This window comes from Pelobates fuscus, chromosome 7, assembly GCF_036172605.1.
Source record: "Pelobates fuscus isolate aPelFus1 chromosome 7, aPelFus1.pri, whole genome shotgun sequence".
Lineage (NCBI taxonomy): Eukaryota > Metazoa > Chordata > Amphibia > Anura > Pelobatidae > Pelobates > Pelobates fuscus.
In genome coordinates, this window is record NC_086323.1 from 17,847,912 (window position 1) to 17,920,000 (window position 72,089).

General features: G+C 40.3%; 2 protein-coding genes across 2 annotated transcripts; both read left to right on the forward strand.

Annotated features, from left to right (window-relative positions):
* The first annotated feature begins 19,020 nt into the window (after positions 1 to 19,020).
* On the forward strand, positions 19,021 to 22,545 carry LOC134569106 (serine/threonine-protein kinase N2-like). The gene is made up of 4 exons (XM_063428008.1): positions 19,021 to 19,101; positions 21,082 to 21,189; positions 21,999 to 22,079; positions 22,334 to 22,545. The coding sequence occupies exons 1-4, from the start codon at positions 19,021 to 19,023 to the stop codon at positions 22,535 to 22,537; spliced, it is 474 nt and encodes a 157-aa protein (XP_063284078.1). The 3' UTR covers positions 22,538 to 22,545.
* A 22,997-nt stretch (positions 22,546 to 45,542) lies between these two features.
* Positions 45,543 to 51,078, forward strand: LOC134569107 (serine/threonine-protein kinase N2-like). The gene is made up of 8 exons (XM_063428009.1): positions 45,543 to 45,547; positions 45,629 to 45,811; positions 46,327 to 46,389; positions 46,577 to 46,653; positions 47,453 to 47,595; positions 49,631 to 49,738; positions 50,540 to 50,620; positions 50,875 to 51,078. Exons 1-8 carry the CDS (start codon positions 45,543 to 45,545, stop codon positions 51,076 to 51,078), a joined length of 864 nt encoding a protein of 287 aa, XP_063284079.1.
* Positions 51,079 to 72,089: the final 21,011 nt, after the last annotated feature.

Consider the following 72,089-nt stretch of genomic DNA (forward strand, 5'->3'; position numbering starts at 1 on the left):
TATCGTATCGGCAGCTAATAGCGGGTCATCAAAGGACATCCCTAAACATGTAGCTCAGCCGGATATTGATAAAGTTAGGGAACAGATCAAACAGGAAATTCAAAAAGAACTTAAAATTACAGCAGGAGCCAGAAACCTGGTAAAGGCTACATCCAAGAAAAAACATCTTGCAAAAGTCAACAAATTTCTCAAAACATCTCAAAAGAAACTGGATGATCTTTACAATAAACTTCAAGAGCGCAATGCGCATATTGTTGTGCCAGACGCAGAAGGTACATTCCAAGACTTTGTGTTTCCTTCTAATGAGTGTGTGTATGTGCTTGCTTATTGTAAATATATTTCAATCATTTCCTGGAGAACATGTATAAATACTATGTTACGCATCCAACATGTAAATGTAACCTACAGATATATAGAGGAACGTTAGCAGTACTGTTTTTATTTTTATTTTATAATCAGGTGGAGGTTTTAGAGACTTTAAACAGCAAATCGTAACTTTGGATCAGTTACTGCACTCATGTGATGTGCTGTATGAGATTGTAGACTGACTTATAGAAAAGATCACTTACTGAGCATCAGATCAGCCACATTATACAGTGTGAAAACGTGCAGAATAAAATAAATACTGGCTGAGGAAAGTTTACAGAAACATAAAACAAAAATCTGCAGCTTCTCCAGTGAGTTCTGTTTAGATTGGAAATCTCTCACCCAATCCTGGTAATTGCATTATTCCCTATGAGAGCCGTTTATGGGGGGGTTGTGAAAACACACAGAGTTACAATGTGTCAGGATCGGGACAGGGATCCAACACGCAAAGTACAAACAGGTACAGGGTACGTATACCGGTCCTTAGAATGGCCGGGCTAACGTACAGAGAGTATAGAGAATGGTCAGAGACAAGCCGAGGTCGAGGGAACGAGAAGACAGGTAAGCGAGGAACAAGCCGGGTCAAGGATAACGGAGGTAAACAGAGTAAGGAAACAAGCCGGGTCGAAACCAAAAGGATAACTGAGAAACACCAGAGCACTGTGTGACTAGACAGGCTAGAACCACGACAGGGCAATGAGCAACAGGGCGAAGTATGTTTAAATACCCTGGCTAGAGAGGATAGACACGCCTCCGACGAAACCTGATTAGTCTGTCTCGGACTGAGTGACAGGTCGTTCCGGATTGGCGTGATGACGTCGGCCTCCGGGCACCATGCTACAAAAGGAAGAGACTCCCTCGCGGCCGGCGTTTGTGTGACCGGGTCGACCGCGAGGAACAGAGGAAACATGGCGTCCGGACGGATGAACGTCTAAGTCTCTACCTCTCTCGGAGGTAGAGACTTCAGGTACCCTGACAGTACCCCCCCCCTCAGATACGCCCACCGGGCGGAAAGAACCGGGACGAGATGGAAAGCGAGAGTGATACGCCCTGCGGAGACGAGGAGCATGAACATCCTCCTGAGGTACCCAACTCCTCTCCTCAGGACCGTATCCCTTCCAATCGACCAGATATTGTACTTTCCCCCGGGAGATACGAGAATCAATAATAGAGTTAACCTCATACTCCTCCTGACCCTCCACCTGAACAGGACAAGGAGGGGCTGTTGTGGAGGAGAACCTGTTACAAATAAGAGGTTTCAGCAACGACACATGAAACGAGTTAGGGATGCGTAAGGTATCAGGAAGAGCTAGACGATACGCAACTGGATTGATACGAGACAACACCCTGTAAGGTCCAATATAACGGGGAGCGAACTTCATGGAGGGCACCTTTAAACGGATGTTCCTCGTGCTCAACCATACCCTATCACCCGGAACAAAGAGCGGAGCCGCCCTTCTACGTTTATCAGCATGTTTCTTAACCAGCATAGAATTGTGCGTAAGGATTTGCCGAGTTTGATCCCACAACTTCCTCAAATTAGCAACATGAACATCAACCGACGGCACCCCCTGGGAAGGAGAAGCCGAAGGAAGAATAGACGGGTGAAAGCCATAATTCATGAAGAAGGGGCTTGAATGAGTAGAATCGCAAACGAGATTGTTGTGTGCAAACTCTGCCCAAGGAATCAAACCGACCCAATCATCCTGGTGTTCGGAAACAAAACATCGCAAATATTGTTCAATTTTCTGGTTGGTACGTTCAGCAGCTCCATTAGACTGAGGGTGATAGGCAGAAGAAAAGTTCAATTTGATACCAAGTTGCGAACAGAAGGACCTCCAAAAACGGGAAATAAATTGGGAACCTCTGTCAGACACAATTTGAGAGGGTATCCCATGTAGGCGAAAAATCTCCCTAGCGAATATCTCGGCCAATTCGGGAGAAGATGGAAGTTTAGGCAGAGGAATGAAGTGTGCCATCTTAGTGAATCTGTCAACCACGGTGAGGATAACAGTCTGTTTTTTAGAGATAGGTAGATCGACAATAAAGTCCATGGCCAAGCAGGACCACGGCTTCTCTGGAACTTCTAAGGGGTGCAGGAATCCACAAGGAAGCGTATGAGGTTGTTTGGTCTTAGTACAAACCTCACATGCAGCGATGAAATCTTTAGTATCCCTACGTAAAGCAGGCCACCAGAAATCCTTAGAGATCAACGCAAAAGTCTTGCGAATACCAGGATGTCCCGCCATCTTGCTGTTATGGAAACACTGCAACAGTTCCAGTTGAAGAGCAGGAGGAACGAAATGTCGACCCACAGGAGTCTGTCTAGGTGCTAAATGTTGTAGCTTAACGATCTCGGCCAGTAACGGAGAATGAATCCTGAGATTCGTATTAGCAACAATATTGCATTTCGGAACTATAGAGGAAAGGACCGGCTCAGGTACAGTAGAAGGTTCATACTGGCGAGATAATGCATCGGCTTTAGAATTTTTTGAACCAGGTCTATAAGTCAGCACATAGTTGAAGTGAGTCAGGAATAAGGACCAACGAGCCTGCCTAGAGGACAGGCGCTTAGCCTCCCCAATGTAGGACAAGTTCTTGTGGTCCGTCAGGATAGTAATAGGGTGTAAGGTTCCCTCTAATAAATGTCTCCATTCCTTTAAGGCTTTAATGACTGCTAAGAGTTCTCTGTCGCCGATGTCATATCTGCTCTCAGGGCCCGAAAGTTTCTTAGAAAAAAAACCACATGGGTGCAATGGTTTATCTACCCCCAATCTTTGTGACAGAACCGCCCCTACCCCTGTCTCAGAGGCATCGACCTCGAGTAGGAACGGTAAGGTCGTATCCGGATGGACTAGTATTGGAGCAGAAGCAAAAAGTTCTTTGAGACTCTTGAAAGCAGCTAGAGCATCAGTAGACCATGTCTTAGTATCCGCCCCTTGTTTGGTCATATTGGTGATGGGCGCAATAATAGACGAGTAGCCCTTAATGAAGCGTCTATAATAATTAGAGAAGCCAATAAATCTCTGAATGGCTTTGAGTCCCTGAGGCAATGGCCAATCTAAAATAGACTGGAGTTTGTCAGGATCCATCTTAAAGCCCTCCCCAGAAATCACGTATCCAAGAAAGTCTATCTGGGTCTGGTCAAAACTGCATTTCTCAAGTTTACAGTACAAACCATGTTGTAAAAGTTTGTGTAATACCTGTCTGACTTGTCGATGGTGGGTCTCAATCTCTTTAGAGTGTATGAGTATGTCATCCAGGTAGACAATAACACAATCATGTTGAAATTCCCTAAGAACTTCGTTAATCAAATCTTGGAAAACTGCAGGTGCGTTACAGAGACCAAAAGGCATGACCGTATACTCATAATGACCATAGCGGGTATTAAACGCTGTCTTCCACTCATGGCCTTGCTGAATTCTCACCAAGTTGTACGCCCCTCTGAGGTCCAACTTGGTGAAAATCTTAGAGCCCTTTAACCGATCAAAGAGTTCTGTAATCAAGGGGATAGGATAGGCATTCCTGATGGTTATTTTATTCAACCCTCGATAATCGATACAAGGTCTGAGTGACCCATCCTTCTTCTTAACAAAAAAGAACCCAGCCCCGGCAGGAGATGAGGATCTCCTGATAAATCCCTTGTCTAAATTCTCCTGAATATACTCCTCTAAAACAGCATTCTCTTTAGTGGATAGAGGGTATACATTGCCCCTAGGAGGCATGGTACCAGGTAATAGGTTAATTTTACAATCAAAGGACCTGTGTGGAGGTAGAGTATCAGCGTTCTTTTTATCGAATACTGCCTTTAAGTCCATGTACAAAGGAGGTATCTGTCTCTCTTTAGGCTGGGTAGTAGTGTCAGGTGTGTAAATTACAGCCAAAGGGGATACCTTCTGTAAACACCTCTCCTGACAACCCTGACCCCACGAGAGTATCTCCCCTAACTCCCAATCGATAGTAGGGTTATGTCTCTTTAACCATGGATACCCCAGGACTATGGGAACGGAAGGGGACGAAATAAGCATAAGAGATATACTCTCCTCGTGTAAGATACCAACAGACAGGCTCATGGATATAGTCTCACGAGTAATAACAGGCTCGAGTAGTGGTCTACCATCAATGGCCTCAACGGCCAAGGGGGTCTCTCTTAACTGGGAAGGAATAGTGTGCTTAGTGGCAAAGGCTTGATCGATAAAATTCTCAGCAGCGCCGGAATCTATCAATGCCACGGTCTTAAGTACTTCCCTCTTCCATGTTAAAGAAACTGGTAGTAAAAGCCTGTGATTTTTGTAATTATGCGTAGAGGACAAAATAGAAACACCCAAGGCCTGTCCTCTAGAGAAACTTAGGTGCGGGCGTTTCCCGAGCGAACAGGACAATTCAGGCGTAAATGACCTCTGACTCCACAATACATACACAATCCCTCCCTTCTCCTGTACAGTCTCTCCTCTTCTGAGAGATGAGTATTGCCTATCTGCATAGGTTCAGGAATTAGTGAGGTATTGGACTCAGGACTTAGAAATGCGGGTGCTAATTTAAAGGCAGGTCTTAGGTTCCTCTCTCGAGTGTTCTGTCTTTCTCTTATACGTTCATCAATACGAGAAATGAACGAAATTAAGTCCTCTAAATTCTCTGGTAGCTCCCTAGTAGCAATTTCGTCAAGGATAACATCTGATAACCCGTTCAAGAATACATCCATATAAGCCTGTTCATTCCACTTAACTTCTGACGCCAGAGACCTGAACTCTAGTGCATAATCCACTAATGTTCGGTTCTCCTGTCTCAGGCGCAACAGTAATCTGGCTGCATTGACCTTTCTACCAGGGGGGTCAAAAGTTCTTCTAAAAGCAGCTACAAAAGCAGTATAATTGTATACCAACGGGTTATCGTTCTCCCATAATGGGTTAGCCCATCTTAGAGCTTTCTCAATGAGTAAGGTGATAATAAACCCAACCTTTGCCCTATCGGTAGGATAGGAGCGAGGTTGCAATTCAAAGTGAATGCTGATCTGGTTTAAAAAACCACGACACTTCTCAGGTGACCCACCATAACGTACAGGTGGAGTAACACGGGAAGAGGCACCTACAGTAGCTACCTCTAGACCTGAACCTACAGAGGAAATAGAAGTAGGACGCGTCTCCTCTGGAGGATTATTAGCACGAGACAACAATGCCTGTAGTGCTAAGGCCATTTGGTCCATTCTGTGTTCCATGGCGTCAAACCTGGAATCAGAGGAACCAACCTGACTGTTTGTACCTGCAGGATCCATTGGCCCTGTCGTAATGTCAGGATCGGGACAGGGATCCAACACGCAAAGTACAAACAGGTACAGGGTACGTATACCGGTCCTTAGAATGGCCGGGCTAACGTACAGAGAGTATAGAGAATGGTCAGAGACAAGCCGAGGTCGAGGGAACGAGAAGACAGGTAAGCGAGGAACAAGCCGGGTCAAGGATAACGGAGGTAAACAGAGTAAGGAAACAAGCCGGGTCGAAACCAAAAGGATAACTGAGAAACACCAGAGCACTGTGTGACTAGACAGGCTAGAACCACGACAGGGCAATGAGCAACAGGGCGAAGTATGTTTAAATACCCTGGCTAGAGAGGATAGACACGCCTCCGACGAAACCTGATTAGTCTGTCTCGGACTGAGTGACAGGTCGTTCCGGATTGGCGTGATGACGTCGGCCTCCGGGCACCATGCTACAAAAGGAAGAGACTCCCTCGCGGCCGGCGTTTGTGTGACCGGGTCGACCGCGAGGAACAGAGGAAACATGGCGTCCGGACGGATGAACGTCTAAGTCTCTACCTCTCTCGGAGGTAGAGACTTCAGGTACCCTGACACAATGTGGCTTATAGAATGACCCCATTTATGTTGTGACTGGCTATAATAATGGCAATCTCACTGACATATATAGAAGCTGGAATAGTTAGTGGATGAGTTTATGACGTGACACCTCAAAGAGAATCCTGTTCATCCCGTCCTGCTGTGATGTCATCAAGCACGGGGGACGTTTAGCTGCTGTGATTTTTGTTGTTTTTGTTGATTTTCTGCTGCTCTCAGGTTTTGTGTAGATTACAATAGCTTTACTTACAGATGTTACTGTTGTTGCATTTTTTTATTTACTAAGTGAAACTGTCTGCCGACATTTCTAAATTCTGTACTTTTTTTTCTTGTTACTAATTTCCGTGATGTCCAGAGATCTCAGCTGCTCCTAAAGATGACACCAGCTCCCAGGCAGATAATGTGAAGCTGACTGCTTTGCAGAAACAGCTGAGCATTGAGCTGAAGGTGAAACATGGAGCAGAGATTATGGTCGGTGCATATTCAAATGGGCATTCCAAAGTAAGTTGGTTGCATTTAAATAAGAGACAGGAAAAAGTCTTTAAACTTTTTTTTTTGATGGGCGAGAGGTGAAAACACGTTGTACAATGCATACGTTTTTTCAGCCCAACAGCATTTTATCTTATTTAAGCTAATAGTATGTTGGTGATATTTGTTCCTAGAATCAAGAGATGCGATAGAAACTAAATTGCCATGAGTTTGCCGACACCATCTCAACTATGTAGTTGAAGGCACGAGCTTTTCTTGATCGGCCATTAATTATTTGTAATATTTCTAATTGCAAAGCATGCAACCAATGTGTATTTATTTCTCTTTGTAAAGATTCTAATGTTTCTCGTTTTCCATAATGCATGTGTCTATAATTTAGTTTGCCTGCATAGAAGCACTGTGGTGTTTGACATCTGGGTGAAAATCATTGTTTAAGGGGTAATAATTAGATCAAAACATAGTCCGTGTCTGTCCTGGGGTGTGAGCAGACAGGGCTTATTTCCTAGAATGGGGTAATTGAGGCTACACTTCTTCCTACGTCTCACTCAATTATCTGACTATTCTTATTGCTGTTACAGAATGTCAAACATCTTACCGCTGCCCAGAAAATACTACAAGACAGCGAGAATAAAATAGACAGTTTACGAAACTTAATTCTGGAAGAAACGTCTATCATTAAAGGTAAAGGTTCAGTAACCTCATATGTAGTTTAAAAGAAGATTTATGGGCAACAATGAAAACTGGTCAAAAACGGTTTGACTTCTTATAATGGGGTCCAGGGTACGCCTGGCACCATAACCACTACTGCAAGATATAACTCTCTTACAGGAAGGTATGAGAGAGCGGTGTGTCCCATAGACCTCTATACTCCAAGGATTTGTGAGGAAATGTACAGATTATTATTAATATTATTATTTTTATAGCGCCAGCAAATTCTGCAAAGCTTTACAGTGGGTGGACTAACAAACATGTAATTGTAACCAGACAAGTTGGACACACAGCTACAGAGGGGTTGAGGGCCCTGCAAATTGAGCTTACATGCTAGAGGGAGTGGGGTAAAGTGACACAAAAGCTAAGGGAAGTATAGGGAAGTAATGACAGTTGCAGGAGAGGAATCAGTCGGGAGCTACTAACAGTTTAACCGATATGCTTTTGTGAAGAAGTGGGCTTTTAATGATTTTTTTGAAGGAGTGGAGACTGGGTGTGCGTCTAACGGAGAAGGGAAGGGAGTTCCACAGGAACAGTGTAGCCCTAGAAAAGTCTTGAAGATGAGCATCTGAGGTGGGAGTACAGACAGAAGATAGACATCCTCTTAGAACTGGGAGCAAAGGGAGTTATACCAACACGCAAATACATTTTATATTATTTACAAAACATATATCTTAGACATCTGTACATGAGCCGGTTAAAGCACTGGGAATGCTACTGCCTTAGAACTGGGAGACCAAGGTTTGAATCCTGGTTTAGACCTTGCCAGTAAGTGTCTGTGGGTAGGATTAATTGCTCAATGGATGTACGTTGAGCAGGAACTTGATCAAACCTACATATCCCCTTCCTATAATTGTAAATCACTGCAGAATATATTAGCGCTATATAAGGGATAATAGTAATATCCTGAAATAATTTGCAAAACATTTTACAAGATAAATTCTTGTTAGTCAGTCCCTTTAAAAAATAGCTTTTATATCAAATAGTTCACTGAGAGATATTAAAACTTACATATTAAGGTGGCGATCAAAGCCTGACTTAGTGTAAATCAAACATGCATTCTGCTGCGTGCTTTAAGCCATTTATATCAAATCAAGGTCAGTGACCAGAATATTGGCAGAGAAACTAATGACATACACCTACCTGCATCTGGAAAAATACAGAAATCTATGCTCACCTAGAAACAAGCAGATGGAAAAGACACTTCCTGAATCTCATGCCAACACACCAGTTGGGATGGTCATCAATGCTGACATGAGAGGGACTTGCAGGTGCTCCTCCAAGGGAACAAATGTGTGAATTTCCAAATAGTGACCTTTGGGTTGAAAGGTTCTGGTAGCATAATGTCTTATTTAAGAACATATCAAAGCTTCTGAATATAAAGGGCATTAAAATATATATAGATATAATGAACATTCTAGAAACAAGGCAGTTCTATGATTAACATGCCGTTCATATGAAAGAAAACCGCCTATGGTCCTTTAAATGGACAATTCTTAATTGTTCTCCGATGAGAGCTGAATTACTGCAATAGTCTCCTTCGAGAAAGGCAACTTCAAATGTGCCCAGCACTGTGAATTTATTCGCTAAGCATTGTGGGACATCACATTCCAAATGTTGACAGGCAGGTGATGCATGCGCATCCATACTAAAAGCCATCCCGCAGGAGGTGCATGCTTCATTTCAGCTATACGGTATATAAACAGGATATATATCTACTGAACATTTATTGTGTCCCCTCCAATACTACTGACATTATTAGTTTATACATATATGAGTTATACGTGATATTATGGGCTATTATGGGCTACATCTAAGCATTATTAGTGTTTGAAAAACTAATTGATTCTTCTATAAAATGAAATATCAAAAAGATCTACGATTGGAGATTGTGGTTCTTGTTTTACTCTCTGTAGCATTGAGGTGAAAATAATTGGAGTATCATTAATCACTGTAAATGATATACAATACTTACATTATGATATGTCTAAACCTTTACAGAAGAAACATCGTTACCAGTTCCGGAGACGGACATTAATATTCTTGCCCCTTCGTTATTGGTGACAGACGTACAGGAGCCAGAGCCGGCTGGGTATTCACTTTATATCTTTCTAATTAATGTTAGAACCTGAATCCCTCCCAGTTCACAGTACTATACATGTTGAATTATCTATAAGTCCGACATATGTTTGCCTACTGCTGTCTACACATTTCTTCGCATGTGTATAAGTCACAGTTTCATTTTATAATGCTGTCTACATGTTGCATGCTTGTGACAAGTCGCCAGATCTCCTTCTCTTTGCAGGACTCTGTGAATTCTGCATTCTGCTAGGCAGGGTGTGAAAGTACTTTGGATGTCACACAGGAATGCAGAATTCTATACGGTGCAAAAACATAGAAATCTGCAACCCTAGTAATATGTATTATTGGGGTCTCCTTTAAATAATGTACTTTATATACCAGCATCAATGTCTAAAATATAATGAGTATATAGCTATGATAATCTGCCATAATATTTTAACGATTAAACCAGATAAACTATTATTTTCTTCCTTCTGATAGCGATATTCCAAACTTTGATATGAAACCAATTATCCCACCGGATGTGGAGTTTGACTCAGAGCCACCTCCTGCTCCAAGTCAATCATTTCTACACAGTGATCAGAGTTGGTTTTCATTCCATATTGAGATCCCGGACATACTGGCTCAGGTAAAGATGTGCTGACTTTATTTTGGTTGTTTTTATTCCTTAAACTTAAATGTACACTCTACATAGAATAACCATTATAGCTTAGTGCAGTAGTTCTAGTGCAGAGAGTCTGTGGCTACTAACCCACTTTTTTGTCAAACCATTTGGGAGCATTTTGACACTGGACTTTGGCTAGCATCCAGTGACTGCACCCTTCGCCACAGTGATAATGTGGAATTTACATTTTTGCGCTATAAATGTTGTGGGGTTATCCCGAAATTGTCAGCCAAGCAATGCCATCCAGGTTGCATAAAATTGGTATTGATACAAACATGTTAATTGATCACTATCAGTATGGCTGAGGAGGGGGGAGGTATCTAGGTATTTGGGAGAATCTAATTGGTTTGACATTAAACCAGGGATATTGGCAGGAGACTCTGGGCAATGTAACTACTACAGCGAGCTAGAATGGTTGTGGTGCATACATAGTTACATAGCTGAAAAGAGACTTGCGTCCATCCAGTTCAGCCTTCCTCACATTTGTTTTTTGCTGTTGATCCAAGAGAAGGCAAAACAACCCAGTTTGAAGCACTTCAATTTTGCAACAAGCTAGGAAACAAATTCCTTCTTGACCCCAGAATGGCAGTCCGATTTATCTTTGGATCAAGCAGTTATTACCAAACATTGAAAGATTATATCCTTGAATATTCTGTTTTTGCAAGTATGCATCTAGTAGCTGAACATCTGTATGGACTCTGATAAAACCACTTCTTCAGGCAGAGAATTCCACATCCTTATTGTTCTTACAGAAAAAAAAACTTTCCTTTGCCTTAGACAAAATCTTCTTTCTTCCAGTCTAAACACATGACCTTGTGTCCTATGTAAAGTCCAGTTTGTGAATAGATTTCGACACAATGGTTTGTATTGGCCCGAATATATTTGTATAATGTTATCATATCCCCTCTCAGGCGACGTTTTTCTAAACTAAATAGGTTTAACTTTGTTAACCTTTCTTCATAGCTGAAATGTTCCATTCCTTTTATTAATTTTGTAGCCCGCTTCTAAACTTTTTCTAGTGCCATAATATCCTTCTTTAGAACAGGTGCCCAAAATTGCACAGCATATTCAATATGTGGTCTTACCAGTGATTTATAAAGAGGCACAATTATATTCTCATCCAGAGAATGAATGCCCTTTTTCATGCATGACAATACCTTACTGGCCTTGGCCACTGCAGATTGACATTGCACATTGTTGCATAGTTTGTTGTCTATAACCATTCCCAAGTCCTTTTCGTGTGTTGTTATCCCTAATTCGCTTCCATTAAGGGTATACGTTGTTTGTGTATTCTTTACGCCGAAGTGCATAACTTTGCATTTTTCAACTTTAAATTTCATCTGCCATTTGAGTGCCCAGACCTCGCGTCTATCTAAATCCCTCTGCAGCAAAGTAATATCTTGCTCACATTGTATTATTTTACAGAGCTTTGTGTCATCTGCAAACACTGAAACATGGCTTTCAATGCTTTCTTCAAGATCATTTATAAACATGTTAAATAGAATAGAACAGACCCCTTACAGTTCCCTTTTAATCGTTATTTTTCCCACATTCACTGCTTCTCTCTTTACTCCCAGCAAACCTAGCTTCTTTTAGTTTTCTCTACAATTTTATTGTGTCTGACTTTCTTTTCTAGAATTCTGGAGATATCTATGAATGTAGCATTGATAACAGATTCATCGTGGCACCAGATGAAATGAGTCAGCCTAATTGTTCCAGTCTGGATAATAGTGTTCCTGAACATTCGGAGAACCTACCACATGACCACTTACCTGCTATGTGGACTCAAGATCAGCTTCTTCTCAGAATGCAGGACATCCAGCAACGCTCTGTGCAATCTGTGAAAGTAAGTTTAAGGTGGAATCCCAGTTCTAGTTCCATATAACAGGTGTCTTAACAAATGTAGGACAGCTCAACACAATCAATGCCATCAGATTGTATAAAATTGGTATTATTACAGAAATTGTAATTTCTCACTATTTTACAACAAACTAGGAAAGAAAATGGCAGTCATATCTCCTAGGATCAGGGAGCTATTTCCTTATCCCTATATTTCACATGTATTTGTGAGATGTGAACAATAACATAAAAATGTAGAAATCCACACCTCTTTATCGTGTAACTGGGCGCCTCCGTCTTAGCGCCCTGTCAATCATTGTTAAATGCTCCGCCCTTTGCATCTGGCAGTCAGCACAGAGAGAGCATCCAGAGAGGAGGAGAAATGAAACAATGTTTCTATATGTCCTCTTCATTTGCATTGTGTGCCCTGGCATGTCCAGATACAAAGAAAACAGAACATCTCCTGACAAAAAGGTTAACATGTAGGTGATTTCAGTCTTTTATTCAATGGCGCCAGCTCAGAGAAATGACAATAAAACCCAACATTTTTTCTGTCTGACTTTCTTTTCTAGGATTTTGGAGATAGCTATGAATCTAGCATTGATAACAGATTCATCGTGACACCAGATGAAATGAGTCAGCAAAATTGTTCCAGACTGGATAATAGCGTTCCTGAACATTCTGAGGACCTACCACATGACCACTTACCTTCCATGTTGATCCAGGATCAGCTTCTTCTCAAATTGCAGGACATCCAGCAAACCTCTGTGCAATCTGTGAAAGTAAGTTTAAGGTGGAATCCCAGTTCTAGTTCGATATAACAGATGTCTTAACAAATGCAGGACAGATCAACACACTCAATGCCATCAGGTTGTATAAAATTGGTATTGATACAGAAATGTTACTTCCTCACTATCAGTATGGCAGAGGAGGGGGAGGTATCCAGGTACTTGGAAGAATCTAATTGGTTTGACATTAACCCAGGGATATCACCAGGACACTCTAACAGTAATTAATGTAACTACTACAGTGAGCTAGAATGGTTATGGTGCTTACAATTCTCTTCTAATCATTATTTTCCCAAATTCACTGCTTCTCTCTTTACTCCCAGTAAACCTAGCTTCCTTTAGTTTTCTCTACAATTTTATTGTGTCTGACTTTCGTTTCTAGAATTCTGGAGATATCTATGAATGTAGCATTGAGAACAGATTCATCGTGACACCAGATGAAATGAGTCACCCTTATTGTTCCAGTCTGGATAATAGCGTTCCTGAACATTCTGAGAACCTACCACATGACCACTTACCTGCTATGTGGATTCAAGATCAGCTTCTTCTCAAATTGCAGGACGTCCAGCATTGCTCTATGCTGGAGGAGGGACAATCTGTGAAAGTAAGTGTATGATGGTATTCCAGTTCTAGTTCGATATACCAGGTGACTTAATAAATGTAGGAGAGCACAACACAATCAATGCTATACAGGTTGTATAAAAATGGTATTGATACAAACATGTTAATTACTCATTATTTTGCAACAAACTTGGGAAAAAAAAAAAATGGCAGTCAGATATCTCATTGGATCAAAAAGCTATTTACTTATCCATATATTTAACTTGTGTTTGTGAGATGTGAACAATAAAATAAAACATAGAAATACACAGGGGCGTATTAGCCGCGAGGCAAACAAGGCATTTGCCTTGGGCGGCATTTTCCAGGGGGCGGCAAAAAAAGCCGCCCCCAAATGCCCAAGGCAAATGTCTTGTTAGCCTTGCGGCTAACAGACCTGCTGGGCGATCGGGCGGCACTGCCTGGCGGGCGGGCAGCGAGGGAGCACTTCCCCTGAGCTGTCTGCTCAGCTCCCTCGCGCGCCGCACAGTGAGGCTGGGAGGCGGAGCCGGAATATGACGTCATATTTCGGCTCCCAGCCTCACTCTGAGGCGCACGAGGGAGCTGAGCAGACAGCTCAGGGGAAGTGCTCCCTCGCCGCCCGCCCGCCAGGCAGTGCCGCCCGATCGCCCAGCAGCCACTGGACCACCAGGGAGGAAGAGACCCCCCCCCCCAGCATTCCCAAAGGTAAGGAGGGGGGGGGGTGTTTAAATAAATTTTAAAAAAATGTGTTAATGTGGGTGGGTGAGTGTGTGTCTGTGTCTGTTAGTGTGTGTGTCTGTCAGTGTGTGTGTCTGTTAGTGTCTGTTAGTGTGTGTCTGTGTCTGTTAGTGTGTCTGTGTCTGTTAGTGTGTCTGTGTCTGTTAGTGTGTGTGTTAGTGTGTGTCTGTTAGTGAGTGTCTGTTAGTGAGTGTCTGTTAGTGAGTGTGTTTGTCTGTTACTGAGTGTGTGTTTCTGTTAGCTAGTGTGTGTTTATGTTAGCTAGTGTATGCGTATCTGTCAGTGAATGTGTGTGTGTGTATTTAGAATGCGGGGGGGGGGGGAGGGGCGCCTGAGTTTTGTCCTGCCTAGGGCAGCACAAAACCAGGATACACCACTGGAAATACACACCTCTATCCTGTAACTGGGCACCTCCATCTTAGCTCCCTGTCAATCATCGTTAAAAGCTCCGCCCTTTGCATCTGGCAGTCAGCACAGAGAGAGCATCCAGAGAGGAGGAGAAAGGAATCAACGTTTCTATATCTCCTCTTCATTTGCATTGTGTGCCCTGGCATGTGCCAGAACAAAAAAAAAGAAAACAGAGCATCTCATGAAAAATTTTAACATTAAGGTGATTTTCAGTAGTTTTTTTAAATGGCGCACTTTCCAGACAAGTGACAACAAAAGCCGACGTTAATTGTGCCTGACTTTCTTTTATAGGATTCTGGAGATATCTATGAATGTAGCAGTGATAACAGATTTATTGTGACACCAGATGGAATGAGTCACCCTAATTGTTCCAGTCTGGATAATAGCGTTCCTGAAAATCCTGAGGACCTACCACATGACCACTTACCTGCTATGTGGATTCAACATGAGCTTCTTCTCAAATTCCAGGACTTTCAGTATCGCTCTGTGCAATCTGTGAAAGTAAGTTTAAGGTGGAATCCCAGTTCTAGTTCGATATAACAGATGTCTTAATAAATGCAGGACAGATCAACACAATCAATGCCATCAGGTTGTATAAAATTGGTATTGATACAGAAATGTTACTTCCTCACTATCAGTATGGCAGAGGATGGGGAGGTATCCAGGTACTTGGAAGAATCTAACTGGTTTGACATTAATTCATGGAGAACGGCAGGACACTCTAACAGTAATTAATGTAACTACTACAGTGAGCTAGAATGGTTATGGTTCTCACAATTCCCTTTTAATCATTATTTTCCCAAATTCACTGCTTCTCTCTCCACTCCCAGCAAACCTAGCTTCCTTTAGTTTTCTCTACCATTTTATTGTGTCTGACTTTCTTTTCTAGGATTCTGGAGATAGCTATGAATGTAGCAGTGATAGCAGATACATCGTGACACCAGATGAAATGAGTGAACCTAATTGTTCTAGCCTGAATAATAGCGTTCCTGAAAATTTCGAGGACCTACCACATGACCACTTACCTGCTATGTGGATTCAGGATCAGCTTCTCAGAATGCAGGACTTTCAGTATCGCTCTGTGCAATCTGTGAAAGTAAGTTTAAGGTGGAATTCCAGTTCTAGTTCGATATAACAGATGTCTTAACAAATGTAGGACAGCACAACACAATCAATGCCATCAGGTTGTATAAAATTGGTATTGATACAGAAATGGTAATTCCTTGGTATCAGTATGACTGAGGAGGGGGAAGATATCCAGGTACTTGGGAGAATCTAATTGGTTAAACATTAAACCTGGGAGAACGGCAGGACACTCTAGTCACTATAACCACTACAGCGAGCTAGAATGGTTATGGCGCTTACCGTTCCCTTTAAATCATTATTTTGCCACATTCACTGCTTCTCTCTTCACTCTCAGCAAACCTAGCTTCCTTTTCACTACCCCGTGCTTCCTTTCCTTTATTGATCAATATGTTTCCGACTCAATCGTACAAACCCCCAACACCGAGGGTGAGCTTTCTAGTGGAGATTATGGCTGATATCCCTTTATAAAAGGAGAGAGGGTTATGGCCTTCACAGTTTGCTCCATACATAGTCTCTGCTCCCTTGTCAAATTAAAATAAACACACATTTAAAAAAATGAAATGAATCAAATAAAAATGATAGAAAGTATGAAATGTATACATTAATTTGCATTTCTTGATCAATTGAGTTGCTGACCTCTGGGTTTAGTAAATAAATCAGAGCGTCTGATGGTTTATCAAAGGGTAACAATCACTTCCCAGAACATTTAATATTATATCTACTATATGTTTGTGAAATGTGAACGATAAAATTAAATGTAGAAATTCACACCTCTTTCTACTGTAACTGGGCGCCTCCATCTTAGCTCCCTGTCAGTCATCGTTAAAAGCTCCGCCCTTTGCACCTGGCCGTCAGCTAAAAAGCGATCATACAGAGAGGAGGAGAAATGAAACAATGTTTCTATATGTCCTCTTCATTTGCATTGTGTGCCCTGGCTGTGCCAGAACTAAACAAAAAGAAAACAAAACATCTCATGAGAAACTGTTAACATGTATGTGATTTTCAATTTTTTATTCAATGGCGCACTTTCCAGAGAAGTGACGATAAAACCCTTTTATCGTGTCTGACTTTCTTTTCTAGGATTCTGGAGGTAGCTATGGATGTAGCATTGATGACAGATTCATCGTGACACCAGATGAAATGAGTGAACCTAATTGTTCTAGTCTGGATAATAGTGTTTCTGGAAATTCTGAAGACCTATCACATGACTACTTACCTGCTGTGTGTACTCAGGGTCGGCCTACTCTCAGAATGCAGGATTTCCAGCTTTGCTCCGTGTTGGGGAAAGGGCAATTTGGGAAAGTAAGTTTATGGTGGAATTCGAGTTCTAGTTCGATATAACAGATGTCTTAAATTCAGGATAGCACAACACTTTATTCTTTAATTTCAGGTTCTGCTGGCCGAGCACAAGGAAACAACCAACATGTACGCCCTGAAATTCATACAAAAAGTAAACTTAGAATCACCACATCAGTTCAACAAGTCAGTGAATGCAGTAATGAATTCTGTGTGGGTTTTTTTCATTTGATTTTAGAGTCGAAGAAAATAGACTTTTAACTTTTATTTTCCTTTCCAGCCTTCTGAGTGAAAAGCGGATATTCCAGACAGTGAGTAATAGGCGGCACCCATTCCTTATGAACTTGTTTGGGTGTTTCCACACTCGAGATCACGCCTGCTTTGTTATGGAGTATGCAGCAGGGGGCGACCTTCTTACATGCCTTGATAACAACTACGGCCCATTTTCAGAACCCAGAGCAGTGTGAGTATAAGCAGCATTGTGTCCATTTATCGATATCTCATCCAATGTTCTACAGATGGTGGCTTGAGCTGGGCTATACCTTCCATAACGTCTTGTCAGATTATGAATTAATTCTGGGATATCACACTTTGTTTAAATGTTGTGTTTATTTAGTTTAGAATGACTTCAAACTGTATAACTTTATATACTATGAGCTGCTGTATATCTCTTTACCGTTATGTGTCAATGCTGGATCAGAGCAGTTACTTCTGGCCACATACTATGGCTAATGACTCTGCAAGTATCGGCATTGGTGAATGGAACCCGCTGTAAGTGATAAACGACCAATCACCATTGTATCAGCTCATACATAACACACTAGCAGTGAAATGTAATAGGTCAGAATACAGAGTTAGGATATATGGAATAAAACCATGTAATAGTACAAGCACTGCATCTTCTAGAAAGCAATTGGTGTATTTCTTTTTTCCCAGATTTTATTCTGCATGTGTCGTCCTTGGACTTGAGTATTTACACGAACAAAACATCGTCCACAGGTAAGCCTATAAAAAACTAAACTACACGTTATTTAAGTGTTATTTACGGCACACAGTCTGTCTAACCCAGTTTATTTATCTAGATTAAGTTATTCATTTTAACCAATTAAAAAGCCTGCACAGTGAGAGCTATCCTAAGTGCTTCTAGTGTTATGTAAAATGAATAAAACTTCCTTTTCTACATTTTAATCTAGAGATCTGAAGCTCGAAAACATTGTTCTGGATGAGAGAGGATTTGCGAAGATAACTGACTATGGTCTCTCTAAAGAAGGTAAATAGAATGCTCTAATATCATTTTAGATACAAAAAAGGTCACACTTACTAGGTTCAAATCAGTTATCTTTCCTTTAAGCAGCCATTTAACATATAATAGGACGCCTATAAATGGTGTGCTTAATTCCAAAACAGACATAAAGGAACTTTCTAACATTAAAAATAAGAGCATTTATTTTAAATTCAAATTATTCCTAAGTGAGCCTCCCGTTTCTTTTCCAGCCATTTTTTATGAATGGGCAGTGACTGATTGCTGAGAGCGTCAGCTGACCGCTCCCAGCCAATCAGCGGCCCCCCTGCCCAGTGGCACTCGAAGCTTCTGAAAACTGTCATTTCAGAAGCCGGATGCCGCTGGAGGGGAGTAGTGATCGGCGATGGAGGCTCACTTTAAGATTAAACAGTTCAGGAACGGTTTGATTACTGTAGATAGGAGTGCGCTCTGGAGGCCTCCTGGCACCATAACAACTTCAATTACGTTTTTATGGTGCCCGGAGTGTTCCTTTAAAGTCTTTGTGACTAAAGTGTAGTGTAAGTTTATAAAGTACGTCTGTTTTGTGTTTTTTTGTCAAACTACATTTGAGTATTTTCCTGATAGCCAGACCCAGCCCCGGTGCTGCCACTGCGATAATTGAAATTTTCACATTTGTATTATTGGTATAAATCCAGATTCGGACGGAGATGATATGAGAAGTTGCGGCAGCAACAAACCTAAAGAAAGTCATATCCAAATGTAAATTGCTAAAACTGAACATCTATCCTCAACTTATATACAATTCTATTTTCACTATTTCTGAGGAATTGGATACGGAGATAGAATAAACAGCATTTGTGGAACTCCTAATTACCTGGCTCCTGAAATGGCCAAGCGCAAGACATATACAAGATCTGTGGACTGGTGGAGCTTCGGAGTGGTTATTTATGTAATGTTAACTGGAAACGTAAGAACAATCTTTCATTAAGAATTTACAGACAGATTTCTGATTAGAAAATATAAAGAGATTCTGCCAAGTATTGCTTTTAACATGACAGGCGCATAGTCGACATATGGGCAGGTGGAATTCCCCCCCATAACTTACCCCAAAAACACACTGACACTGATGTATGGGTCAATATGTCCACAGCTTTATTAATATTGATAACAATAAATTAAAGTCATTGCCCAGCCCCCATCCCGCCATATAACATGATATGTCCCCAAATAAAAGGCAATGACCCATTATTTCTGTAAATATAAATAACATTAATAATAAACATAATATAAGTGTCAGACATTGTTAAATAACCACGGTAGGGGCATACCCAGACACCCCTACCACACACCAGGTTCTGATCCACCACCGAGCTCGAAACCTACCAAGGTTCATAACGAACCGTTTAACCAAACTCTTCACCAGCAGCCTAACTGCCCTATTCTATCTACACTACCCCAGAGCTAGTTTCTCCCCTAACTTTTCTCTCTCTAGCCCTGCCGCTGTGACCAAACGGGAGCTAACACCCCTTACCCTTACAAATGGGAGGGTGGGAGGGACAACTTAGGCCAGGTAAGCAGATTAAAAGTGCTTGTCACTAATATGGCGTCCTATTTATACTGGGCCAACCCCCTTTTACACTCTCACTCCACTTCCACATGGGGCCTTCCCCCTATGCCCGCCTCCTAGCTCTGTCAAGCCCCTATTCCACTAAGCTGCGCTTGCTCCATAGGGTTACATAACAGCAATCTTTATTAAAAAGTTGCTCTATTTTCTTTGGTTTTGTTTTATTACATTTTGTTGGCCTCCCCTCTTCCAATAATTCCTCTCTCTCCAACATTCACACCCACATTTGTATACAAACTAACGTATCTCACCCCAAAACAGACACCCCTAATTAATTAACTCCTCCCTTCCAAACAGAGACCCCACATTCCCTGACAGTTATTTTTGCACTTGTTTACCTGACATTTTTATATTCCAACAGTTCTTTACAAGGAACCCATCCTTATCCACATCACATCTTGCATTCTCCTGCAAATTAACCCCTTCCCATAATAGATCCAGGCAGCTTCATTCCTAATTGGTATCAATACCCTGTAATTAACCCCTGACCCTTGGTTCCCCCAAAAAACATTGGCTGCCAAATCAGTACGTTATTAGGTTTCAACCTTCCCAGACAGTGAAATAAATCTCTTACCAATGAATTATCTCCATCTTCTGCTCTGCCCCTGGTCCAGTTACTTAGTGCTCCGGTGGCTGACATTGTGTGCGTACATCGTGTGTAACCCTCTGTATACCGCTTCTTTGTGAATACCTATACGGTCAGAGGATGTTTAGTAGTTCTGACCGTAATAAACATCCCACCTACTAACTTGCTTAAATGTTTTATGTCTCCTGTTAAAAAGAAAAAGCCGTCGTAACCCAATGTTACTGTACAAAATAAAACAAATAATACTAGATTACAATTTAAAAAGTAAATCGATAAAAACACCAGGAGAAAATGAATTATACTAAAGACCATGGGTGCTAAAAAGGTAGATCCCCAGATGTTGTAAAACTATATCTTCCATGATGCTTTCTCATTCTAAAGGCATGCAAAGCATCATGGGAATTGTCATTAGACAACGTCTGGGGATCTACCTTTTAGGCACCCCTGATATAGACATTCCAGTCCTTTATTCCAGAAATCACAGTGCATCTCCGGACGCGTTTCACTCCCCTGTGGTATGCCTGATGATATATTTCACGACAGCGTTCAGTTATCTTGCACATATTATATACACTAGCACACACACCGTTGTTGAGTTGTGATATACACATTGTGTCATCTGTACTACAAAGATTATAAAACCCTTAACTATTAATTTACTGGTCAGCTTTCAACTTCTATAATTTACAACTTATTCAAACTTTAACTGGAGTTTTTGAAATGTATTTTTTCTCTAGTTACCCTTCGAAGGCCGTGATGTTGAGACGCTTTATGCTAAAATTGCGAAATGTAAACTGAAAATTCCAGAGTCATTGTCTAGTGAAGCCACTTCAATACTGAGTAAGGTAAGATGTCACGCAAATTTAATATATCATACAACCCAAGCTGAAAACGTCCATTCGCCATCGATGAGTGGAGATTCAGCCCTAGCAAGCTGCCCTGAGATGGGGTAATTATGTAGAATGTGCAGTAAAGAATGGAGGTCCGGGTGATCTTTGGGAGAGGAAATGTATCAGTTTTTTTATTTGATGTTTATACAATAGTTCTCTTATTGGTCATGCAGATTTCTCAATTCTATATGTACACCTTGCATTGGATGTAGCAAGCTGTGTGTGTTAATACAGAGCTTGGTCTCGTACTTGGGGGTATTGGATTCGTATGATTTACTCGTTCGGCTGTTTGGTTCGTGAAGGATTTTATGGTTTATTGTATGGTTCCTGTTCTGCAAATTGGAACTGCTGTTAGCTGCTTCTTCATTCAGAAAGGGAACGTCCTCAGCGGTATTAACCCCTCTTATACCAGGGTGTACCGTAACAATAGGGATAATACACATTTTTACTGTCCCTTTGAGTATAATGCTGAAGAAGTAAATACAAAAAGACAAAAATAATGCATTTCACATGAACAGTACTGAGCATTGCACATCTCAAAATACACTCAGGGCTGGTGCAAGGGTTCTTGGCTACACAGGCAAAAATCAATTTAGCGCCCTCTTCACACTGTTCTCCTCCCTGCTTGTGCAGTTCTCACACAGATATCTCCAGCACGGAGCCGCACACCCACAGGACCTTCAACAGGGCCCGACTTACTGTTAATGCTCCTGATGTTTAGCATTAAAATTAACAATACCTATTTTACAAAATTCCTTTTACAGTTACTTACTAAAAAACATGAGAAACGTCTAGGATCCAGTGAGAAAGATGCAGAGGAAGTGAAGGACCATCCTTACTTTCAAGTACGTACTTAAGTTTTTTTGTTTTGTGTTTTTTATTGTGGTTTTGTCACTAAATATTTGTGTGATTTTTGGAAAAATTTAATCTTTGTAGCATACTGAAATTCTAACACAGCCAAAAGAGAACATAAGAAAACTAGAGAATTCTATTCGGATTTATACAAAATGTGGCTTTTTGGGCATATTAGCTGTTATCTTGTGTTTTATATAGTCTTGGTTTGTACGTGATGCTCATTATTTTACTCATTCCTTTCCAGCATATAGATTGGAACGCATTATTATTACAAAATGTGACACCTCCATTTGTGCCAACCATCAACGGAGCCGAAGATGTCAGCAACTTTGATGCGATATTCACCTCGGAAGCGCCTATTATAACTCCGCCAGCAAGACGAAGAGTTCCACCGTTAATGGAGAAGAAGACATTTGAGGATTTTTGTTGGAGGGCAGATTGGAGTTAATCTCGGTTGTGATCCACAATAAGAAATACTGGAGAGAGAATTAGCATTAATATATTCTACCAATGAAATCATTTATTGAAAACTAAAGTGAGAATTCAAACTGAATTTCAAATTTAGGGTAAAAAAAAAAAGAAAAAAGAAACATCCCCTAAGTCGACTACGATTCCAGTTTGGCTACTTTGGCCTTAAATTTGCTAATCATTTTGATTTCTCATTTTTGGAAATAACCCTGCAAATTGTTGTATTATTATTGTTGTTAAAATAAAATAAAAAAATTGACATTAAAAAAAATGTAAATTTAGACGTATGTCTTTGTGTAGCGGAAGCAGTAGAACTGGTACCAGGCTTGGGACCCAGACCTATTCCATCCAGCATTCGTCCCTTCTCCTAAGGGGAAATATAACAGAGATCCAGCCTTACCTTCCAGCAATACCTGATTAGTAATGCCAGTGATCTTCCAGACAGAGAGCCAGCCTTTCCTTCCAGCAATACCCGATTAGTAATGGCAGTGATCTCCCAGACAGAGAGCCAGCCTCTCCTTCCAGCAATACCCGATTAGTAATGCCAGTGATCTTCCAGACAGAGAGACAGCCTCTCCTTCCAGCAATACCCGATTAGTAATGCCAGTGATCTTCCAGACAGATCTTCAGCAGACATTCCCCCAATTCTCCCACAAATATCATCCAGACACTTGATAAAGTGGGGACAGTACTGTACACCTCACTCCATTTCATTGTTTGTACAGTGAACACAAGTCACCCAATGGCAGTAAGGTTTTGTGAAAGCATCCGATCACACTAAGCAGTTTCATTAAATTACAGATATTACCCTGTTTAAAAGGAAGGGTGGGGACAAACAATGACATGGACTGTGGGCAACATGGGAGATTCAGGGAGCAGCAATGTGATGGATCTCCTGTTTCCCTCATGTTAAAAACATTGTATGTGTATAACACAGTTCCCAGAGACCCCATGTACCCCTGTTAATTGAGCGGCCACTTAACAACATAATCCGGTGAAGCGCCCCTGATTATTGACACCGGGCTGCAATAGAATGTTCACTGATTGTGCCAGGGACCATCAAACAACATACGCTGGCTGCCTGGAACTCACGGCCAGAATCCGAAATTTACCTGGTCCTGGTCAAACCGTTACATTTTACTCTGTATAAATATGTGAGCAATATAGGATTGTGTTGGAATTTCACTGAAATTAGTCTTGATCAGTATTTCAGAAACATATTTCGCTTTAAAGGTAAGTGAGTGTGTAGGGTTCATAAGATCACCGTTTTCTGTCTCATTAGAGACTTTGCCTTTTAGCTCAGAGCAGAAAGGTGAATTGTTATTGTAGAACTCACCTAAGAGGTTTAACTTAGCATTGGGGGCATGTAGGAGGTATAACATTTCCCCTTGTACTAATGTGGGGGCTTATTATTATGTTTGTTTGTTTTATCAATTTACAAAATTATGTTTACTATATAATTTAGCAGTTGGCTAGAAAGCACTGGCCAGCTGTCACATGGTGTCTGGTTCAGCTAAATTTTGGTTTCGTAGCCGAATGTAGGTCTAACCAAGCCAGCACATTGCAGAATGTTGCAGGTCTAGAACAATATTTTACAATTTAGACAATTTTGTTCAGGTAGTTTTACGTATTTGTAGATATTTTTTTTAAAAATCTGAAGTAAATGTAGGTAGAAAATAAACCGGTTTGACCAAGCAGCTGTCATGTTCCTTCATTCTACAATGTTGGGGATATTTATGCTTTCTTCTTTGGTTCATCTTGTTTTCTCTCATACTGCTAGTCTATCCCACTACTTACTGAAACACATGACTGCTGTCTAGATGACTGTACCACCCACCCGATTCCCCCCTTTCCCAATGACACACAGAGACCGTATTAAGTTGGGTAAGGGCATCGGCCACAGCTTTATTTAATTTTTCCATGCCAGCAACATAAAATACTGTCAGCTGTTGGGGTGATTGCCCAACAGACAGGTCTATCCCCACAAACCATGAGTCCATGTACAGCCTGCCTCCGCCATCAGCTCCCAACAGGCTGCGACTCCCCAAGCCTCCTCGGCTTTTCCATCACTTCTGCCTGCGCTGGCCAGGACTCCCGCGAGCTGTTACAAAACAAGAAAAGACAAACCAACAACAAGCACCAGAAACACAACCCACATTCCTTCAATAACCAAATGTCCAAAGGGCGGGAGGGCGGGAAAGTCAGGATCCCTGCACTTCCAAGAGCTGACTGTTAAGTCCCCTCCCCTAACTGTCCTTATAACTGTCTTCCATCTTAGCAACTATGTATCCATATAGCCCCCTCCCATCTCCTATTCCTTTAAGACTCCTTAGCCTAGCCGCAGTCATGTCCCCCCTTCCTTGACAGTCCAGGGAGGTGTCTTTCCAGTAAAAGACCTTGGTCCAAGCTTTTAAACTCCACTGGAGTATTTTTTGTGTGGAAATAAAGTTGACTAAGAGAAGGAGATCTTTCGATCGTGATTAACGTTGGTGCACAAGCTTGTGACATTATCTTCATACGACATTCATTATGTGGGAAGTCCAAACCCCTACCTTGGCTGAAGTAACGCAAGTAGAGCTGAACAGGATGGTTATTTCTCATTTTAAAATTAAGCCTTATTGAAATATTTTCGATCAGTTGAGGACTATCGGCAGTCTGGAGGAAACCCTACAATTTTGTATTAGGAAATATTTTGTAGAAGCAATCAGTTTCTAGCAAATTAACTAATTGAACGTAGTGGGGGAATCTGTGTTCTGCATGTACCATCATGTTACACTCCAGGCACCAAAACAACTTCATGTCAATAAAACTGTTATGGTGCTATTAAGCCCTTGGATGCACTCTTATCTCAAGGTGTTCTTGAACAGTTTAACCCTTAAGTTTCCTCCAGCTGCGATCTCAGCTTCCCCCCGGCAGCATCCAGCGTCATGATTTTCACTTAGAGGAAGCACTGAGTGGGTGAGAGCAGCCAGATAAGACCAAGTTTGGACATTTCTTTTTAAATCTTTCTCTGCAGAACCGCATACACTACAGATCTGCAAATTGAACATGTTACAACCTGTTAAACATTTGATAAATAAAATGGAGGGTAGGCCTCTTATTTAATAAGAAAGAAAAAATGAGCGTTAAAGTAGGGAATTTTAAAAGGATGTCTTTTTATTCATTATTCTTGTAAGAAAAAAGACAAACGCCATGAAGAGGCCAGAACCACCTGACTCAATTTGCTTACAATTCACATGGAGATCCCAGTGTTAGCTGGGTAAGAGTTTGGTGTGATATTTCTATGTACAACCACTAGATGGCACTCCTATATTGGCTGCGGTAATCAATGTAGCAAAAGTGGAAACAAACTCATTGCATGGATTCTGTAAGAATTGTAACATAGAGGGGGGGGATAGATCTCTAGAAAATGGACCAAATTGTAGCAGAAACTAAGTCAGTGTCCCCTGCACCATAACTGTGTAGCTGGACAGAATTATAATCAGCAGATGGGATTCTACAATACTGTATCTACCTAACACGGTCTAGCTAAATGGTGGGACCAGAGTCCAGCAACACACTACCAGAGAAAACCTCAAATATTCCTCTACTCACCAGGAATGGGAGTCTACATTCCCGAGACGTGCCCCTTGCTACCTACTTAGCTACCTCTAAGACTACCCCTGAACTAGACTGTAAGCTTAGGTGGTATTAACCCCACCAAGGATGTAGTCCAAAGATTCAGCAGCAGCAGAAGAAGGTCCAATAAAAACTTACTTTAATGTTATACAATAGATAATACAATATATTTGGAACACTTAACGCGTTTCACCTAAACATAGGCTGTCTCAAAAGTGTATTACAAATATGCGACAATCCCTAATTTACAAATGTCCAGAAAGGTTGTGTGATTTTAATATTTTTCTGACTTTTCTCGAGAAAATACTAAAATGACATGGCCTCCCGGGGCATTCACACAATTTTTTCACCTTTTTGTTTTAGCATTTTTACTTTGTCAGCTGTTTGGTTGTTTTTTCCCCTATTTTGTTTACTAAAATTGCCTTAAAATTGGTGTATTGCACTTTACATTGTGTAGAATTCCTTTCAGAAAACACCTGTGCAAATAGCAAAACTGTGTATGCACTGTTGGCGAACAGTGTAAAGCTGTAACAAGGGACACTCCAATGCCCAAATTATTATTTTTTAAATCACTGTTTAGTAGTTATTCCACCAATGAAAGCATGTATACATTTAATTAAGATATTTTTTTTCATTGGGGTGTACGTAATAACAGCTTGCAAAAATGTATTGCCTGCAGCCTTTGCAATCCCTCCCCTTCTAGCCCCGCCCAGAATTTCTGTGGCTGTCCAATCAGAGTTCCCAATTCAGCTCAATGAGGAATCTTTGCAAGGCAGGTGCAGGGCGGGTGTAATAAGATTCACTTATAAAAGTGCCAATTTCTGTTGAAACCTGCACGTTTTGTAAAGGGAAAAAAGGCCCACTTAGTGTTTTAGGAGCTGGAGTGTCTCTTTAAAGTATGCATGCATCATCCAAATGATTACATTGTAAGTTCTTCGGCCGGATAATACACATGTGCAGGGTATATACACTGTGTACCTGGCGTGACAAAAATTAACTCTTCCCCCCTCTGTTGTAGAATTACAACCCCAGTGCTGCTTTGCAAGTCTTTGGGCATTATGAGAGTTGTACTACTACTCTGTCTGGCCATCCCTGTGTTTTACCCAACTACAGCTGCCTGCAGGTCTTGGTACCATTCATCTCTGGATGCTACAGACATCTCTGAAGAAGCTCTACTTTCCTGGATTTTGAATGTAAAATAATGGACATTATCTCGGATTTTACTCTGAGTACTCAGGATATGAATATGTATCTGTGAATATATTTAGCCCTCTTATTGCCGTAGGGTTTTGGCTGCATTGATTACTAAACATCTAATCCCTTGAGAATTTACTAGGATGCTTTTAATGATCCAGCTTATTTTTTGTAATTGTTTTTTTTCTTCTAATTGAAGATGTCACATTTCATAGGGCATGCTTGGCGAGAACATATTTTATTAAAATTCCCAAAAAAAAAAAAATTCTAGGTCTCAAAGCTCTGTAACTAAAATGCAACTTGCTTCCATTTATGCTTCTCAGTTGTACATTTCTCAAATAAAAAATAATGTTTCTATTAAAAGGTGTGCAAATCTATATGATGGCGGTGACTGGTAAAGGAGAAAGTCATGAAAAGGTTGATGCATACTCCATTTTGAAATCTAGAAAAGGGGCCTTGGCAGAATACTTTTAGGAGAGGATATCTTCTGCAGAGGTAGAAATAAAATAGTATGTGTTATCTCTATCAGGGTGCATTGGTGCTTTTTGAAGGGCTCTGCCCAGTGTATCACTTCATTTGGAAAAGACTACAACCAGAACACATGGCAATTCCACAGAGTTCCAAATTAGCAATCTATCTGCTAAACTGCTCCCTAATCCAATACCATGCAATGTGGCAGTCCCACATAAGGATAACAAATTAGGGAATTGTCTACTAAATAGGAGAACGATCACATTTAAGAAAAGTCAATTTATGAATTTTGATCTTTCAGGTGTGTTTAGTAGATACCAAGTGCTTTGTACAAATCAAGGAGCTTAATGTAACCAGTAAAGAATCTAATATATGGCAGCTACAACGCACGTGCTAGTATCCGCACACTTCGCACACTTACATGCAGAAAAAATGGGGTGAACCGAGTGATCCAAACCCACTCATGTAAACCTAGTGGAGCGCTAAATATAACTGAATTACCCTTAAACAATAGGGGAATACAGAGGAGGCTGTGGTATTGCAATACTTTACCAACACTGGTGTGATTTGAGCCTATCCTCGTCAGGCTCTGCTCCATGTGAGTGCATCCATTACCCATCACACTTCAGCCTGTTCTTGGACTTTACGCAATGGTACACCTCTTTCTTTCCTTTAGTATACTCTGTTAAGATCTGTATTATTCCCCCTATTGTTTAAGCGCAAGTCAATTATATTAAACTCCCCACTAGGTTTACATGAGTGGGTTTGTATCACTCAGTTCTGCCCCCTTTTTTTGTGTTTAGTAGATAGCTCCCTAGTTTGTCGCCCTTTTGTGGGAATTCCAATTTTATGGTTCCAAATTACGAAGCTTATCTGTTCAAAAGCGCCCTGATTTGATATCCATTCAAAATCATTTTTTCAGAATTTCAGATGAACCGAAACTTCAAAATTAATTGGCGACATTTTTCACTCCAGCATATCTCTATATAATAGAGAGATATCGAAAGATTTGCTGGGCACTTCCACTGCAATATGAAGGCTTGTCAAAAGTGGAGGGAACCCCAAGATCAAGCAGTTTTGCCAAAGTGTTGTGACACAGTAGAGCACTTTGTAGTCAGAATGTAACCTCGAGCAGCAGAGCGTGAGTGATGCATTCCTTATCTTCAGAGATGTACATTGGAGTGATGTCCTACATGTTAAATCGGGAACCAAGTGTCTACCTTATAGAAACAATAATCAAATGAAAAACTATGATAATAATTCAGCTACACACTTCGATGGACACCCTTCACCTCATCTCAAAACATATTAACAATTTTCAAGAAGTGGAGTGATGTTTAGGTGGAAAACCCCATACTTCATGCAAAGATAAAATAAATCAAATAACAATAAATATAATACTTATACTCCCAATAGATGGCAATCACAAAATCAGTGTTGCATAGTACATGTAAGAGAAAATTGAGAAATAGCAATAATAGTGCAGATCTGTATGGAATATTTACTGCACTTACAATAATTAAAATGTAGTCAAATCCAATATAATGGCTAATAAGCTACTGATAAAGTAACAATTTATTCAAACCCAAAGGTTAAAAGCAATACAGTTGAAGTATAGTTAAAATATTGTACAGCAAAATGCAAACAGGTTGCCGCTTAGAACAGTCCTCAGGGACCACCAACACTCCAGGATTTATGTATGTCCTTGTTTTATTCCAATGGAGATGCTGACAAAACCTGGACTGTTGGTGGTCCCTGAGGACTGGGTTGGGGAACACTGGCTTAGAAGATTAAATGGTGAGTATGACAGTACATGTACCCATTACTCACAACCACGCTCAATACAATGGGGGTTACCCATGTGGATCTGGACTCTCGGCGGCTTCCATCTGGTGGAGTTGTAGTATTAGCTGTGTGGATGCCGTTCGTCTTTCCCGGTCAAGCTCAGCTCTGCCCACCTGGATGCGTAATTGTGTCATGTCTATGCGTTTCGCCGTGCACAGACAGCATCGTCAGGACGTTTGAAGCTATTTCAGTCCTTACCCGTTAGGGCTAATAAATGGGCAGATGTCCAATCTCTTATTGGTGAGGTCTTAAAGCCTGGATTTGCATAATGCAATCTCTCCCAAGCTTTTAAAAGTCCCGTGATTTAAAGTCACTGCCTGCATTGTGTTATCATATATTTACTAAACACATTGAAATCTATATTTTAGTAGAACAAATTATCTATTAAGAACAAGTATCTTAAATTGAATAACAGATGTTCATACAGATGACCACTTTAGTCTGATTAAGACACCACATTTCATAAATAATCATACAGTTAAATAGCACATTAAGACCTATTGATTTGATAAGGAAGAAAACAATAAAACATGAGTTTTTCATAGTATGTTCATAGTATTGATCTTATTATATATTCTATACATTGCAGAAAGAAAAAGTTATGTTAAAAATATACATATATCACCCCATTAAAAAAAATGGGTGTCGTAAAAAATGTGTATATAGTGAGTATAACACACCAAGGGGCATAACATATAGCAGGGTGCCACAGTATCCAATATTCATAGAACAATGAAACTACAAATAATAATAAAAATAGGGATAAGAAGATGAGGTGGATATTATAAATTTGAGGTGGATCTTGTAAATTTAAAATTAAGAATTTTAAATCTAAAAAAGGGGGTAGATCTAAGAAAAGAACTAATTTAAAAAAATGACAAATTTCAAAATCATTATTTAAACCGTTGGGAATGTATGTATTCAATTCAAACATCCACCTCATCTCTGTACAGCCCAAATGTTGCATAAAATTGCCTCCTCTCCAGATCTTAGTAACCTGTTGAATACTACATTATGATTTGTACTTTGCTGGTAACAGTGTTGGGTAAATAATAGATATCTGGCCTTCGTATCGTAGACCTGTGGCACACATATGTTCAAATCTCAAAAGTGTCTCAGCTGTACATAATGAAAAAAAATCAGAATATGGGATATTCTCAGCTTCTTGAAGTGAGGCAAAAGTAAGAGCATTGTTATCGTTAGATTACCAACAGTCTCTTTATTGTGAGCTGCCCACCAAGAGCCTATTTCTCTTCCCGATGGTAACCGAGGATTTATATAGGAGTAAGTGGAGAGTTATGTGCCTTATAGACTGTAAGCTCCATTGAGCAGGGTCCTCTTCAACCTATCGTTCCTGTAAATTTTTTGTAATTGTCCTATTTATAGTTAAACCCTTCCTCTCATAATATTGTAAAGTGCTGCGGAATCTGTTGGCGCTATATAAATACCAATAACAATAACTGAATACGATCTTGTGAGTGCCCTACCTCCCTCTGCCCCTGCCCCCTTTCTTGATTATTTGTAGCTGTATTACACTATTTTGTGTATATTTTTATTTTTCAGGTTTTATTATTTATTACCAGGTTGTATTTCACACATATTGATATATATAATTTAATATGTTATAATATTTTCTTTATACATTTGGGGTGGGGGTGTTTAAATTGATAGAGTTTCTCCTTTTTGTTATACATTTTTGTATACTTTTGTGGATTTATATGTGTATTATATTTGTTTGTGTGTCAAGCTGGTGGGGACATGTGACCCATTGTGACTGCTCACTGTGACATCATAGTGACATCATATAACATCACCCTTGATGCTCACAATTTGCAGCAGTCACTAGACACGGCTTGGACAGTAGACACTGCTTAGCTGTTGTGGTGAGCAAATTGCTAGAGATGGCAAATAGAAATGTTTTCTCGTTGATTCGGCGTTTGCCCTTTCGAAAGGTAAGTAAATGACTTGTTTTCTTTAAGGTTCCAATTACCCAAACCATTAACTGGGGTTTGTAACTTGTTAACTCCAAGTTTGTGGGTGGGTCCATGTTTAAATTAATGATATGTATCACTAGAGGGGTAGAAGCAAATCATTATTGTATTCTTATCTCAGTGGAGTTAAATACTTAACTCATTTTTCTATATTCAAATCCCCATGACAGCCTATGGTCTCCCCATTCCTGTATCACTTCAATGTGTTCTTTATAGTTACAACAATTTGCAATTATGTTGCAGCTACAAGCCCATCGTTCCACTCACATCCAATTCTGGGAGATGTTTGTCCTTGTTCATACAACTAGTTGTATATGTGATCAGAATTAGAACAAACTCAATAATCTATTATATGGTTTACATACACTAAGGTTTAGACATATATTAATTATGAAGGAAATTCAATTAATTAAAATTCCAACACAGTGGCAGCCCAGGATACTAAACAGGAAATGGTAAATGGAAAACTAAATCCCGAAACTCAATTAAAATTGATGATTTCAAAATTCTCCAACTGGACTGTAACGACAGCTTAACTATTTTACCTTCAATTTGGCCATTTGGGTTTCAATGTACTAGAATTCAGTGTTCAGTGGATGAAGCCATGAAAGTTACTCAATAGATTGGAAATCGATATAAAACATTTCCTATACTAGCTACATACAGGGTCAATGCAAGTTTTTTTTTTACTACTTTAGACAAAACAACATTTTGCTGACCAACCCCCCTCCGCCACCCCCCATATGCTCCATCCATGGTATGACATCACACTGATCATAGCGCAATATACTCCGCCTGTGGTGTATTTAAAATCAACACTTTGATAAACGGTCACAAATGTAACAGGCTTCGTACAGCCAGCTGAAGTGCTTTATGTTTCTGGTGTTTTCCTTTAAAGGGCCACTCCAAACACCATAACCACTACTGCTAACTACCATTAATGAATTGTCAGATGCTACTCTCAGCCAATCTCTGCCGTCTCCTTACTGGCTGTACCAATACTATTGTATTAGCTGAATAGAAGAGAAGAGGGAGAGAACGGTTACTGAGGGCACATATTTAGTGTTAAACTATTTACAAACAATTTAACACTTAAATATAAGGCTGTTCCGGGGACTCCAGGCACTATAACAACTTCAATGAGATTTACTTTAGGTTGTTTGTAGTAGTTTATTGCCGGGCCCTGTGGCAGCAATGAGATGGACTGTAAAAAAGTTTAGAGCATTTTTATTGCAGTTTATTTGGGTTTCTGATTGTTTTTACCATTTCAGGGTGCCAGACGCAAGAAATGTGATGACGTTGAGCAGAAAGGAGAGGACCCTCCGGGTATGTTAAAACATTGTGTGTGTGGCTGTTATATCTATCTTTGAGAAGCATGGTAACAATTCTCCTAGCAGGACATTCCTTCTCCTATAACTTTAAGAATAGGTTTCTGTGCATTTTTTTTTACCAGGAAGGACACATTCAGATTTCTCTGGTTTGATTGCTTCCTGCAAAGTTTGTACAAAATATACAATGTTGACATTTCTGGGACATTAGATTGCAGAGTTAATATTCTGGGGAAGGTAGTTCCACTTGTATGTATTCAGACGCAGTTTCCATCTCGTAAGTCTCTCCTAACCCCCTTACCCCTTGTCTCCCCCCACCCATAATGCACTACTGTCTTAGTCCAGGAAATATCTGGAATGTTCCCATTCTTTTTAATGACAATGCTAAGCATATCCCGTAAACTCAGCAGGTGTATGTAGTTTAGCACTTGGCAGTAGTTTCATTCACTAATAGTCATAAAGAAACTGTTTATTGAGCTGCATACTCCAGTAGTGTTTATAACTCAATGGAACCAGTGGTTGCCTCTCATGTGTAAACATAACAAATGCTCCTCCCAAGAAATGTAATTTAAGTGCATTTCGATATCAATATTTATATATACTGCTATCAAAATGTATGTACAATTAAATTATATATATATTTATATATATATATATATATATATAATGTATATATTGACGTATTATTTTAACATAATGGTGTGATTGTGTTGATTATAAATTGGGGGACCTGCCTGACAACCCAGGCAGAAGGTCTAGTGAATTCAATTTACAAGCCCTATATTTAAGCTTGTAACTTTCCTAAACACCGTAAAACCTGTACATGGGGGCTACTGTTGTACTTGTGAGACTTGGCTGAAAACAAATACGTATGTTTTAAAAGAGTAAATCATTTAATGACTATGAAATCATCAGAGAAAATGCAGCTTTTCTGTAAAAAATGCAAATGTTTGGCCAGATTTTGTGACTAAGTGGCTCCTAAAAGATTGGATATACCCCACTGGCAAAACCCTGGGTTGTCTACATTTGCAACTGGTTTGCCATTATGGGGGTAATTCTCATTCCTGGCCTGCCATACCACCTCAAAGGCAACTAAACCAACACATTTCAATGTGCAAAAACTGTAAAGGGGGAAGCCCTATATGCAACCCTGTAACTTTCCAAAAATCCATAAAACCTGTATATGGCTGAACATAAATATGTGCATTTTATTGCACTTAAAGTCAATAGTATTATGAAATTTAAAGGTAAAATGCCACGGAGAACTTCTTAATTTCTCAAACTTTTTTTTTTTATTTTATTCATATTAAATTATGTTTCATACATTAATAGTTTATTTTTATAAAATGAAAATCCTCTTTCTCTCGAACAAAATTGTATGTAATACGTGTGGGTTCACTTAATATGAAAGAGGTAAGCTATGGTTAAACAAGATATATCTCAAATTCAAGGTTTTGTTTTGAACAGAACTTGTATAATTTCCTCCATCCTTAAAGGACCACTATAGTGCCAGGAAAACATACTTGTTTTCCTGGCACTATAGTGCCCTGAGGGTGCCCCCACCCTCAGGGACCCCCTCCCGCCGGGCTCTGGGGAGAGTAAAGGGTTAAAACTTACCTTTATTCCAGCGCGGGCGGGGAGCTCTCCTCCTCCTCTCCACCCTCGATCCTCTCTTTCGGCTGAATGCGCATGCGCGGCAAGAGCTGCGCGCGCATTCAGCCGGTCACATAGGAAAGCATTTACAATGCTTTCCTATGGATGCTTGCGTGCTCTCACTGTGATTTTCACAGTGAGAAAAACGCAAGCGCCTCTAGCGGCTGTCAGTGAGACAGACACTAGAGGATTTGGAGGCTGGATTAACCTTAATATAAACATAGAAGTTTTTCTGAAACTGCTATGTTTATAAAAAAAAGGGTTAATCCTAGAGGGACCTGGCACCCAGACCACTTCATTAAGTTGAAGTGGTCTGGGTGCTTAGAGTGGTCCTTTAAGGGCTTAAAATATATAGGACAAGGCAGGGAATAATATTATGTTGTAGTTATAATTATCAGAAGACAAAAGCAGGGATAGGGAAACTTTGGGAACCAAAACATTTGAGAGCACATAACATATTATGGTCCATGAAGTGTCTGAATAAAAGTGTATGTATTAAAAGATCCTATAATTTGTCATGTTGCCTTACTTGTATTGTGTGATATTTCAAACCAGTGAATGCACAATATTGTCTATCTACATTGTGATTTGACTACTGTCTTTTTTATTATTTTTATTTACAGAGTGTCCAATTACTCCAAACTCTCCTAAAATTGCCAAGGGTTCAGCTGTAAATGGTAGTTTTTCCTCAATCGATCTGAACTCTCCTAAACGTATCGTATCGGCAGCTAATAGCGGGCCATCAAAGGACATCCCTAAACATGTAGCTCAGCCGGATATTGATAAAGTTAGGGAGCAGATCAAAAAGGAAATTCAAAAAGAACTTAAAATTACAGCAGGAGCCAGAAACCTGGTAAAGGCTACATCCAAGAAAAAACATCTTGCAAAAGTCAACAAATTTCTCAAAACATCTCAAAAGAAACTGGATGATCTTTACAATAAACTTCAAGAGCGCAATGCGCATATTGTTGTGCCAGACGCAGAAGGTACATTCCAAGACTTTGTGTTTCCTTCTAATGAGTGTGTGTGTGTGCTTGTTTATTGTAAATATATTTCAATCATTTCCTGGAGAACATGTATAAATACTATGTTACGCATCCAACATGTAAATGTAACCTACAGATATATAGAGTAACGTTAGCAGTACTGTTTTTATTTTTATTTTATAATCAGGTGGATGTTTTAGAGACTTTAAACAGCAAATCGTAACTTTGGATCAGTTACTGCACTCATGTGATGTGCTGTATGAGATTGTAGACTGACTTATAGAAAAGATCACTTACTGAGCATCGGATCAGCCACATTATACAGCGTGAAAACGTGCAGAATAAAATAAATACTGGCTGAGGAAAGTTTACAGAAACATAAAACAAAAATCTGCAGCTTCTCCAGTGAGCTCTGTTTAGATTGGAAATCTCTCACCCAATCCTGGTAATTGCATTATTCCCTATGAGAGCCGTTTATGGGGGGGTTGTGAAAACACACAGAGTTACAATGTGGCTTATAGAATGACCCCATTTATGTTGTGACTGGCCATAATAATGGCAATCTCACTGACATATATAGAAGCTGGAATAGTTAGTGGATGAGTTTATGACGTGACACCTCAAAGAGAATCCTGTTCATCCCGTCCCGCTGTGATGTCATCAAGCACGGGGGACGTTTAGCTGCTGTGATTTTTGTTGTTTTTGTTGATTTTCTGCTGCTCTCAGGTTTTGTGTAGATTACAATAGCTTTACTTACAGATGTTACTGTTATTGCATTTTTTTATTTACTAAGTGAAACTGTCTGCCGACATTTCTAAATTCTGTACTTTTTTTTCTTGTTACTAATTTCCGTGATGTCCAGAGATCTCAGCTGCTCCTAAAGATGACACCAGCTCCCAGGCAGATAACGTGAAGCTGACTGCTTTGCAGAAACAGCTGAGCATTGAGCTGAAGGTGAAACATGGAGCAGAGATTATGGTCGGTGCATATTCAAATGGGCATTCCAAAGTAAGTTGGTTGCATTTAAATAAGAGACAGGAAAAAATCTTTAAACTTTTTTTTTTGATGGGCGAGAGGTGAAAACACGTTGTACAATGCATACGTTTTTTCAGCCCAACAGCATTTTATCTTATATAAGTTAATAGTATGTTGGTGATATTTGTTCCTAGAATCAAGAGATGCGATAGAAACTAAATTGCCATGAGTTTGCCGACACCATCTCAACTATGTAGTTGAAGGCACGAGCTTTTCTTGATCGGCCATTAATTATTTTTAATATTTCTAATTGCAAAGCATGCAACCAATGTGTATTTATTTCTCTTTGTAAAGATTCTAATGTTTCTCGTTTTCCATAATGCATGTGTCTATAATTTAGTTTGCCTGCATAGAAGCACTGTGGTGTTTGACATCTGGGTGAAAATCATTGTTTAAGGGGTAATAATTAGATCAAAACATGTCCTGGGGTGTGAGCAGACAGGGCTTATTTCCTAGAATGGGGTAATTGAGGCTACACTTCTTCCTACGTCTCACTCAATTATCTGACTATTCTTATTGCTGTTACAGAATGTCAAACATCTTACCGCTGTCCAGAAAATACTACAAGACAGCGAGAATAAAATAGACAGTTTACGCAACGTAATTCTGGAAGAAACGTCTATCATTAAAGGTAAAGGTTCAGTAACCTCATATGTAGTTTAAAAGAAGATTTATGGGCAACAATGAAAACTGGTCAAAAACGGTTTGACTTCTTATAATGGGGTCCAGGGTACGCCTGGCACCATAACCACTACTGCAAGATATAACTCTCTTACAGGAAGGTATGAGAGAGCGGTGTGTCCCATAGACCTCTATACTCCAAGGATTTGTGAGGAAATGTACAGATTATTATTAATATTATTATTTTTATAGCGCCAGCAAATTCTGCAAAGCTTTACAGTGGGTGGACTAACAAACATGTAATTGTAACCAGACAAGTTGGACACACAGCTACAGAGGGGTTGAGGACCTTGCTCAATGAGCTTACATGCTAGAGGGAGTGGGGTAAAGTGACACAAAAGCTAAGAGAAGTATAGGGAAGTACTGACAGTTGCAGGAGAGGAATCAGTCGGGAGCTACTAACAGTTTAACCGATATGCTTTTGTGAAGAAGTGGGCTTTTAATTATTTTTTTGAAGGAGTGGAGACTGGGTGTGTGTCTAACGGAGAAGGGAAGGGAGTTCCACAGGAACAGTGTAGCCCTAGAAAAGTCTTGAAGGTGAGCATCTGAGGTGGGAGTACAGACAGAAGATAGACATCCTCTTAGAACTGGGAGCAAACGGAGTTATACCAACACGCAAATACATTTTATATTATTTACAAAACATATATCTTAGACATCTATACATGAGCCGGTTAAAGCACTGGGAATGTTACTACCTTAGAACTGGGAGACCAAGGTTTGAATCCTGGTTTAGACTTTGCCAGTAAGTGCCAGTAGGATTAATTGCTCAATGGATCTACGTTGAGCAGGAACTTCATCAAACCTACATATCCCCTTCCTATAATTGTAAATCATTGCAGAATATATTAGCGCTATATAAGGGATAATAGTAATATCCTGAAATAATTTGCAAAACAGTTTACAAGATAAATTATTGTTAGTCAATCCCTTTAAAAAATAGCTTTTATATCAAATAGTTCACTGAGAGATATTAAAACTTACATATTAAGGTGGCGATCAAAGCCTGACTTAGTATAAATCAAACATGCATTCTGCTGCGTGCTTTAAGCCATTTATATCAAATCAAGATCAGTGACCAGAATATTGACAGAGAAACTAATGACATACACCTACCTGCGTCTGGAAAAATACAGAAATCTATGCTCACCTAGAAACAAGCAGATGGAAAAGAAACTTCCTGAATCTCATGCCAACACACCAGTCAGGATGGTCATCAAGGCTGACATGAGAGGGACTTGCAGGTGCTCCTCCAAGGGAACAAATGTGTGAAATTCCAAATAGTGACCTTTGGGTTAATAGGTTCTGGGAGCATAATGTCTTCTTTAAGGACATATCAGAGCTTCTGAATATAAAGGGCATTAATTATATATATAGATATAATGAACATTCTAGAAACGAGGCAGCTCTATGATTAACATGCCGTTCATATGAAAGAAAACCGCCTATGGACCTTTACATGGACAATTCTTAATTGTTCTCTGAATTACTGCAATAGTCTCTGAGAAAGGCAACTTCAAATGTGCCCAGCACTGTGAATTTATTCGCTAAGCATTGTGGGACATCACATTCCAAATGTTGACAGGCAGGTGATGCATGCGCATCAATTCTAACAGCCATCCCTCAGGAGGTGCATGCTTCCTTTCAGCTATACGGTATATAAACAGGATATATATCTACTGAACATTTATTGTGTCCCCTCCAATACTACTGACATTATTAGTTTATACATATATGAGTTATACGTGATATTATGGGTTTACATATAAGCATTATTAGTGTTTGAAAAACTAATTGATTCTTCTATAAAATGAAATATCATAAAGATCTACGATTGGAGATTGTGGTTCTTGTTTTACTCTCTGTAGCATTGAGGTGAAAATAGTATCATTGATCACTGTGAATGATATACAATACTTACATTATGTTATGTCTAAACCTTTACAGAAGAAACATCGTTACCAGTTCCGGAGACGGACATTGATATTCTTGCCCCTTCGTTATTGGTGACAAACGTACAGGAGCCAGAGCCAGCTGGGTATTTACTTTATATCTTTCTAATCAATGTTGTTAGAACCTGAATCCCTCCCAGTTCACAGTACTACACATGTTGAATTATCTATAAGTCTGACATATGTTTGCCTACTGCTGTCTACACATTTCTTCGCATGTGTATCAGTCACAGATTCATTTTATAGTGCTGTAACAAGTCGCCAGATCTCCTTCTCTTTGCAGGACTCTGCAAAGAGAATTCTGCATTCTGCTAGGCAGGGTGTGAAAGTACTTTGGATGTCACACAGGAATGCAGAATTCTATACGGTGCAAAAACATAGAAATCTGCAACCCTAGTAATATGTATTATTGGGGTCTCCTTTAAATAATGTACTGTATATAGCAGCATCAATGTCTAAAATATAATGAGTATATAGCTATGATAATCTGCCATAATATTTTAACGATTAAACCAGATAAACTATTATTTTCTTCCTTCTGATAGCGATATTCCAAACTTTGATATGAAACCAATTATCCCACCGGATGTGGAGTTTGACTCAGAGCCACCTCCTGCTCCAAGTCAATCATTTCTACACAGTGATCAGAGTTGGTTTTCATTTCATATTGAGATCCCGGACATACTGGCTCAGGTAAAGATGTGCTGACTTTATTTTGGTTGTTTTTATTCCTTAAACTGAAATGTACACTCTACATAGAATAACCATTATAGCTTAGTGCAGTAGTTCTAGTGCAGAGAGTCTGTGGCTACTAACCCACTTTTTTGTCAAACCATTTGGGAGCATTTTGACACTGGACTTTGGCTAGCATCCAGTGACTGCACCCTTCGCCACAGTGATAATGTGCGCTATAAATGTTATGTCTGTCCAGTCGGGACAGCTGAGGGGGAATGTAACTACTACAGCGAGCTAGAATGGTTGTGGTGCATACATAGTTACATAGCTGAAAAGAGACTTGCGTCCATCAAGTTCAGCCTTCCTCACATTTGTTTTTTGCTGTTGATCCAAAAGAAGGCAAAACAACCCAGTTTGAAGCACTTCCAATTTTGCAACAAGCTAGGAAACAAATTCCTTCTTGACCCCAGAATGGCAGTCCGATTTATCCTTGGATCAAGCAGTTATTACCCTACATTGAAAGATTATATACTTGAATATTCTGTTTTTGCAAGTATGCATCTAGTAGCTGAACATCTGCATGGACTCCATAAAACCACTTCTTCAGGCAGAGAATTCCACATCCTTATTGTTCTTACAGTAAAAAAAAACTTTCCTTTGCCTTAGACAAAATCTTCTTTCTTCCAGTCTAAACACATAACCTCGTGTCCTATGTAAAGTCCGGATTGTGAATAGATTTCCACACAATGGTTTGTATTGGCCCGAATATATTTGTATAATTTTATCATATCCCCTTTCAGGCAACGTTTTTCTAAACTAAATAGGTTTAAATTTGTTAACCTTTCTTCATAGCTGATATGTTCCATTCCTTTTATTAATTTTGTAGCCCGCCTCTGCACTTTTTCTAGTGCCATAATATCCTTCTTTAGAACAGGTGCCCAAAATTGCACAGCATATTCAATATGTGGTCTTACCAGTGATTTATAAAGAGGCACAATTATATTCTCATCCGGAGAATGAATGCCCTTTTTCATGCATGACAATACCTTACTGGCCTTGGCCACTGCTGATTGACATTGCACATTGTTGCATAGTTTGTTGTCTATAACCATTCCCAAGTCCTTTTCGTGTGTTGTTATCCCTAATTCGCTTCCATTAAGGGTATACGTTGTTTGTGTATTCTTTATGCTGAAGTGCATAACTTTGCATTTTTCAACTTTAAATTTCATCTGCCATTTGAATGTCCGGTCCCCGAGTCTATCTAAATCCCTCTGCAGCAAAGTAATATCTTGCTCACATTGTATTATTTTACAGAGCTTTGTGTCATCTGCAAACACTGAAACATGGCTTTCAATGCTTTCTTCAAGATCATTTATAAACATGTTAAATAGAATAGAACAGACCCCATTACACTTCCCTTTTAATCGTTATTTTCCCACATTCACTGCTTCTCTCTTTACTCCCAGCAAACCTAGCTTCTTTTAGTTTTCTTTACAATTTTATTGTGTCTGACTTTCTTTTCTAGAATTCTGGAGATATCTATGAATGTAGCATTGATAACAGATTCATCATGACACCAGATGAAATGAGTCACCCTTATTGTTCCAGTCTGGATAATAGCGTTCCTGTACATTCTGAGAACCTACCGCATGACCACTTACCTGCTATGTGGACTCAAGATCAGCTTCTTCTCAGAATGCAGGACTTTCAGTATCGCTCTGTGCAATCTGTGAAAGTAAGTTTAAGGTGGAATTCCAGTTCTAGTTCGATATAACAGATGTCTTAACAAATGTAGGACAGCTCAACGCAATCAATGCCATCAGATTGTATAAAATTGGTATTGATACAGAAATTGTAATTTCTCACTATTTTACAACAAACTAGGAAAGAAAATGGCAGTCATATCTCCTAGGATCAGGGAGCCATTTCCTTATCCCTATATTTCACATGTATTTGTGAGATGTGAACAATAACATTAAATGTAGAAATCCACACCTCTTTATCATGTAACTGGGCGCCTCCATCTTAGCGCCCTGTCAATCGTTGTTAAATGCTCCGCCCTTTGCATCTGGCAGTCAGCACAGAGAGAGCATCCAGAGAGGAGGAGAAATGAAACAATGTTTCTATATGTCCTCTTCATTTGCATTGTGTGCCCTGGCATGTGCCAGATACAAAGAAAACAGAACATCTCCTGAAAAAAAGGTTAACATGTAGGTGATTTCAGTCTTTTATTCAATGGCGCCAGCTCAGAGAAATGACAATAAAACCCAACATTTTTTCTGTCTGACTTTCTTTTCTAGGATTTTGGAGATAGCTATGAATCTAGCATTGATAACAGATTCATCGTGACACCAGATGAAATGAGTCAGCAAAATTGTTCCAGACTGGATAATAGCGTTCCTGAACATTCTGAGGACCTACCACATGACCACTTACCTGCTATGTTGATCCAGGATCAGCTTCTTCTCAAATTGCAGGACATCCAGCAAAGCTCTGTGCAATCTGTGAAAGTAAGTTTAAGGTGGAATCCCAGTTCTAGTTCGATATAACAGATGTCTTAACAAATGCAGGACAGATCAACACACTCAATGCCATCAGGTTGTATAAAATTGGTATTGATACAGAAATGTTACTTCCTCACTATCAGTATGGCAGAGGAGGGGGAGGTATCCAGGTACTTGGAAGAATCTAACTGGTTTGACATTAACCCAGGATATCGCCAGGACACTCTAAGAGTAATTAATGTAACTACTACAGTGAGCTAGAATGGTTATGGTGCTTACAATTCACTTTTAATCATTATTTTCCCAAATTCACTGCTTCTCTCTTTACTCCCAGTAAACCTAGCTCTTTTAGTTTTCTCTATAATTTTATTGTGTCTGACTTTCTTTTCTAGAATTCTGGAGATATCTATGAATGTAGCATTGATAACAGATTCATCGTGACACCAGATGAAATGAGTCACCCTAATTGTTCCAGTCTGGATAATAGCGTTCCTGAACATTCTGAGAACCTACCACATGACCACTTACCTGCAATGTGGATTCAAGATCAGCTTCTTCTCAAATTGCAGGACATCCAGCATTGCTCTATGCTGGAGGAGGGACAATCTGTGAAAGTAAGTGTATGATGGTGTTCTAGTTCGATATACCAGGTGACTTAATAAATGTAGGACAGCACAACACAATTAATGCTATACAGGTTGTATAAAATTGGTATTGATACAGAAATGGTAATTCCTCATTATTTTGCAACAAACTTGGAGAAAATCCCAAAATGGCAGTCAGATATCTCATTGGATCAAAAAGCTATTTCCTTATCCATATATTTAACTTGTGTTTGTGAGATGTGAACAATAAAATAAAACATAGAAATGCACACCTCTATCCTGTAACTGGGCACCTCCATCTTAGCTCCCTGTCAATCATCGTTAAAAGCTCCGCCCTTTGCATCTGGCAGTCAGCACAGAGAGAGCATCCAGAGAGGAGGAGAAAGGAAACAATGTTTCTATATCTCCTCTTCATTTGCATTGTGTGCCCTGGCATGTGCCAGAACAAAAAACAAAGAAAACAGAGCATCTCATGAAAAATTTTAACATTAAGGTGATTTTTCAGTAGTTTTTTTTTAAATGGCGCACTTTCCAGACAAGTGACAACAAAAGCCGACGTTAATTGTGCCTGACTTTCTTTTATAGGATTCTGGAGATATCTATGAATGTAGCAGTGATAACAGATTTATTGTGACACCAGATGAAATGAGTCACCCTAATTGTTCCAGTCTGGATAATAGCGTTCCTGAAAATCCTGAGGACCTACCACATGACCACTTACCTGATATGTGGATTCAACATCAGCTTCTTCTCAAATTCCAGGGCTTTCAGTATCGCTCTGTGCAATCTGTGAAAGTAAGTTTAAGGTGGAATCCCAGTTCTAGTTCGATATAACAGATGTCTTAATAAATTTAGGACAGCACAACACAATCAATGCCATCAGATTGTATAAAATTGGTATTGATACAGAAATGTTAATCCCTCACTATCAGTATGGCAGAGGAGGGGGAAGATATCCAGGTACTTGGGAGAATCTAATTGGTTAAACATTAAACCAGGGAGAACGGCAGGACACCCTAACAGTAATTAATGTAACTACTACAGTGAGCTAGAATGGTTATGGTTCTAACAATTCCCTTTTAATCATTATTTTCCCAAATTCACTGCTTCTCTCTTCACTCCCAGTAAACCTAGCTTCCTTTAGTTTTCTCTACCATTTTATTGTGTCTGACTTTCTTTTCTAGGATTCTGGAGATAGCTATGAATGTAGCAGTGATAACAGATTCATCGTGACACCAGATGAAATGAGTCAGCCTAATTGTTCTCGACTGAATAATAGCGTTCCTGAAAATTTCGAGGACCTACCACATGACCACTTACCTTCTATGTGGATTCAGGATCAGCTTCTCAGAATGCAGGACTTTCAGTATCGCTCTGTGCAATCTGTGAAAGTAAGTTTAAGGTGGAATCCCAGTTCTATTTCGATATAACAGATGTCTTAACAAATGTAGGACAGCTCAACACAATCAATGCCATCAGGTTGTATAAAATTGGTATTGATACAAAAATGGTAATTCCTTGGTATCAGTAAGACTGAGGAGGGGGAGGTATCGAGGTACTTGGGAGAATCTAATTGGTTAAACATTAAACCAGGGAGAATGGCAGGACACTCTAGTCACTATAACCACTACAGCGAGCTAGAATGGTTATGGCGCTTACCGTTCCCTTTAAGTCATTATATGTTTGTGAAATGTGAACGATAAAATTAAACGTAGAAATCCACACCTCTCTATCCTGTAACTCGGCGCCTCCATCTTAGCTCCCTGTCAGTCATCGTTAAAAGCTCCGCCCTTTGCACCTGGCCGTCAGCACAAAGCGATCATACAGAGAGGAGGAGAAAAGAAACAATGTTTCTATATATCCTCTTCATTTGCATTGTGTGCCCTGGCTGTGCCAGAACTAAACAAAAAGAAAACAAAACATCTCGTGAAAAACTGTTAACATGTATGTGATTTTCAATTTTTTATTCAATGGCGCACTTTCCAGAGAAGTGACGATAAAACCCTTTTATCGTGTCTGACTTTCTTTTCTAGGATTCTGGAGGTAGCTATGGATGTAGCATTGATGACAGTTTCATCATGACACCAGATGAAATGAGTGAACCTAATTGTTCCAGTCTGGATAATAGTGTTTCTGGAAATTCTGAAGACCTATCACATGACTACTTACCTGCTGTGTGTACTCAGGGTCGGCCTACTCTCAGAATGCAGGATTTCCAGCTTTGCTCCGTGTTGGGGAAAGGGCAATTTGGGAAAGTAAGTTTATGGTGGAATTATATCGAGTTCTAGTTCGATATAACAGATGTCTTAAATTCAGGATAGCACAACACTCTATTCTTTAATTTCAGGTTCTGCTGGCCGAGCACAAGGAAACAACCAACATGTACGCCCTGAAATTCATAAAAAAAGTAAACTTAGAATCACCACATCAGCTCAACAAGTCAGTGAATGCAGTAATGAATTCTGTGTGGATTTTTTTCATTTGATTTTAGAGTCGAAGAAAATAGACTTTTAACTTTTATTTTCCTTTCCAGCCTTCTGAGTGAAAAGCGGATATTCCAGACAGTGAGTAATAGGCGGCACCCATTCCTTATGAACTTGTTTGGGTGTTTCCACACTCGAGATCACGCCTGCTTTGTTATGGAGTATGCAGCAGGGGGCGACCTTCTTACATGCCTTGATAACAACTACGGCCCATTTTCAGAACCCAGAGCAGTGTGAGTATAAGCAGCATTGTGTCCATTTATCGATATCTCATCCAATGTTCTACAGATGGTGGCTTGAGCTGGGCTATACCTTCCATAACGTCTTGTCAGATTATGAATTAATTCTGGGATATCACACTTTGTTTAAATGTTGTGTTTATTTAGTTTAGAATGACTTCAAACTGTATAACTTTATATACTATGAGCTGCTGTATATCTCTTTACCGTTATGTGTCAATGCTGGATCAGAGCAGTTACTTCTGGCCACATACACCGCTGTCTGCACCAACTATGGCTAATTACTCTGCAAGTATCGGCATTGGTGACTGGAACCCACTGTAAGTGATAAACGACCAATCGCCATTGTATCAGCTCATACATAACACACTAGCAGTGAAAGACATGAGGAAACCTGGGAATTAATGTAATCTGTCAGAATACAGAGTTAGGATATATGGAATAAAACCATGTCATAGTACAAGCACTGTATCTTCTAGAAAGCAATTGGTGTATTTCTTTTTCATCAGATTTTATTCTGCATGTGTCGTCCTTGGACTTGAGTATTTACACGAACAAAACATCATCCACAGGTAAGCCTATAAAAAACTAAACTACACGTTATTTAAGTGTTATTGATGACACACAGTCTGTCTAACCCAGTTTATTTATCTAGATTAAGTTATTAATTTGAACCCATTAAAAAGCCTGCACAGTGAGAGCTATCCTAAGTGCTTCTAGTAAAATGAATAAAACTTCCTTTTCTACATTTTAATCTAGAGATCTGAAGCTCGAAAACATTGTTCTGGATGAGAGAGGATTTGCGAAGATAACTGACTATGGTCTCTCTAAAGAAGGTAAATAGAATGCTCTAATATCATTTTAGATACAAAAAAGGTCACACTTACTAGGTTCAAATCAGTTATCTTTCCTTTAAGCAGCCATTTAACATATAATAGGACGCCTATAAATCGTGTGCTTAATTCCAAAACAGACATAAAGGAACTTTCTAACATTAAAAATAAGAGCATTTATTTTAAATTCAAATTATTCCTAAGTGAGCCTCCCGTTTCTTTTCCAGCCATTTTTTTATGAATGGGCAGTGACTGATTGCTGAGAGCGTCAGCTGACCGCTCCCAGCCAATCAGCGGTCCCCCTGCCCAGTGGCACTCGAAGCTTCTGAAAACTGTCATTTCAGAAGCCGGATGCCGCTGGAGGGGAGTAGTGATCGGCGATGGAGGCTCACTTTAAGATTAAACAGTTCAGGAACGGTTTGATTACTGTATATAGGAGTGCGCTCTGGAGGCCTCCTGGCACCAAAACAACTTCAATTACGTTTTTATGGTGCCCGGAGTGTTCCTTTAAAGTCTTTGTGACTAAAGTGTAGTGTAAGTTTATAAAGTACGTCTGTTTTGTGTTTTTTTTGTCAAACTACATTTGAGTATTTTCCTGATAGCCAGACCCAGCCCCGGTGCTGCCACTGAGATAATTGAAATTTTCACATTTGTATTATTGGTATAAATCCAGATTCGGACGGAGATGATATGAGAAGTTGCGGCAGCAACAAACCTAAAGAAAGTCATATCCAAATGTAAATTGCTAAAACTGAACATCTATCCTCAACTTATATACAATTCTATTTTCACTATTTCTGAGGAATTGGATACGGAGATAGAACAAACAGCATTTGTGGAACTCCTAATTACCTGGCTCCTGAAATGGCCAAGCGCAAGACATATACAAGATCTGTGGACTGGTGGAGCTTCGGAGTGGTTATTTATGTAATGTTAACTGGAAACGTAAGAACAATCTTTCATTAAGAATTTACAGACAGATTTCTGATTAGAAAATATAAAGAGATTCTGCCAAGTATTTGCTTTTAACATGACAGGCGCATAGTCGACATATGGGCAGGTGGAATTCCCCCCCCATTACTTACCCCAAAAACACACTGACACTGATGTATGGGTCAATATGTCCACAGCTTTATTAATATTGATAACAATAAATTAAAGTCATTGCCCAGCCCCCATCCCGCCATATAACATCATATGTCCCCAAATAAAAGGCAATGACCCATTCTTTCTGTAAATATAAATAACATTAATAACAATAAGTGCCAGACTTTGTTAAATAACCACGGTAGGGGCATTCCCGGATACCCCTACCACACACCAGGTTCTGAGCCACCACCGAGCTCGAAACCTACCAAGGTTCATAACGAACCGTTTAACCAAACTCTTCACCAGCAGCCTAACTGCCCTATTCTATATACACTACCCCAGAGCTAGTTTCTCCCCTAACTTTTCTCTCTCTAGCCCTGCCGCTGTGACCAAACGGGAGCTAACACCCCTTACCCTTACAAATGGGAGGGTGGGAGGGACAACTTAGGCCAGGTAAGCAGATTAAAAGTGCTTGTCATTAATATGGCGTCCTATTTATACTGGGCCAACCCCCTTTTACACTCCCACTCCACTCCCACATGGGGCCTTCCCCCTATGCCCGCCTCCTAGCTCTGTCAAGCCCCTATTCCACTAAGCTGCGCTTGTTCCATAGGGTTACATAACAGCAATCTTTATTAAAAAGTTGCTCTATTTTCTTTGGTTTTGTTTTATTACATTTTGTTGGCCTCCCCTCTTCCAATAATTCCTCTCTCTCCAACATTCACACCCACATTTGAATACAAACTAACGTATCTCACCCCAAAACAGACACCCCCAATCAATTAAATCCTCCCTTCCAAACAGACACCACACATTCCCTGACAGTTATTTTTGCACTTGTTTACCTGACATTTTTATATTCCAACAGTTCTTTACAAGGAACCCATCCTTATCCACATCACATCTTGCATTCTCCTGCAAATTAACCCCTTCCCATAATAGATCCAGGCAGCTTCATTCCTAATTGGTATCAATACCCTGTAATTAACCCCTGACCCTTGGTTCTCCCCCAAAAACATTGGCTGCCAAATCAGTACGTGATTAGGTTTCAACCTTCCCAGACAGTGAAATAAATCTCTTACCAATGAATTATCTCCATCTTCTGCTCTGCCCCTGGTCCAGTTACTTAGTGCTCCGGTGGCTGACATTGAGTGCGTACATCGTGTGTAACCCTCTGTATACCGCTTCTTTGTGAATACCTATACGGTCAGAGGATGTTTAGTAGTTCTGACCGTAATAAACATCCCACCTACTAACTTGCTTAAATGTTTTATGTCTCCTGACAAAAAGAAAAAGCCATCGTAACCCAATGTTACTGTACAGAATAAAACAAATAATACTCAATTACAATTTAAAAAGTAAATAAATAAAAACACCAGGAGAAAATGAATTATACTAAAGACCATGGGTGCTAAAAAGGTAGATCCCCAGATGTTGTAAAACTACATCTTCCATGATGCTTTCTCATTCTAAAGGCATGCAAAGCATCATGGGAATTGTCATTAGACAACGTTTGGGGATCTACCTTTTAGGCACCCCTGATATAGACCTTCCAGTCCTCTGTCTCAGAGCTCAAAAATGGATATTCCCTGCTGGCATGAAAATCACTCAGCGTATTGAAAATTCCAGAAATCACAGTGCATCTCCGGACGCGTTTCACTCCCCTGTGGTACGCCTGTTGATGTATTTCACGACAGCGTTCAGTTATCTTGCACATATTATATACACTAGCACACACACCGTTGTTGAGTTGTGATATACACATTGTGTCATCTGTACTACAAAGATTATAAAACCCTTAACTATTAATATACTGTCCAGCTTTCAACTTCTACAATTTACAACTTATTCAAACTTTATCTGAAGTTTTTTAAATTTATTTTTTCTCTAGTTACCCTTCGAAGGCCGTGATGTTGAGACGCTTTATGCTAAAATTGCAAAATGTAAACTGAAAATTCCAGAGTCATTGTCTAGTGAAGCCACTTCAATACTGAGTAAGGTAAGATGTCACGCAAATTTAATATATCATACAACCCAAGCTGAAAACGTCCATTCGCCATCGATGAGTGGAGATTCATCCCTAGCAAGCTGCCCTGAGATGGGGGAATTCTGTAGAATGTGCAGTAAAGAATGGAGGGTCGGGTGATCTTTGGGAGAGGAAATGTATCAGTTTTTTTATTTGATGTTTATACAATAGTTCTTTTATTGGTCATGCAAAATTCTCAATTCTATATATACACACCTTGAATTGGATGTAGCTAGCTGTGTGTGTTAATACGGAGCTTGGTCTCGTACTTGGGGGTATTGGATTCATATGATTTACTCGTTCGGCTGTTTGGTTCGTGAAGGATTTTGTATGGTTCCTGTTCTGCAAATTGGAACTGCTGTTAGCTGCTTCTTCATTCGGAAAGGGAACGTCCTCAGCGGTATTAACCCCTCTTATACCAGGGTGTACCGTAACAATAGGGATAATACACATTTTTACTGTCCCTTTGAGTATAACGCTGAAGAAGTAAATACGAAAAGACAAAAATAATGCATTTCACATGAACAGTACTGAGCATTGCACATCTCAAAATACACTCAGGGCTGGTGCAAGGGTTCTTGGCTACACAGGCAAAAATCAATTTAGCGCCCTCTTCACACTGTTCTCCTCCCTGCTTGTGCAGTTCTCACACAGATATCTCCAGCACGGAGCCGCACACCCACAGGACCTTCAACAGGGCCTGACTTACTGTTAATGCTCCTGATGTTTAGAATTAAAATTAACAATACCTATTTTACAAAATTCCTTTTACAGTTACTTACTAAAAAACATGAGAAACGTCTAGGATCCAGTGAGAAAGATGCAGAGGAAGTGAAGGACCATCCTTACTTTCAAGTACGTACTTAAGTTTTTTTGTTTTGTGTTTTTTACTGTGGTTTTGTCACTAAATATTTGTGTGTTTTTTGGAAAAATTAAATCTTTGTAATATACTGAAATTCTAACACAGCCAAAAGAGAACATAAGAAAACTAAATAATCCTATTGGGATCTATACAAAATGTGGCTTTTTGGGCATATTAGCTGTTATCTTGTATTTTATATAGTCTTGGTTTGTACGTGATGCTCATTATTTTACTCATTCCTTTCCAGCATATAGATTGGAACGCATTATTATTACAAAATGTGACACCTCCATTTGTGCCAACCATCAACGGAGCCGAAGATGTCAGCAACTTTGATGCAATATTCACCTCGGAAGCGCCTATTATAACTCCGCCAGCAAGACGAAGAGTTCCACCGTTAATGGAGAAGAAGACATTTGAGGATTTTTGTTGGAGGGCAGATTGGAGTTAATCTCGGTTGTGATCCACAATAAGAAATACTGGAGAGAGAATTAGCATTAATATATTCCACCAATGAAATCATTTATTGAAAACTAAAGTGAGAATTCAAACTGAATTTCAAATTTAGGGTAAAAAAAAAAGAAAAAAGAAACATCCCCTAAGTTGACTACGATTCCAGTTTGGCTACTTTGGCCTTAAATTTGCTAATCACTTTGATTTCTCATTTTTGGAAATAACCCTGCAAATTATTGTATTATTATTGTTGTTAAAATAAAATAAAAAATTGACATTAAAAAAAATGTAAATTTAGACGTATGTCTTTGTGTAGCGGAAGCAGGAGAACTGGTACCAGGCTTGGGACCCAGACCTATTCCATCCAGCATTCGTCCCTTCTCCTAAGGGGAAATATAACAGAGATCCAGCCTTTCCTTCCAGCAATACCCGATTAGTAATGCCAGTGATCTCCCAGACAGAGAGCCAGCCTCTCCTTCCAGCAATACCCGATTAGTAATGCCAGTGATCTTCCAGACAGAGAGCCAGCCTCTCCTTCCAGCAATACCCGATTAGTAATGCTGATGTAGATTAATTTAGAAATAAACAAATATGTTTAAATGTCTATCTGTTCCTGTCCAAATCTGAGATTATTAAATTGCGTATACGCAGAAGTAAGTTCACACTGACACATGGAGTTCAGGTTAAAAGCACTTCAGAAAATGTAATGGCATCTGGTTAGAAAACGGGTATGCAGACCCTTTTAAAGGCAAAATGACATCATCATTGAATATCAGATAATAACAAATAAACATCATTAATTGGATTAAATGTTAAGTGTCTATATCAGTGTCCACCCATCAATATTATTAATTGGCTCAGGGATTTGAGTGACTAGCTAGGTGTCCTCCCACCGGGAGGTGGTATTGTTCTGGACACGGGTGTGGACAGATGGCTCAAGCGCCATCTCTCCCAGCATGAGGCTTACTCGGTGGGAAGGGGGGCTTGAGCGTCATTTTGGGCAGTTAGTGATGTCAGTCTCGTGGTCAGGTGCAAGGTTCTTTCATGAATAGAACATTTCATTAGTACAGTGTTCTCATGGCCTTCAGATTATACTATGTTGCAAATTACAGGAGATTCAGCAATTCCGGGGTTAGTCATGTCTTTATAGAAAATACAGTCTTTGTTCATTATGCTAAATGCTGTTAGGAAATTCTGTCATGTAATGTAGACAAAATGGAGGGTCTGTCATAATGTGAGGTTATGTGAGATTAAAATGGAGTTAGTACAATAATTCAATACAGGTGCAATAAAGATTATTTAAATAATTCTACATCAGTCCCCCCTATGAAATGTTAGATTCTAAAAAAAGATAAACTTTATTGGTTAGTTCCAGAAGACATGTTAGCCCAAAGGCACAAAACCCTATGAAGTAACGGTTCTTAAAGTCTTCTTAGTTCTTCAGAGGGACATCATAAAATAGACAAGCTTACATTACCATATCGACTTGTGTTATCTGGAGTATAGGCACAACAAGTCATGGTGACAGGTAAACGTTGTTGGTTGCAATAGATATAATAAATGCAAATCAAAATATTATTATTAGCAGTGACGGTTGGGAAAATTGACTCAAACTTTCCTTTTACTGCAAAATCATCTGGTATCCCCCTTGGCACACCTATGGCATCAATATATATATATATGTGTCAAACTTTCCCTTTAGAGGGGTGCTCCTCTTTGTGTTCTGAAGCATGAATGTGGTGTGTCAAGAGTACCTTGTCATGTATTATGTGTATGGACATAATAACCTTGGCTAGGGCACATTTGCTTATGCATCGTAGTATTAAACCTGTCCCACGCTACATCAGCGTAGGTGGACTCGGATCATTTAGGCAATATTAATATCACCACAAACTCAGGATGGGCAAATAATCCTGAGGAAGCTTGGCGTTTGGATCTCTTTAGCTTCACGAGGTCTCCTTTTGGGGTCCTCGGCTTTCCATCGATGGTAGGTGGTCAGGCATTATTATGGCCATCAACCACCTACTTGTTGGTATCTTTTTTTTTTTTTTTTTTTAACAAGTCATTTTTCCTTTAGAGTCAAAAGTTTGTCAAAATCAACAAATGTTACTTCCCATGTTGCAGAGAGAGTCTTGAATCTGGAACAGTGAATCCACTGAGTGATCTCTGCAATTTTCACAATGCACTATTGGGTATATGGTCTTGGTTGTCACATTGATGACCAGCTAGGCTTCTGGCCATCCTGACAAAATGTCTATTATAGCTAGTGCATATCTGACCCAGCAGCTCTTTGTCACCTGGATTCTTGAAAGGGATAGTGAGAGTTAGCTAGGGGCTTAGGATTCTCCTCCTCTTCTGCCTGAGCTGTCCTTGGCACAAATAACACAGGATCGGCAGTAACTGATGATTAGAGGAGTAATTCTAGGTGCTTTAGAATATTTAGAGATCAAAGAGTTCATGAGGGTCTTGGATAGGTATAAAGTTCCATGGGCCCACTGCCCAGTACATGTTTTTGGGTAAACAGAACTTGAGAGTGTTGGAGTACAGCCCGTCTTCAAGGGTTGCCCCTTTCTGTTTTTCCAGCTTTGTATTTCTTCAGGGTCAGCAGCTGCTTGTCATTCTTTCAGAAGCTTGAGATCTGTGGGTAGGATCTACATGGTGAGTATAGAAGTTTCTTCAGCGGACACCCTTCCGTCCACTTCCCTTGGTGCACTTGTGGCTTGGTTGGCAGCTTTTGGTCAGCTGAGTGGTGCTTCTTATCTTCCAGATTGATCCAAAATAATGTGCTGCACCCAGGGCATATCTTGAGTCAGTGTAGGTATTGGCATGTCTTCCTTCAGGCATTTTGTATGCCACTGAGAAGGCTGTCAATTCAGCGTCTTGAGCAGATGTGGGTGAGGAAAGTGAAGATGCTTGACGTACCTGATCTTCTGTAGCAACAGCAAATCCAGTATGGTACCTTTCCTCTTTATTCGCAAACAGAGTGGAGTCAGGATCTGGTAAAGCTACTGCATGCTCTGTTGAAAGGAGTCTTGTTTCTTCTTTCATCTGTTCAAAGCAACCATGAGGAGCAGTAGAAGAGGTTTCCTCACCTATTTCTGTGTGAGATTGGGGGGTATTTGTCTTTCTATTTACAGTTATCTTGCTGCTCCCCTCTGTAGAGAGTTGTAAATTGATTGTTCATGTTTTGTTCTAATGAGTCAGGTTCCTTTCATGAGATTTCTGGGGACTTAGTGAAGAAAAAACATGAGGGACAGCCACCTCCCTTACAGGTGTCTTACTTCCATGGGAATCTGGGTCAGGACCGCACTATTTCCTTGAGAGTGCCCAAAACAGTTCTTTCATGATGAAGAGCACCTCCACCAGTCTGAATAATGTGTGGTATTCCCCCCTGGGAAGTGGCGGAAGAGTGGCCAGAGCAACTTTTCTTCAAAATATAATGTTGTCAGGTAGAGGCAGAGTTGTCTATGAGCGGAGGAAATTGGTAAGGAATAAGAAGGGAGGAAGCATATAAAGGATATAGATATGGTAGTGGGGGGATGGAAGAATGAGTAGTGGATAGAGCGAGAGGGGAAGAAGGTGGAGTAGGAGGAGGAGAAGGTGGAGTAGAGGGAGGAGTAGAAAGAGGAGAGAGGAGTAAGAGCAGGAAGAAGGAGTAGGAGGAGGAGAAGGAGGAATAGAGGAGAAGTAGGAGGAGAGAGGAGAAGGTGGAGTAGAAGGAGAAAGTGGAGTAGAGGGAGGAGTAGGAGGAGGAGAAGGAGGAATAGAGGGAGGAGTAGGAAGAGGAGGGAGGAGTAAGAGCAGGAGGAAGGAGTAGGAGGAGTAGAGGAGAAGTAGGAGGAAAGAGGAGAAGGTGGAGTAGAGGGAGGAGTAGGAGGAGGAGTAGAGGAGAAGTAGGAGGAGAGAGGAGAAGGTGGAGTAGAGGGAGGAGTAGGAGGAGAAAGTGGGAGGAATAGAGGGAGGAGTAGGAAGAGGAGAGAGGAGAAGGTGGAGTAGAGGGATGAGTAGGAGGAGAAAGTGGAGGAGAAGTAGGAGGAGAGAGGAGAAGGTGGAGTAGAGGGAGGAGTAGGAGCAGAAAGTGGAGAAGTAGGAGGAGAGAGGAGAAGGTGGAGTAGAGGGAGGAGTAGGAGGAGAAAGTGGAGAAGTAGGAGGAGAGAGGAGAAGGTGGAGTAGAGGGAGGAGTAGGAGGAGAAAGTGGAGTAGAGGGAGGAGTAGGAAGAGGAGGGAGGAGTAAGAGCAGGAGGAAGGAGTAGGAGGAGTAGAGGAGAAGTAGGAGGAAAGAGGAGAAGGTGGAGTAGAGGGAGGAGTAGGAGGAGGAGTAGAGGAGAAGTAGGAGGAGAGAGGAGAAGGTGGAGTAGAGGGAGGAGTAGGAGGAGGAGTAGAGGAGAAGTAGGAGGAGAGAGGAGAAGGTGGAGTAGAGGGAGGAGTAGGAGGAGAAAGTGGAAGACTGTAGGTGAAGGGGAGGGATCGGTGGAAGGAGTAAGCGGGGGTGGGCAGGTAAGGGAGCAGACAGGTGATGTAGCAATGGAGGATACATCAGAAATCAAGACTAGGTAGAAATGCAATGGAGGCTGCAAATAGCCCATGTACAACAACTATTAACTGGCCCTATGCTTTCCCTAGAGAAAAATAATAAAAGGCTAACATGCTCATCTTGTCTGCACAGGCCTCGAACGTTTCACTCCGTGGGTGTCCCGCAGTGGCTAGCCCACCACATCTCCCACACCAGACTTGTGCCCGTGGAGACAGACGCTATCCCTGACTCTCGTTCTTTATTTTATTAATTTATATCTAACATCTCAAAATGTAATTCCTACTTATATCACAAATATACATTATCACAATTTTATGTCTCGCAAATGGGATAAAATTTATTCTACTCTTCACTGATAATGTATTTTTAAAACATACAAAATAGACAAATAACATTGTCTTCTGCAAAATAAATGGAAAAGATAATGGAGATTTTGTTAAGCTTATAATTGGCTATACATTAATTCACATTTCTTGTTCTCCAGTTTCTGGCTGTTAATGACAATGTACAATGTAATAGAGCAGCAGAAAATGCTAGCAGAATGCTTGGTTGCATAGGGAGAGGTATTAGCAGTAGGAAGAGGGAAATGCTCATGCCATTGTACAGAACACTGGTGAGACCTCACTTAGAGTACTGGATACAGTACTGGAGGCCATATCTTCAGAAGGATATGGATACCTTAAAGAGAGTTCAAAGAAGGGCTACTAAACTGGTTCATGGATTGCAGGATAAAATTCACCAGGAAAGGTTAAAGGATCTTAACAGGTATAGCTTGGTGAAAAGACGAGACAGGGGAAATATGATAAAAGCATTTGAAATACATAAAGGGAAACAACACAGTAAAAGTGGAGACTATATTTAAAAGAAGGAAAACTACCATAACAAGAGGACATAGTCTCAAAAATAGAGGGACAAAGGTTTAAAAATAATATCAGGATGTATTACATTACTGAGAGGGTAGTGGATGCATGGAATAGCCTTCCAACTGGAGTGGTAGAGGTTAACTCAGTAGAAGTGTTTAAGCATGCGTGGGATATGCATAAGGCTAAGCACTTGCTGCTAGTAACAGATCTAGAATTAATACACTATAATGCCCAAAGTCTCAATTCCTATGCATATGCAATAATAAAATATCTGGGCTTACAACAAAAATTATGTTAGTCAGTCTTTTAATCTTAGAGGCAAACATTATCCAGTAAAAAAAACAGATTGGAACACACTCCCACCATATTCATTTGTTAATAGTTATGCTTATAATGTTAACTGGTTCCTTTTCAATTAGATCAAGACATTTTTTTTTTTTTTTTTTTTTAGACCAATCCTTAATTGTATCACCATTTGTTCAAGAAATCTTGGTCTATTAGAACTTTCTTTTAGTAAATGTTCTTTAAGATAACCCTTCTTTCAGCATGTTATCAATCTTTGTACCCAAAGCTCAAACACACTTGTTACTTACACGTGACTCGATAGACATATATATTCATTCTACATATTAACCATCACTTGTCACAGACACTTTCCTGATATAGGGAAACTAATAGCAGGATTATTTTAGTAATTGTAACTTTTTTGTTCATAATATATGGGAATTAAGGAAGACAGCATGTCTTAGGATAGGATGAGCGTGGTAGAAGTAGATCTCGTCAGCCTTGGATGGCCAGAATTGACACGATATATGGGCGGATATGACTTCACTAAGGGCAGAGTGAGGGCAGGAGGAGGCGTGGGTACTAAGGACAACCTTCTTTTGTTCTAGGGGCCATCTTCTTTTAGGGCATTTCAGCTTAACACTTAGCCCGGTTATAGTTATAGCCTAATAAAATAAATCAGAGAAGCAACATCCTGTTCGGCAAAATAAAATACCAAACTGTGGACAGACTTGACGGATTAAATAAGACAAATGAAAACATTATACATTTAACAGCCCGTGAAGCTTTGAAATAACATGGTGCAAAAATAAACTCACGGAATCTCCCCCATCATTCACCAGCTATTAATCACTTCACATACTAACTTAACAACTTTGCATATTCCCTCTATCCACATTGCATAGTATTGCAACAAATCACACTTGCCTCTACATTTTTAACTCGTCCAAATACTTTGCACCGCGAAAGGAAATACAGCCTCAGAAAGGTGGAATGTATTCTTGTGAGCTAGTCTCCCACACGATCCTCACTGCCTTATCACAAATCACAAAACATATATATATATATATATATATATATAGCGCTACGGAATCTGCAAGCATGCAACACCCCCCCCCCCGAACCTCCGCACACGGAGACCAGAAGCAGGAGGGAGAGAGAGCAAGCATGCCCGCCCCCCCCACTCCCCCTCCGGCCAGAAGCCAGAGAGAGAGAGAGAGGGAGGGGGGAAAAAAGAGTGAGACAGGCAAGAGAATTTACAGGCATACGGTTTAACCATGTCACTGCTGTACAGCAACAAGACAGAAGGATAGCCATGTTACAGTTATTGCAAAAGCAAAGAGACACAAAAACACAACATTTAGCAATACTCTCAGTGAAACTCAATACAAAACCCCCACCCTCTACCAGGGTAATGGCTAACACAAAATACAAAAACAATTCTTATGATATACATACATTCTTAACCCTTTGTGATCTAGTTCTTCCTCAACCCAACCTTCCTGCTGAATAGCTCTTGCTACTCTGTACCAGTAAAGCATTATCTGTAAGCTTGCTTTCTTCTCTGTTAACACTCTGCGCCAGCTCTCTGCACAGCAATTTTACACACTTTAGCAATCTTTTCAACACCTTTAACCATCTCCTCACCCTCTCTGTCTTCAACTAAATCACATGCGAGCCAGCCCCTACCGGGCTTACTCAATTCCTGTCCCATATCCCCCCTATACCGGCGTCCCAGATATAGGGAAAGAAAAATGAAACAGAACGTCTACAATGCTCGACTGCCACTCGAGAAGGGTGGGTCCCCCTCAAGTGCGTCTTCCCAAAACGTAGACCAGTCACTGAATCCGTGTACCCGAGGTGGTAGCCACAGATTGGAGAGGGGTGAGAAGTGTGTGACCAATCACTTCTCTCACAAGAGAAATAGGAGTGGATAGAGTAATAATACAGAAAGGATAGGGAAAGTACAAAGTAAGGTGAAATTTTAGAGACAGACACAGGAGTTTGAATGACTCCTCATTAAACAAAAAACACAACAATTCAATTGAAATACAGTGCATGCATCACAGTTCAAATAAAATCAACAGTATCCCTTTCCTTTACTCGTGTGACCAAAGTCACCTCCCTCAACCTCGTAGTGTCCCCGCTCGGAGAATGACTTCCTCAAGTCTCACTACCAGCGGCCACAGGAAACAGCAATCCTCTCCGACCCGAATCCTGTATAGCCTCCCTCGTTACAGCAGTCCACTAAGTGTGGCCACCTCTATCCTCACTCCCGTAGCGCCCCTATGAACCCACTCATAAGTCTCACTACCACGTGGTGCTGGAGACAAGCAATGCCTGCTTGAATCCGCCCGCCACAAATAAAAATTGGAATTCCACCAGCCTCAGCGCTCGAAGCTGGAGGTTACCACCTCTCTGCAAGCAGAGTTATGTGCACAATGAGGCTAGCTAGGCTATCAAAGTGACACCATGGTGAATCCCCAGGAAGCAATGAGTCTACACCCCTCCACAGATTCCCCCCTCCTCGTTTTCCTTACAGCCACAGCCACGAGGCTCCTAAAAGAGGTAAACAGGCAAAGAAGACCCCCAGGAAAACTTCCACAGGTCCACCCCCCTTTTTCCTTACAGCCACAGCCACGTGGCTCCTAAAAGGAGTAAACAGGCAACAGAGGATCCCAGGCAAACATCCCCGGGTCCACCCCCCTTTATCCCAAAAGGGGTAAACAGACAAACACAGGACCCCCAGGCAAACTACCACAGGTCCACCCCCCTTTTATCCCAAAAAGGGGAAACAAATAAACACTCAACCCAGGCACTTAAACTAAAACAGGCCAATTCAAACACACCCAGGCAACAGATAGACTAAATGCAGGTAAACAAGTGAGTAACAAGACACCGGGCAAGATATTACCTGTCTTTGATGTCCTCCCGGGAAGCAGTCACAGACACGTGGACGGGTCAATCAAAGGGGCCGGAACATAACGGTGGCTCTGCAGAAGTCTCTACCGTGTAATCGGAGGTGATCAGTCTCCCTTTCCTTCCCCCAGGATTCCCCCGTCCAACAGCATCTTCCTTAGGACGGCTTACCGGCCAGAGGCCATAGCCCGATGCCCCACGATCTGGGCACCAAATTGATGTAGATTAATTTCGAAATAAACAAATATGTTTAAATGTCTATCTGTTCCTGTCCAAATCTGAGATGATTAAATTGCGTATACGCAGAAGTAAGTTCACACTGACACATGGAGTTCAGGTTAAAAGCACTTCAGAAAATTTAATGGCATCTGGTTAGAAAACGGGTATGCAGACCCTTTTAAAGGCAAAATGACATCATCATTGAATATCAGATAATAACAAATAAACATCATTAATTTGATTAAATGTTAAGTGTCTATATCAGTGTCCACCCATCAATATTATTAATTGGCTCAGGGATTTGAGTGACTAGCTAGGTGTCCTCCCACCGGGAGGTGGTATTGTTCTGGACACGGGTGTGGACAGATGGCTCAAGCGCCATCTCTCCCAGCATGAGGCTTACTCGGTGGGAAGGGGGGCTTGAGCGTCATTTTGGGCAGTTAGTGATGTCAGTCTCGTGGTCAGGTGCAAGGTTCTTTTATGAATAGAACATTTCATTAGTACAGTGTTCTCATGGCCTCAGATTATACTATGTTGCAAATTACAGGAGATTCAGCAATTCCGGGGTTAGTCATGTCTTTATAGAAAATACAGTCTTTGTTCATTATGCTAAATGCTGTTAGGAAATTCTGTCATGTAATGTAGACAAAATGGAGGGTCTGTCATAATGTGAGGTTATGTGAGATTAAAATGGAGTTAGTACAATAATTCAATACAGGTGCAATAAAGATTATTTAAATAATTCTACATCAATGCCAGTGATCTTCCAGACAGATCTTCAGCAGACATTCCCCCAATTCTCCCACAAATATCATCCAGACACTTGATAAGGTGGGGACAGTACTGTACACCTCACTCCATTTCATTGTTTGTACAGTGAACACAAGTCACCCAATGGCAGTAAGGTTTTGTGAAAGCATCCGATCACACTAAGCAGTTTCATTAAATTTCAGATATTACCCTGTTTAAAAGGAAGGGTGGGGACAAACAATGACACGGACTGTGGGCAACATGGGAGATTCAGGGAGCAGCAATGTGATGGATCTCCTGTTTCCCTCATGTTAAAAACATTGTATGTGTATAACACAGTTCCCAGAGACCCCATGTACCCCTGTTAATTGAGCGGCCACTTAACAACATAATCCGGTGAAGCGCCCCTGATTATTGACACCGGGCTGCAATAGAATGTTCACTGATTGTGCCAGGGAGCATCGAACAACATACGCTGGCCAGGGGCGTATTAGCCGCGAGGCAAACAAGGCATTTGCCTTGGGCGGCATTTTCCAGAGGGCGGCAAAAAAAGCCGCCCCCAAATGCCCAAGGCAAATGTCTTGTTAGCCTTGCGGCTAACAGACATGCCGGCGGGCTGCTGGGCGATCGGGCGGCGCTGCCTGGCGGGCGGCCGGCGAGGGAGCACTTCCCCTGAGCTGTCTGCTCAGCTCCCTCGCCAGCCGCAGAGTGAGGCTGGGAGGCGGAGCCGGAATATGACGTCATATTCCGGCTTCCAGCCTCACTCTGAGGCGCGCGAGGGAGCTGAGCAGACAGCTCAGGGGAAGTGCTCCCTCGCCGGCCGGCCGGCCGCCCGCCCGCCAGGCAGTGCCGCTCGCCCAGCAGCCACTGGACCACCAGAGAGGAAGAGACACCCCCCCTCCCCAGCATTCCCAAAGGTAAGGAGGCTGGGGGGGGGGGGTTAAATTAAAAAAAAAAAGTGTTAAAATTAAATAAATAAAAAAAGTCTTAAAAATAAATTTAAAAAAAATGTGTTAACAAAAATTAAAAAAAAATGTGTTAAAAAAAATGTGTTAATGTGGGTGGGTGAGTGTGTGTCTGTGTCTGTTAGTGTGTGTATGTGTGTCAGTGTGTGTGTCTCTTAGTGTGTGTGTCTGTTAGTGTTTCTGTCTGTGTCTGTTAGTGTTTGTGTCTGTTAGTGTGTGTGTCTGTTAGTGTTTGTGTCTGTTAGTGTTTCTGTCTGTGTCTGTTAGTGTGTGTGTGTCTGTTAGTGTGTGTGTGTCTGTTAGTGTGTGTGTCTGTGTCTGTTAGTGTGTGTCTGTGTCTGTTAGTGTGTGTGTCTGTTAGTGTGTGTGTCTGTGTCTGTTAGTGTGTGTGTGTGTGTGTGTCTGACTGTGTGTGTCTGACTGTGTGTGTTTGCCTGTGAGTGTGTGTGTATGTTAGTGAGTGTGTGTCTGCTAGTTTGTGTCTGCTAGTGAGTGAGTGTGTGTCTGTTACTGAGTGTGAGTGTGTCTGTTAGTGTGCGTGTGTTTCTGTTAGCGAGTGTGTGTTTCTGTTAGCTAGTGTATGCGTATCTGTCAGTGAATGTGTGTGTGTGTATTTAGAATGCGGGGCGGGGGGAAAGGTTGGGTGGGGGTGGCGCAGGGGGGAGGGAGGGCGCCTGAGTTTTGTCCTGCCTAGGGCAGCACAAAACCAGGATACACCACTGACGCTGGCTGCCTGGAACTCACGGCCAGAATCAGAAATTTACCTGGTCCTGGTCAAACCGTTACATTTTACTCTGTATAAATATGTGAGCAATATATGATTGTGTTGGAATTTCACTGAAATTAGTCTTGATCAGTATTTCAGAAACATATTTCGCTTTAAAGGTAAGTGAGTGTGTAGGGTTTCATAAGAACACCGTTTTCTGTCTCATTAGAGACTTTGCCTTTTAGCTCAGAGCAGAAAGGTGAATTGTTATTGTAGAACTCACCTAAGAGGTTTAACTTAGCATTGGGGGCTAACACTGGAAACCTTTTTTCTTTGTAAAAGCACGCTAAAGAGACACCAGATATGATTGGCAACTGTCAAAGCACGCTGGCACAGGTCTGCAGAGCACACGCTGAAGTAGGCCTGACACCCAGACGCTTGCAGACAACTAACTGATCTTCTATTACAGTGAAAAAAAATGATTTCTTTAAAATCTAAAGCTTAAGCTATTGTTAAAACAGATATGAGTGGTGGCACTGACTGTGCAAATGGGCAAGGCATCCAACCTGACACAGAAGCTGGCAGGCAGGCAACTGCTCTTCTATTACAGTGAAAAAAAATTATTTCTTTAAAATCTAAAGCTTAAGCTATTGTTAAAACAGATATGAGTGGTGGCACTGACTGTGCAAATGGGCAAGGCATCCAACCTGACACAGAAGCTGGCAGGCAGGCAACTGCTCTTCTATTACAGTGAAAAAAAATGATTTCTTTAAAATCTAAAGCTTAAGCTATTGTTAAAACAGATATGAGTGGTGGCACTGACTGTGCAAATGGGCAAGGCATCCAACCTGACACAGAAGCTGGCAGGCAGGCAACTGCTCTTCTATTACAATGAAAACAAATTATTTATTTAAAATCTAAAGCTTAACCAATTGTTAAAACAGATATGAGTGGTGGCACTGACTGTGCAAATGGGCAAGGCATCCAACCTGACACAGAAGCTGGCAGGTAGGCAACTGCTCTTCTATTACAGTGAAAACAAATTATTTATTTTAAATCTAAAGCTTAACCAATTGTTAAAACAGATATGAGTGGTGGCACTGGGCAAGTAGGCACAGTATCCAATGTGAACCTCACACAGAAGCTGGCAGGCAGGCACCTGCAATTACATTACACAGGAAAAAAAAAAAAAAGCAGCCTGATGTTATAGCCCTAAAAAGGGCTTTTTGGGGTGCTGTCTTTACAGCAGAGATCAGATGAGTCCTTCAGGATTGTAGTGGACACTGAATACCCTAGCCTAGCTATCAATTTCCCTATCTAATCAGCAGCAGCTAAACTTTCCCTCCTCTCACTAAGCATGCAGCTTCAGAATTAATCGAAAATGGATGCTGGGAGGGAGGTTGGAGGGTGTGGAAGGGAGGGAGTGCTGCTGATTGGCTGGAATGTGTCTGCTGACCGAGAGGCACAGGGTCAAAGTTTGCCCAATGATGACGAATAGGGGGCGGATCGAACTGCGCATGTGTCCGCCCGCCGCAGCGAACGCGAACACGCTAAGTTCGCCGGGAACTGTTCGCCGGCGGACAGTTCGGTACATCACTATTGGTGAGATCTTAAAGCTTGGATTTGCATAATGCAATCTCTCCCAAGCTTTTAAAAGTCCTGTGATTTAAAGTGACACTGCTTGCATAGTGTTATCATATATTTACTAAACACAGTGAAATCTATATTTTAGTAGAACAAATTATCTATTAAGAACAAGTATCATAAATTGAATAACAGATGTTCATACAGATGACAACTTTAGTCGGATAAAGACACCACATTTCATAAATAATCATACAGTTAAATAGCAAATTAAGATCTATTGATTTGATAAGGAAGAAAACAATAAAACATGAGTTTTTTAGAATGTTCATAGTATTGATCTTATTATATATTCTATACATTGCAGAAAGAAAAAGTGATATTAAAAAATATACATATATCACCCCATTAAACCAAATGGGTGTCATAAAAAAATGTGTATATAGTGAGTTTAACACACCAAGGGGCATACCATATAGCAGGGTGCCACAGTAGCCAATATTCATAGAACAATGAAACTAAAAATAATAACAAAAATAGGGATAAGAATATGAGGTGGATATTATAAATTTGAGGTGGATCTTGTAAATTTAAAATTAAGAATTTTAAATCTAAAAAAAGGGGGTCGATCTAAGAAAAGAACTAATTTAAAAAAATGACAAATTTCAAAATCATTATTTAAACCGTTGGGAATGTATGTATTCAATTCAAACATCCACCTCATCTCTGTACAGCCCAAATGTTGCATAAAATTGCCTCCTCTCCAGATCTTATTAACCTGTTGAATACTACATTATGATTTGTACTTTGCTGGTAACAGTGCTGGGTAAATAATAGATATTTGGCCTTCGTATCGTAGACCTGTGGCACACATATGTTCAAATCTCAAAAGTGTCTCAGCTGCACATAATGAAAACAAATCAGAATATGGGATTTTCTCAGCTTCTTGAAGTGAGGCAAAAGTAAGAGCATTGTTATCGTTAGATTACCAACAGTCTCTTTATTGTGAGCTGCCCACCAAGAGAATGTTTCTCTCCCCGAGGGAAACCGAGGATTTATATAGGAGTAAGTGGAGAGTTATGTGCCTTATAGACTGTAAGCTCCATTGAGCAGGGTCCTCTTCAACCTATCGTTCCTGTAAGTTTTTTGTAATTGTCCTATTTATAGTTAAACCCTTCCTCTCATAATATTGTAAAGCGCTGCGGAATCTGTTGGCGCTATATAAATACTAATAACAATAACTGAATACCATCTTGTGAGTGCCCTACCTCCCTCTGCCCCTGCCCCCTTTCTTGATTATTTGTAGCTGTATTACACTATTTTGTGTATATTTTTATTTTTCAGGTTTTATTATTTATTACCAGGTTGTATTTCACACCTATTGATATATATAATTTAATGTTATAATATTTTCTTTATACATTTGGGGCGGGGGGGGGGGGGGGGGGGGAATTAATTGATAGAGTTTCTCCTTTTTGTTATACATTTTTGTATACTTTTGTGGTTTTATATGTGTATTATATTTGTTTGTGTGTCAAGCTGGTGGGGACATGTGACCCATTGTGACTGCTCACTGTGACATCATCGTGACATCATATAACATCACCCTTGATGCTCACAGTTTGCAGCAGTCACTAGACACGGCTTGGACAGTAGACACTGCTTAGCTGTTGTGGTGAGCAAATTGCTAGAGATGGCAAATAGAAATGTTTTCCCGTGGATTCGGCGTTTGCCCTTTCGAAAGGTAAGTAAATGACTTGTTTTCTTTAAGGTTCCAATTAACCAAACCATTAACTGGGGTTTGTAACATGTTAACTCCACGTTTGTGGGTGGGTCCATATTTAAATTAATGATATGTATCACTAGAGGGGTAGAAGCAAATCATTATTATCAGTGGAGTTAAATGCTTAACTAATTTTTCTATATTCAAATCCCCATGACAGCCTATGGTCTCCCCATTCCTGTATAACTTCAATGTGTTCTTTATAGTTACAGCAATTTGCAATAATGTTGCAGCTACAAGCCCATCGTTCCACTCACATCCAATTCTGGGAGATGTTTGTCCTTGTTCATACAACTAGTTGTATATGTGATCAGAATTAGAACAAACTCAATAAGTCTATTATATGGTTTACATACACTAAGGTTTAGACATATATTAATTATGAAGGAAATTCAATAAATTAAAATTCCAACACAGTGGCAGCCCAGGATACTAAACAGGAAATGGTAAATGGAAAACTAAATCCCGAAACTCAATTAAAATTGATGATTTCAAAATTCTCCAACTGGACTGTAACGACAGCTTAACTATTTTACCTTCAATTTGGCCATTTGGGTTTCAATGTACTAGAATTCAGTGTTCAGTGGATGAAGCCATGAAAGTTACTCAATAGATTGGAAATCGATATAAAACATTTCCTATACTAGTTACATACAGGGTCAATGCAAGATTTTTTTACTACTTTAGACAAAACAACATTTTGCTGACCAACCCCCCTCCGCCACCCCCCATATGCTCCATCCATGGTATGACATCACACTGATCATAGCGCAATATGCTCCGCCTGTGGTGTATTTAAAATCAACACTTTGATAAACGGTCACAAATGTAACAGGCTTCGTACAGCCAGCTGAAGTGCTTTATGTTTCTGGTGTTTTCCTTTAAAGGGCCACTCCAAACACCATAACCACTACTGCTAACTACCATTAATGAATTGTCAGATGCTACTCTCAGCCAATCTCTGCCGTCTCCTTACTGGCTGTACCAATACTGCATTAGCAGAAGAGAAGAGGGAGAGAACGGTTACTAAGGGCACATATTTAGTGTTAAACTATTTACAAACAATTTAACACTTAAATATAAGGCTGTTCCAGGGACTCCAGGCACTATAACAACTTCAATGCGATTTAAGTAAACTCATACCTTGTGCTTTAGGTTGTTTGTAGTAGTTTATTGTCGGGCCCTGTGGCAGAAATGAGATGGACTGTAAAAACGTTTGGTTAGTTAGAGCATTTTTATTGCAATTTATTTGGGTTTCTGATTGTTTTTGCCATTTCAGGGCGACAGACGCAAGAAATGTGATGACGTTGAGCAGAAAGGAGGGGACCCTCCGGGTATGTTAAAACATTGTGTGTGTGGCTGTTATATCTATCTATCTTTGGGAAGCATGGTAACAATTCTCCTAGCCAGACATTCCTTCTTCTATAACTTTAATAATAGGTTTCTGTGCATTTTTTACCAGGAGGGACACATTCAGATTTCTCTGGTTTGATTGCTTCCTGCAGAGTTTGTACAAAATATACAATGTTGACATTTCTGGGACATTAGATTGCAGAGTTAATATTCTGGGGAAGGTAGTTCCACTTGTATGTATTCAGACGCCGTTTCCATCTTGTGAGTCTCTCCTAACCCCCTTACCCCTTGTATTCTCCCCCACCCATAATGCACTACTGTCTGAGTCCAGGAAAGATCTGGAATGTTCCCATTCTTTTTAATGACAATGCTAAGCATATCCCATAAACTCAGCAGGTGTATGTAGTTCAGCACTTGGCAGTAGTTTCCTTCACTAATAGAAACTGTCCGAAGAAACTGTTTATTGAGCTGCGTACTCCAGTAATGTTTATAACTCAATGGAACAAGTGGTTGCCTCTCATGTGTAAACATAACAAATGCTTCCCCCAAGAAATGTAATTTAAGTGCATTTCGATATCAATATTTATATATACTGCTATCAAAATTTACGTAAAATATAAAGTATATAGTTATGTATTATTTTTACATAATGATGTGATTTTCAACCCAGGCAGAAAGTCCAGTGAATTCAATTTACAAGCCCTATATGTAACCTTGTAACTTTCCAAAACCCCATAAAACCTGGACATGGGGGCTACTGTTGTACTCGAAAGACTTCGCTGAACAGTAATATGAGTGTTTTAAAACAGTAAATCATTTAATGACCATGATATCATCAGTGAAAGTGCAGCTTTTCTGTGAAAAATGCTAATGTTTGACCAGGGTTTGTGACTAAGTGGCTACTAAAAGATTGTATATACCCCGTTTGCAATACCTTGGGTTGTCTGTGTTGGCAAATGCTATGCCATGGTAAGCTCATTCCTGGCCTGCCAAATGGCCTCAAAGGCAACATAGGCCCAGCAAACTGAATTGAGCAAGCACTTTATTGGCCCAGTAATTTTCCAGAATGACATAAATCCTGTATATAGGGGGTACTGTTGTACTTGTGACTATGCTGGACACAAATAGAAGTGTTTTAAAACAGTAAAATGCATCATTATGATTATATCATCTGTGAAATAGCATTTTTGTTTTTTGTGAAGAATGCAAAAAACTTATATAAAAGCTGACTTTGGCCAGGGTATGTGACAAAGTGGCTACTAAAAAAGGCTGGACATACCCCATTTTGAATGCCCTAGGTTGTCTACTTTTGCAAATGGTTTTCCATGTTGGGGTAAATTCTCATTCCTGGCCTGCCATTCCGCCTCAAAGGCAACATAACCAATCTGACAAATTTCAATGTGCAACAACTGCAAAGGGGGAGCCCTATATATAATAACCCTGTAACTTTCCAAAAATCCATAAAACCTGTATATGGCTGAACATAAATATCTGCATTTTATTGCATGAAACGTTAACTTTATTATGACATTTGCAGGTAAAATGCCACAGAGAACTTGGGAAATGTTTCTTAATTTCTCAAACTTTTCTTTTTAGATTTTATTTACATTAAATTATTTTTCATACATAAATAGTTTATTTTTGTGAAATTAAACCCCTCTTTCTCTTGAACAAAATTGTATGTAATACGTGTGGGTTCACTTAATATGAAAGAGGTAAGCTATGGTTAAACAAGATATATCTCAAATTCAAGGTTTTGTTTTGAACAGAACTTGTATAATTTACTCCATCCTTAAGGGCTTAAAAGATATAGGACAAGGCAGGGAATAATATTATGTTGTAGTTATAATTATCAGAAAGATAAAAGCAGGGATAGGGAAACTTCGGGAACCAAAACATTTGAGAGCACATAACATATTATGGTCCATGAAGTGTCTGAATAAAAGTGTATGTATTAAAAGATCCTATAATTTGTCATGTTGCCTTACTTGTATTGTGTGATATTTCAAACCAGTGAATGCACAATATTGTCTATCTACATTGTGATTTGACTACTGTCTTTTTTATTATTTTTATTTATAGAGTGTCCAATTACTCCAAACTCTCCTAAAATTGCCAAGGGCTCAGCTGTAAATGGTAGTTTTTCCTCAATCAATCTGAACTCTCCTAAACGTATCGTATCGGCAGCTAATAGCGGGTCATCAAAGAACATCCCTAAACATGTAGCTCAGCCGGATATTGATAAAGTTAGGGAACAGATCAAACAGGAAATTCAAAAAGAACTTAAAATTACAGCAGGAGCCAGAAACCTGGTAAAGGCTACATCCAAGAAAAAACATCTTGCAAAAGTCAACAAATTTCTCAAAACATCTCAAAAGAAACTGGATGATCTTTACAATAAACTTCAAGAGCGCAATGCGCATATTGTTGTGCCAGACGCAGAAGGTACATTCCAAGACTTTGTGTTTCCTTCTAATGAGTGTGTGTATGTGCTTGTTTATTGTAAATATATTTCAATCATTTCCTGGAGAACATGTATAAATACTATGTTACGCATCCAACATGTAAATGTAACCTACAGATATATAGAGGAACGTTAGCAGTACTGTTTTTATTTTTATTTTATAATCAGGTGGATGTTTTAGAGACTTTAAACAGCAAATCGTAACTTTGGATCAGTTACTGCACTCATGTGATGTGCTGTATGAGATTGTAGACTGACTTATAGAAAAGATCACTTACTGAGCATCAGATCAGCCACATTATACAGTGTGAAAATGTGCAGAATAAAATAAATACTGGCTGAGGAAAGTTTACAGAAACATAAAACAAAAATCTGCAGCTTCTCCAGTGAGCTCTGTTTAGATTGGAAATCTCTCACCCAATCCTGGTAATTGCATTATTCCCTATGAGAGCCGTTTATGGGGGGGTTTGTGAAAACACACAGAGTTACAATGTGGCTTATAGAATGACCCCATTTATGTTGTGACTGGCTATAATAATGGCAATCTCACTCACATATATAGAAGCTGGAATCAGGGCTGCCATCAGAAATTTCGGGGCCCCTGACACAGTTCAAAGTGTGGGCCCCCTGGGCCCATTCTGAGTCCACCCACAAGGATGGCCTGTGTGGTGTGTAACATGGATACAGATTGCACGTTTGTATAATTAATGTAGTTTTGTGTGTTTTAGATAAAGTGTGTGTTTGTGTTGTGGTTTTAGTGTGTGTATGGTGAATGCTGTGTGTGTGTATGGTGAAAGCAGTGCGTGTTTGTGTTGTGGTTTTAATGTGTGTATGCAGTGTGTGTGTGTTGTGGTTTTAGTGTGTGTAAATGTGGGGGCTGTATGTAAAATAGGGGGCTGCATAGGGGAGTAGGGGGTGAGAGGGGAGCTTTTTTGATTGCATTTACATTTTTGTGTGTGTGTTGTGGTTTTAGTGTGTGTAAATGTGGGGTCTGTATGTAAAATAGGGGAGTAGGGGGTGAGAGGGGAGCTTTTTTGATTGCATTTACATTTTATTCCCCCCTCCCTGCTTCTTACCTGGCCAGGGAGGGGGGAGATCGCATCCCTGGTGGTCCGGTGGTCTGGTGGAGGGTGCCAGCCGCTGTCGAACTCAGACGGGGACCAGCCAGCACCAGCAGCTCCTGCCTGTAAGTATCGCAAGCTGTGCTGTTTGCCGCGCGGAGCGTTGCCATGGTAACCCGTGACAACGCTCTGCCGGCCGCGGAGCTCGCGAGAGTTACAGGCAGGAGCAGCTGGAGAGTTAAGATGGTGCTGGCTGGTCCCTGCCTGCATTCTACAGGTAGCCGGGGCCGCAGGTGAACATATAGATAGCAATAATCGCTATCTATATGTGCACAAATAGAATGTGGGGCCCGGGACTCCCTGAGCAGTCCGGGCCCCCCAGGACCGCCGGGCCCATGACAACCGTTATGGTTGTCATGCCCTGATGGCGGCCCTGGCTGGAATAGTTAGTGGATGAGTTTATGACGTGACACCTCAAAGAGAATCCTGTTCATCCCGTCCCGCTGTGATGTCATCAAGCACGGGGGACGTTTAGCTGCTGTGATTTTTGTTGTTTTTGTTGATTTTCTGCTGCTCTCAGGTTTTGTGTAGATTACAATAGCTTTACTTACAGATGTTACTGTTGTTGCCTTTTTTATTTATTAAGTGAAACTGTCTGCCGACATTTCTAAATTCTGTACTTTTTTTTCTTGTTACTAATTTCCGTGATGTCCAGAGATCTCAGCTGCTCCTAAAGATGACACCAGCTCCCAGGCAGATAACGTGAAGCTGACTGCTTTGCAGAAACAGCTGAGCATTGAGCTGAAGGTGAAACATGGAGCAGAGATTATGGTCGGTGCATATTCAAATAGGCATTCCAAAGTAAGTTGGTTGCATTTAAATAAGAGACAGGAAAAAATCTTTAAACTTTTTTTTTTTGATGGGCGAGAGGTGAAAACACGTTGTACAATGCATACGTTTTTTCAGCCCAACAGCATTTTATCTTATTTAAGCTAATAGTATGTTGGTGATATTTGTTCCTAGAATCAAGAGATGCGATAGAAACTAAATTTCCATGAGTTTGCCGACACCATCTCAACTATGTAGTTGAAGGCACGAGCTTTTCTTGATCGGCCATTAATTATTTTTAATATTTCTAATTGCAAAGCATGCAACCAATGTGTATTTATTTCTCTTTGTAAAGATTATAATGTTTCTCTTTTTCCATAATGCATGTGTCTATAATTTAGTTTGCCTGCATAGAAGCACTGTGGTGTTTGACATCTGGGTGAAAATCATTGTTTAAGGGGTAATAATTAGATCAAAACATAGTCCGTGTCTGTCCTGGGGTGTGAGCAGACAGGGCTTATTTCCTAGAATGGGGTAATTGAGGCTACACTTCTTCCTACGTCTCACTCAATTATCTGACTATTCTTATTGCTGTTACAGAATGTCAAACATCTTACCGCTGTCCAGAAAATACTACAAGACAGCGAGAATAAAATAGACAGTTTACGCAACTTAATTCTGGAAGAAACGTCTAT

Excerpts from the sequence above, each read along its gene's own strand:
- LOC134569106 (XM_063428008.1), top strand. The coding sequence starts at position 19,021 with ATGGCCAAGCGCAAGACATATACAAGATCTGTGGACTGGTGGAGCTTC. Across the intron at positions 19,102-21,081 it reads ATGTAATGTTAACTGGAAAC|TTACCCTTCGAAGGCCGTGA; the intron begins GTAAGAACAATC and ends TTTTTTCTCTAG. Across the intron at positions 22,080-22,333 it reads AGGACCATCCTTACTTTCAA|CATATAGATTGGAACGCATT; the intron begins GTACGTACTTAA and ends ATTCCTTTCCAG.
- LOC134569107 (XM_063428009.1), top strand. Across the intron at positions 46,654-47,452 it reads CTATGGTCTCTCTAAAGAAG|GAATTGGATACGGAGATAGA; the intron begins GTAAATAGAATG and ends ACTATTTCTGAG. Across the intron at positions 47,596-49,630 it reads ATGTAATGTTAACTGGAAAC|TTACCCTTCGAAGGCCGTGA; the intron begins GTAAGAACAATC and ends TTTTTTCTCTAG.